This window comes from Akebia trifoliata, chromosome 13 (genome assembly GCF_017979445.1).
Source record: "Akebia trifoliata isolate Shusen 1 chromosome 13, ASM1797944v1, whole genome shotgun sequence".
NCBI classification, from domain to species: domain Eukaryota; kingdom Viridiplantae; phylum Streptophyta; class Magnoliopsida; order Ranunculales; family Lardizabalaceae; genus Akebia; species Akebia trifoliata.
Window position 1 is genome coordinate 16787513 of NC_141387.1, and position 72089 is coordinate 16859601.

The 72089-nt window shown below is 34.6% G+C and overlaps 1 protein-coding gene across 1 annotated transcript; it reads right to left on the reverse strand.

Moving 5' to 3' along the window:
* Positions 1 to 29603: 29603 nt before the first annotated feature.
* Positions 29604 to 32878, reverse strand: PSBR (photosystem II subunit R). Its single transcript, XM_086421392.1, has 5 exons — positions 32659 to 32878; positions 32308 to 32366; positions 32163 to 32218; positions 29943 to 29995; positions 29604 to 29836 (listed from the first exon to the last, which is right to left on the reverse strand). Exons 1-5 carry the CDS (start codon positions 32813 to 32815, stop codon positions 29742 to 29744), a joined length of 420 nt encoding a protein of 139 aa, XP_086277518.1. The 5' UTR covers positions 32816 to 32878; the 3' UTR covers positions 29604 to 29741.
* Positions 32879 to 72089: the final 39211 nt, after the last annotated feature.

Genomic DNA, 72089 nt, shown 5'->3' on the forward strand with positions numbered 1-72089 from the left:
ACCGAATACTGACTCTAAGCAGATAAAAAATTAATCTACTAAAGAAAAACTGAATCCGGGGATCACATTACGAGGTTGGAAGGTGTTAGGCACCAACCCCGCCCGGTCAATGCCGGTCTCTACTTATCCCAAATAAGATTACATTACTAACAATAAAACCTAGATAGAAAAATAATAGAAATTTTACCTTTGATACGCAAAGATCTTGTTCCCTCAGATCCGATAAAAATTGCTCCTTGTACGTACTCCTTGCTTCGTTCTATCTCTGGATCTGATTTCTGATCTCTGAGGCAAGGTATCTCTTTCTTGGATCTGGATTCTTTCAATTCGTTATGGATTTTGGGGTGTTTTTCAAGGACTTCTACGTGTTTTTCAAGCTAAAATTGAAGTATGGGTGTTAGGTAAGGAGTTGGGACTCCAAAACTAGGGTTTATGGGAGGCTTCTTGACCTACTTCTCTTAGGTTTATGATTTGATACGAAAATAGGGTGTGAGGACCCCTATTTATAGATTTTTTTTAAGGGTTGATTTAGATAGAATTAGTATTTAATTAGAATTCTTTTAGTTAGAGTTGTATTTTAGTTAGAGTTGTATTTTAGGTAGAGTTGTATTTTAATTAGAATTGTTTTAGGTAGAGTTATATTTTAGTTAGAACTCTATTAAATAGAGTTATTATTTAATTAGAACTCTATTAGGATTTTAACTTTTAGTCTTATTTGATTGACTTTAATACCTTGACTTTAGTCTTACTTGATTGACTTTAAGATTTTGACTTTAGTCTTGCTTAATTGACTTTAATTTTGAATTTAGTCTTACTTGATTGACTTTAATACCTTGACTTTAGTCTTGCTTGGTTGACTTTAATTTTTTGGAGAACCCCCTCTATTATATCTTTAATTCTTTGGACCCCCAAATGGAGGGGGTCCTTGAATATATATCTTGGCAACCCTCAACAATTTTACCTGAGAGCCTGATTGATTTATTTTTTTTGTTTAAAATTTTAAATTAATTTTTCTAATGTTTCACTTTAATTATTTAATATTTTATTTATTAATTTTAAAATTTTTAATTATGAAAATTGTGAAATTACCATTTTACCCCCGGAGAGGACTTTTCGCGTTTTAAGTCGATTTTTAATGTTCTAAGATGTTTTAGAATCGATTTTTCGTAAGGAATTCAATGGAAATATTGGTTTGTGTTATTTATGAAGTTTTTTGTGTGAAATGATCGTGAACTTTATGAGGGGTAATTTTGTCGAATTCTGTGAAAATTGGTGGAATAATTTATTTGATTTCGATTTGTTATTTTATGTGTTTGAATAGGTTTTCCTAAGCGTTATGTAGGCTCTAGGGATATTTTAAGGTTAGGGGTATTTTGGTAATTTGGTAATTTTTTAGTGATTTTTATCGTGAAACTTCTTTTTGTCTGAAAAATGATGATTTCTAAGCTTCTGGGATTATATTTTTCTAGCGTAGCGTGGTTTCTACAGTTTTGTCAGTTCGAGATACCTCATCCGAATTTCTGAAACATATCTGGTAAAAAAATAAAGTATTGGAATAAACATCCATCATTGGGAATCATTGCGATCGGGTTGTCGAGTTGATTAATCAGGCTAGTGCAAAAATGGGGTGTCTACAGTACCCAACGATAAGAGGGGGAGGAAGACAAATAAATATATAAATAACGTTAGAAAATCAGACTTACCTCTGATTCGAATGATAACTACCTTTTATTCCTGCAGATGCAACTCGAATTAGTGAATAAAAAAATGTCGAACCAACCTTGACTACTGCTGTGTCCAAGAGAGTAGAAACATAGGTCGATGGTTGTTGTTGTACTCTAGGGAAGAGGAAAGTGGATCTATGACAGTTGTTGTTATGCATAATAGAAGGAAAGAAAATAACGTGGCTGTGTTGCTATCATGTAGACGAAGAGAAAAGCTGAGAGAGGGATAGGCATGCTGGGGCGTTGTTAAAGATGTGAAGGAGATGAAGGCAGCAAGGGGGTGTTCTGGAATGAGGATGTTGAAGGTTTAATGGAGAAGAAGTAGGGGACAGCAAGGGGGCGGTAATGGACTGTGTGTGTTACAGGTTTAATGGAGAAAAATAGGGAACAACAAGGGGCTGTAATGGATTGTGGGTGCTACAGGTTTAATGGAGAAAAAGAGGGGATAGCATGGGCGCTGTAATGGATTGTGGGATTGAAGGTTTAATGGAAAAGAAGAGGGGACAGCAAGGGGGTTGTGGGTGTTGCATGTTTAATGGAGAAGAAGAGGGGCCAGCAAAGGAGAAGAAAAAGTCCCTGAGAGAGGGAGCCGTGGGTCTATTTTTCTGGAGAGAAGAAGTTCTCTTCTTCTTCAAAACGTGGTCCTCCCCACCATGAGAGAAGAAATTCTCTCCCTTATTTTTTTTAACCTCCTCCTCTAAAGAACGTGAGAAGTAGAGCTTTTGTTTCCAAATTTTCCTTCTTTACACGTTTTTCTCTTTTTTCTTTTTTGTTTCTTTCTTTTCTTTTAAGAGAGTGAGAACGGTGAGTCCACGCTATATCCAACTTGATAGTTCTCCTTAGACTAAGTGGTGATTGATCAAATTTTATTATTTTTTCCTCGATTTTCAATGTGATTAAATTTTTATTTTTGTTTTCAATGTTTAAATTTTGATTTGATTGGTTAATTGATTTTAATTTTGGTATTTTATGAAATTTGAATTTGAATTTGATCTTGAATCTTAATTTGTTGGTTAATTTCAATTTGATTGGCTGATATAATTTTAATTCAATTGGTCGATTGATTTTAGCTTCAATTTGATTAGTCAATTTAATTTTAATTTTAATGTTAATTGGTCGATTAGATTTTAATTTGAATTCGATTGATCGATTAAATTTCAATTTTCATTTGATTGGTTAGTTGCATTTTTTATTTTTTTTATTGGTTAATCGAATTTTAATTTGAATACTGATTAGTCGATTGTATTTTTTTTTTTAATTGGTTGATCGAATTTTCATTTGAATGTTGATTGGTCAATTTTATTTTTGGTTGGTTAATAGATTGGATTTTAATTCGAATGTTAATTGGTTGATTTGGATTAGAATTTAAATGTTGATGGGTTGATTAAATTTCGGATTGAATTTGATTCAAAGCTTTCAAGTTGATCATTTGAATTTTAATTTTCGTTTCGATTTAAAATTTTCAAGTTAGTTGTTTTATTTCGGTTTTCCTAAGAGTCAAGGTCTCTATGTACAAGTTGGACATCAAGGGACGTTTCGATCATTTTATGATTTTTTCATAAATTTCTTCGTTTTCGTCGATTTGGGTCCTGTTAGACACGAAATCATATTCTAAATGTAATGAGGGTACTTTCGAGACTTTTTGGGGATTCGAAATTTATAAGTGGTATTTTCATCATTTTATTTATTTTTATCCATTTTTGTTAATTTCTGCGTGAAATTTCTTTTAATCCTAACGTGATTATTTCTCAGTCTTGAGGTCATATTTTCCTAGCGTAACGAGGTCTCTATGTTATCAAAATGTGTAGTAAACCTAAGCGCACGTGCTTGCTAAGTCAGGTGGAAAATGTAGCAATCCTAAGCATGTGTAATTCTATGTCACATGACCAGGAAAAATAAGAGAATATAATTAGAAGATAGAGAAAATTGGAAGGGTGCTTCTGACAAGCTTTCGAGTTCTCTGCGTTCATCATTAGGAATCCACAGTAATTGGGTGACGGATCGCCAAGTCAGGGGGATGTTAAAATAAGGTGTGTACAGCATGACTCCAGTAAGTTCGAGTCCGAGAAACGAGACTCCAACTTTTAAATAGGATTTTTAAGTTCCTAAAAATCTCGGCCCAAGAAGTGTGGCTCCAGCAAGTTCGAGTCCAAGAAACGAGACTCCAACTTTTGATTATGATTTTTTAAGTTCTTACAAATCTCAGTCCAAAAAGAGTAGCTCCAGTAAGTTCGAGTTCGAGAAATGATACTCCAACTTTAATAGGATTTTCTAAGTTCCTGTAAATTATATCTCGAGCTTGAGAAATGAGACTCCAATTTTAATAGGATTTTTTAAGTTCCTACAAATTTTAGCCCAAAAAACGTGGCTCTAATAAGCTCGAGTCCGATAAGCGAGACTCAAACTTTTTCGAACTCTAAAAAAGAATTTCGATAGGATTTAATAAAGTTCCTACATCACCTGATTCTGATAATGTTATGATTATAATTATCTCGTTGTTTAAACTTGTCATAATTCAATATCATATGAGTGTTTTCATTGCATATGTGCATTTCAATTTGAATCATTATTGTCGGCGAGAAAAGATCTCTAAGACCTGACATTTGTTGTTATCAAGGAGAGTTTATTCTCAATGATTCGATGAACTATTCCGTAAGTTTCATACCATTGCACACACGTGCACTTTTGCATAAGTCAAGGAGAATTCTAAAAAATTCAAGGATCTGACACCTTTCAGTTCGAGGAGAGTTTCATCCTCAAGAATCCGGACGCCCTGACAAACCACCAAATTAGGCTGAAGAAATGAAATGACATTGACTTTGACATTCATATGTCGCACTATCTACCAAAGTAGATTTGTCATCTAGTTTGCTTCCATCCTTTGTCAAAGAGGGGCATCTGTAGACACCTCATTTTTGCATCCGCCTGACTTGGCAATCCATCACCCGGTTATTGTGGATTCCTAACGATGAGGGCAAATAATTCAAAATCTTGTGAGAGACCTTCTTCCAATTCTCTCTGTCTTCTAATTCCACTATCTTTCTTTTCCTTACCACGTAACATAGAATTACGCACGCTTGGGATCACTACACTTTTCACTAGACTTACCAAGCACGTACACTTAGGTTCGTTACACAGTTTGATAACTTAGAGACCTTGCTACACTAAGAAAATATGACCTTGAGATTTAAAAATAATCAAGTTGGAACTGAAAAAAACCTCACGCCAAAATTCGTAAAAATCTGAAAAAATTGATAAAATGACGTAAATACCCCTCATGAATTTCGGACCTCTGAAAAGTATTGAAAGTACCTTCATTGTCTTTAGAATATAATGTTGAGTCTAATGGGACCCAAATTGACGAAAATGGAGAAATTTATGAAAAAATCACAAAATGACCAAAACGCCCCTTGATGTCCAATTTGTACATAGAAACCTTGACTCTTAGGAAAATCGAAATAAAATAACCAACTTGAAAAAATTTAAATCAAAACAAAAATTAAATTTAAAACGATCAACTTGAAAACTTTAAATCAATATTCAATCTAAAATTTAATCAACCCATCTACATTTAAATCAAAATCCAATCAATCGATTAACATTGAAATTAAAATCCAATTGATCAACCAACCAAAAATAAAATCGACCAATCAACATTCAGATTAAAATTAAATCAACCGAGTAACATTGAAATTAAAATCCAATCAACCCATTAACATTAAAGTTAAAATCCAATTAAGTAATCAAATTCAAATCAAAGTTCAATCAACCAATCGAACTAAAATTTTAATTTAATCAATCAATCAAGATCAAAGAGTAAAACACAATTAACCCATCAAATTAAATTTTAACTTAATCAAATAAAAAATAAAAATCGTAAGTTAATCATTAATGATTCACCAACGTGCCATGGGTTGCGAAGCATGGGATTATGGTCCATTTTCTTTTCTTCCATTTAAATTCAAGTAGAAAGAGAGAGTCTCTCTTTGGTTCGGTCAAAGAAGAAACAAAAAAAAAAAAAAAGAAACAAACAAAAAAGGAAAAACATCAAAAAGGAAAAAAAGAGAAAGAAAAAAAGAAAAAAATAGAAACTAATGTGTTTATAAAGAGAATCCCATGTTCTCTTGAAAAGAGAAGGAAAAGGTGACGTTTTTTAAATAGGAAAATTGGATTCTCTCTTTCTTTCTCATTCACGTTGGTTGTAAAGAAGCTCTCCTCTTGAACAACAATCCAAAAAAAAAGAGGAAAAAGAGAAGAAAGAACTCACCTCCTTTTTCTCCAAACTTCCATCCATTCTTCTCTTTCTTAGTCACTAAAACAGTCCAAAAATCAGCCCCTTCTCAGCCACTAAAACCAGTCCCAACTCAACTCTTAAATAGTCTCAAAACCAGTCCCATCTCAACCCTTAAATAGTCTCAAAACCAGCCTCTTCTCAGTCACTTAAACAGTCCCAAAACCAGCTCCTTCTCAGCTACTAAAACCATCCCAAAACCAACCCCATCTCAGCTTTTTAACCAGTCCAAAACCACCCCCATTTCAACCCTTAAACTGGTCCCAAAATCGCTCCCATTTTAGTGACTAAAACAGTCCCAAACCACTTCCGTTTTAGCCATTAAAACCATCACAAAAACACCTTGTTCTTACAACGTCTCATTTCAAACCTCGACAAGGACCATCCTAATTTCAATTTTTGAAGGGATCCGAGCAACCGAATTTGTTCGGTGAAGGTAAGTTGTTTCATTTATTCTTGATTTCTTAGTTTTTTTATATACACCCAAATTGACTCGTCGATTTTTATGCACGTGGCACTAATAACGGTCCTTGATTTTACAAAGTATTAGTGGATCGATTCACTGACTTGCATGTGGCACTAATAACGGTCCTTGATTTTTTAAATTATTAGTTGATTGATTTACTGACTTTTGGTATTGATAGATTGATCCAATTAATTTTTTCCATAAAGTTAATGGCCCAACTCCTTGATTTTTTGTGTACATAGGACATTTAAAATTGATTTTTTCAATAAAATGGGTGTAAGTCAACTCACTAGTTTAAAATCGATTTTTTCAATAAAATGGGCTTGAGTCAACTCACTGATTTTTTTTGTGTCCATAGGAAGTTTAAAATTGATTTTTTCAATAAAATGGACGGGAGTCAATCACTGATTTTTACGTACAAAGGAGGTTTAAAATCGATTTTTTCAATAAAATGGGTGTGAGTCAACTCATTGATTTTTTTGCATATAGGAGGTTTAAAATCGATTTTTTCAATAAAATGGGCGTGAGTCGACTCACTGATTTTTGTTGACATAGGAGGTTTAAAATTAATTTTATTTCTTATTAAAATAAATCATAATCAATTCATTGATTATTGGTGCCACGTAAGCATTATCAATCGTGGGACTCCACTATGCGAAATTCGAAGAATTCATGTGACAAAAGTAAGTTTTGAAAAAAATCCTAGTATGCCAAATTTGAAGATTCATGTAAATTCAGACTTTTCGTTAATTTAGTGACTTTCCTAAAATCATAATTTTCTATTCAAGAAAATTAATATTTGTAAATTGTTAATTTGGAAAATCTAACATTCATAACTTTCTATTTTGGAAAATCATTTTTATAAATTTCTAATTTGGGAAGTTTATTTTTCAAGTTTCTAATTTGGGAGCTTATCATGCATTCATAAACTTCTAATTTATGAGATTTCAAATTTCTAGTTTAGAGACTCCATAGATGGCCAAATTAGAAATTTCATATTCACAATTTTCTAACTTTGGACTTTCATAAATTCTTATTTTAATTAATTGGGAAAGTATTTGTGTATGTGGATTTTGATTGAAATATTTCCACGTGAACTTTGGAGCGTAGGATAGAATTAAGCCTTTTTCAAATATTTTCATTTTTGTGCAAAATTCGAGAAATCATATAATTTTGGAAAAATATTGACCGTAAGATTCATTTAGCACATCCGATATAAATTGATGATGATGGGACCATATCTTAATTCTAGTTTTTACCCATTGACCGTGGGACAATTTTGGATCGTAGTAGAGACCGATAATCTCGATCGGGTGGATTTGGTGCCTAACACCTTCCGAAACCTGTAATCTAACCCCTTACCCATTTGTTTTGCTCGTGGAAGAACCCAATCCATTCTAGAGTTATTTATGGTTCTTAGACCTAAATTAGGTGGCAACTCCCAGTTTTCATAAAATCTCCAATTTACCAATTGGACCCTCATTCACTATTTAGTGAAAAACGGGTAGAGGTGATGTAATACCCCGAATTTTCAACTCATATCTCGAGAAATTAAATGGTGAGATTTGGAGAAAAATATCGAAGGAGAGACTTAGAGTAAATACTCGAATATTGTTATGATTAATTTTAAGAAAATCGACTTCGCTATTAGATTCAAAAGGATCGGAATATATACATTAGCCTGTAAGCAAGTTCAAATTCGAGTTCGGATGAAAAAGTTATAAATCTTCGAATTTCACGTTAAGTGGGACCCAAAATAGTGGAACTTCGTTAGAGTGAGAATCAAAAAGATTTGATGACACCGTTAGGTCCGCAATGAAAAATTATTCAAAATGGTATACTCACTTGTCAATTTTCGAGTCCGAATAGTTAAGTTACGATCGAAACTAGAAATGATGAAAAAATTACAAGTATGCCCTCAACTTTGTTATAAAAGAAATCTGATTTCATTCATTTCTCTTCTTCTCCAAAGAACCAAATGACAACCACTGTTCAACCCAAGGGTTTCGACCCATTTCCATCAAGTTCTAGCGCGATCGAGACCAAGTTGAACCTCGAGGGAGAAGGCAAAGTTGTCGGCCACGACGAGAACTACAACCTCACCATCTTTGGTTGTCCATTCTCGTTCGTTTTCCCCATCCTCCATCAAAAACCAGCAGTAGGGGTGTTGATCTTACCCATTTGGAGTTCCACCTAGCTTGAAGAAGAGTGATCCATCGAGGGTGTCGTAACTAACCCGACCGTTGGGCCCCGAAATCGTTTCAACCTCGAGTCCTTGCTGCCAACCTTTGATTTTTGAGTTAGTTAAATGTGTCCGATAACCACAACCAAGTAAGGAACTTTCAATTCTTGTTAATAACTTTAGATTTTCAAAATGTGCATTTAGGTTTTGAAACAAAACTTATTGTTTGTATTTAAATTGTAGAAATTTGGTATTTGATTTCAAAGTCATGGTAGAATTAGATGCTTTGATTATTTTTTATCAAGTTTTAACCATAAACTCGTGGGTGGATCGAATGATTTGAAGAACGAAAGAAGAATCCAAAAATTTGATCGAAAAGAATCCAAAAATTGCGAAGGGTTCAGTTCTGTCGGTAGGACCGTCGGTCCCACTGATACCCACCGATGAGCATTCTATCGGTTCCACTGACAGAATGAAGCTTCTACCGCTGATAATTTTTTTCTGTCGGCAGGAACCATCGGTTCCACTAACAAAACAAGCTTCTGCCGCCGACAACATATTTTTGAGTCCGAAACAGACTCTGACTCTTGGCTTGACTCCCCCATTGCCTATACTTGATTTCCCATCCTTTATTTCATTAAAAACAGTTAAGTTACTTTAAGTTATTTAATGAAATTAAGGTTTTACCCCTCATTTCGGAACAATGAGAATGGTTTTGAGATCCGAATCTCAAAGGATCAAATTTTCAATTTTGTTTTTAAGAACAAAACGTAAATTTCGACTTTTTCGAAAAATTTTAAAATGTAATAACTTTCGCATTACTTTGAATTAGGTTTCAAAAACTATATGGTGTTAAATCTCATGATCAAGACTTTCATTTCGAAAAATCCTTTGTCAATTTCGAGAACTTCAAAAAATTGAGTTTCCAACACTTAGCCAAATTTTTACCAGCTTTTACCATTTTGGCCAGCTTAGGTATCGTGTATCACGGGACCTCATTTTGAAGAAACCTTGATGATTTTCAATTGAAAACTCAAAAATGACTTTGAAAGATTGAAAATGAATGATTTGATTCGAAAAGACGAAAAGTAAAAGTACCGAAAGAATGGGGAAAGGGAAGAAACGGTAAAATGCCAAAATCACACCCGAGGGGTGATGTCTGCCTTTTACATTGTATGTTGTGTGTAGGTTGGTAAAAGGATATCCAGGTTATTAATGAAAGGGTTGCATGTTTATTTAAGATTATGTTAGCGCATGCGCTGAGTACTATTTTTATTTTAGGTCGGGTGGCAACAGTTGCATGGTAAGAACTGGATATCCATTCTCAACCCTGTTCTGTTAATTTCTCTTTTGTTTTAAATGAAAAAAAAAACAATATATATATATATACGTAGCTATTTTGTGAGTTGTTAAAGGATTTGTGAATGCCTGAAGGGATAGTGTGTCACATCATCCGGAAGGGTGCACTATCCTGGGATGTACGGTAGGGACCACCAAGCTCATACGTGGTATGGGACTCATATGAGAGTGGAGTCACAACTGGAATCCGGGTCCATTCCTTTCTTATCTTTACCAGTTAACGTGTATTGTAAAAGTGGTCGTATACGAGTAGAGTACTATTTTGGGAATCACATGCACGCCTGATAGGCATAGACGAAGATGATTGGTCAGTGATCACTAACACTCTAGTAGTAGTCAAACGTTCTGACAAATTGAAAAAAGACCCATTGCTTACGGTCACGTCAAATGGCCTGCCTGAGCCGGATAAGTGGCCTCGCAAGCGTGGTAGGCACGACCAACCACAAAATCAGGAACTAAAAGACAGATTTACGTAGTAACATCATGTCCCGACTGGGAGTGATCCAGTCGTGAATCCCAACGCTCAAATTCCATTACTCCACCACTTGTATTATGCATCTGTTGTTATATTTCGAATTATAAACTGTAAAGCATGTCTATTATTTTAGTGTTGTCAATTGTATTTACATAAAAGGACAAATGTATAATGAGGATGAATGATTGATGTTATGTATAACTTTTAAACTGTTTAGTTGCTTATCCCTGGCCGTATGTACCAATTAATCATACTTTCAATTGTAAAACTTGCATGTTTTGAAACAATGCAGTATGATTATTAGGTGAGGTTATTAGTAGGAATTGTTTGTGGACCTATGGGTAACCATTGTTACTCACCATTTCCTTCCATTTTTTTTATTTGCAGAGCCGATATTTGGGGAGGCGAGTGTTGAGCCATCAATCGAGGAACATCTGGTTGGTCAGATCGACGATCGGTGTCCATTTCTCGGTGAGTATTGGGGTTACTTCCCTTAGGAGTTGTTCGTCCTAGGAAGTGTACATAGTGTTTTGGACCGAGTGCTAGGACATGTTAGAGTGAGGATGGACTTTTGTAATCATGTATATCGCTAAACTTCCGCACTCTGATCTATTTACATGTTGGATGTAATTAGTCTTCCGCTGTTATTTCTGTATCTACATCTTTATATACAGGTTTTGTGTTCCGTTGAATGCTAACATATACAAAGGAGGCCATGCCGAAATTTCGAGGTGCCACCTAGTACCTTGAGATTTGGCAGTGGGATTTGTGTTAGTGTTTGGCGGGGCATCACAGGTGATTTCACATGAGTTATCCCATTAGTGAAAGTTCTTTGGAGGCATCACTGTATCGAAAAAGCAACTTGGGAAAAGGAAGCGGAGATGCAAACACAATTTCTAGAATTATTTTCAAATTGAGGTACGTTATAGTTTCGAGGATGAAATTTCCTTTATTTTTACCAGTGAACTTGTAATGTAAAGGGACTCGTATACGAATGGTTTGTATATTTGGGAATCAAATGCACGCCTGATAGGTATAGACGAAGATGATTAGTCAGTGATCACTAATAATCTATAGTAATTGAACATTTTGACACATAAAAAAAAGACTCATTGCTTACGGTCACGTCAAACGGCCAGCACGAGCCAGATAAATGATTTCGCAAGTGTGGTAAACAGTGACCAGCCACAAAATCAGGAATTAATACGTTATTATGAAATATCATGTCCTGACTGAGAACGAACCAGTTGTGAATCCCAACTCTCTAATTCCACTACTCCACCATTGTGTATTATGTATTTGTTGCCTTATTTGGATATATAAAATGAAATGTATGTTTAATGTTTCCATTTGGTCAATTAGATTTGTATAAAAAAAATACTATAGTGGGTACTGTTGATTGATGTAATGTGAGTTTTAAAATATATAGTTGCTCATCCCTGGCTATATGTACCAGTTAATTGTAGTTTCTTTTGTAAAATTTTTCATATTTTAAAATGATTCAGTATGTTTATTCATTCATGTTAGGAGAGGTTATTGGCAGAAATTTTTTGCTTCCCTGTTGGGTAACCATTGTTAATCACCCTTTCTTTCTCCATTTTTTTAGTTTCAGATTCAAAGCTTGGCGAGGTAGGTATAGAGCACGAGTGAGGATCATCTGGTGGGTCACATAGATAATCAGAGTCCGTCACCTGGTGAGTATTGGGGCTATACTCCCTAGTGGTGTTAGTTCGTTCAGGTAGTCTTATACTGAGCATTAAGACTTTTGCTAGAGTGAGGAATGTTTATATAATCCTATATTTTATTTATCCTTACGCACTTTGATCTATCATACGTTATTAGATGTATATAAGCTTCCACTAATATTATATTTTATATGTATATATGCAGGATAATGTGTGTCATTTATCAGGTACAAGTTGAATGCCTTGGAAAGCTAACATAAATAAAGGAGACCATACCGAAATTTTGAAGCGCCATCTTGTGCCTCAAGATCTGACATGGGATTTTATTTTAGTGTTTGGCAGGACACCACAGATAGTATCAGAGTATAGCATTAGATGCATATGAGATACAGATCTGCTGTATTTTGGAGAATTGGTTGATACCACAGATATTAGAGCGATAATCATAGAGTGTCGCTTGGAATTCGGTATCCGAGCTCCTTAGTAGTTCCGTATTGGAATTATGAGTTCTTCTATGTCTTGAAGTCTATAGAGCCTAGTAAGCCTAGGATATGATTCTAGGTTTGTTTTGATAGTAATGGAAATGGAGTCCATTACTAAGTTCCAGGCTACGATAGCAATTCATAGTTACGTAAGAACAATTTTGGCCTTATTCTAATAAGTGTCTTGTTACGGATAAACACAAGTGAGAGTAGACGAGGCAAATACAGAAACGTAACAGGGATGAGACATATTCTGGATCAAGCCACTGACCTGATAACACAGCTAATGTCATTCATAGGACAGATGGCCAAGTCTAATGTCAAGTTGAGAAAGGAAACATAAATAATACAACCACCACCACCTCGAAGTCAAATGTAAGGAAGGCAATTAGTATCTAATAAGAGACAAACAATTACAAAACTAGCAAATTCATAGGAAAAATAACTATACATGAGGAGTGAGATGATAGGATGTAAAAATTTTATAAGAAACAACAATATATACTACTAAATCAGTTGAAAAAAAGAGTCGTGGTATGTTATGAATGTGGCAAATCGAGACATAAAGGAGAGCAAGATTCGGATCGACGTTAACCAATTAAGGATGTGTGGCTCAAAAAAGTGCTAGACAAATCAATTCAGGGAACAAGAAGGCCACCAGATTTCAATAAAGTTGATAATGTATTCGTGCCATCCCGAACAGACAAGACTAACGATATGAAGCGAGAAATGGTACAAGACTTACCACAATTGCAAGGTGCACCACTAAATCTAAGAAATGAGGGATCGCTGGACTTCTTCACAAGAGGCAAATACTATTCCATTTTCGGGACCACTTCCACAGGTCATGCTTTTGAAGAATGAGAGAATTTCCTAGCCCAAAAGATAGGTAAATCTAGGGATGTTGTAGAATTTCCAACAATTACGTCTATTGAGATTTTGGGGTTTTTCCGATTCGATTGAGATCAATGAGTGGGTTTTGAAGACCTGAAAGATTTTGAGTGTCATGTAATGCCCGAGAGATCAATGGGTAACAGTGACTACATTCTAGTTGGACAGGGATGCCAGTCATTAGTCATGTTTTGAGATGAATGTATTGGGAGATGGATTGTTTGAGTAGGTAGACTTCTAGAGGATGTTTGTTGATAGATTTATATCTGAGACTACTCGAGAAATCAAGCACAAGGAGTTTTTGGGATTAGTGCAAGGTAATCTATCGATTATAGACTATGGTATGATGTTGACTAGGTTGTCACGATATGCGCTCGAGCTTATCCTGATAGATTTGTAGAAGGCTCATAGATTCTTTAGAGGATTATAATCCTACCTACGGGCTACGAGGTCAATGATTGAGACTACCAATTATAGAGATACGATGAATCGAGCTTAGAGGGTAGAACGAGGTGAGATGGAGTTATAGACCTACATGGGGCAAATTAGACTACCTTAGATTTCTTTTCTTCCTAGATCAGATTCAGACAAGAGGCCGATGTATTCAAGGTCAATCTCCCTCGGATCAGTGTATCCACAATATAGAACTCCTCCACTACTGAGTTGTAGAGTTTTCCCATCACCGAGTTATAGAATAATTGAAACTCCAATGATGCCAACAGGGTAAAAGGAACCAACATGGCAGGTTCAGAGCCTATAGACCCTAGTCTACCAACTGCCCACTTCACAAAAATCTATAAAAACAGGATCATTGACATGTTACATGTATGGTCAAGTGGAACATATCAGGAGAGAGTGCCCTCTATCACAGTCACGAATAAGGGTTGTGACCCAAGAAAAAGTACCTATCTCCGATAAAGTTTTGGAAGGTACAGTTTTTAATTATAATGTTAGAACGTGGAGTTCTATTCAATACTGGTTCCTCTAGATCATATAATTTTGTTAAGATTTTGCACACTTGCTAGAACTAGAAACTATTGACATGGGTTGAGTAATGAAATCATCTACACCACAGGGAGATTATGATTGATAAAAATTTATTGAGGTAATATGGGACAAAGAGTGTTAATGAAATAGGTATGGCAAGGTAGAGTAGAAAATGAAATATTGTATTAAATATAAAGATAGTGGTGTATTGGGAATGGAGATTTTAATGCAGTTTGCGAATTTAGTGTTAGTAGACATTTATATTATAGTAGGGGTATATTAAGTGTGGATGTTGTGTATTATTTTATTAAGAAGTATTAAATAGTGTGAAATAGTAGTGATGTGTTTGCGATAAGTCTATGTATTGAGGAGTAATAGTCATAGTAAGTATGAATAAAATATAATAGACGGTGAAATTGGTGAGAGGAGTAAAGATAAAGAATAGAGAATATGTGAAATATTGTTGTTGATAGATATTGGTGGGGAAGTGATATAATGTGAGTTAATTGTTGTCTTAGGGTTATAAAAATAATGAATTAGTTGGAATATGAGAGTGATTAATTGATGGATGTATTGGATTGATGAAAAATAAGTGACATAAGATTTATGAATTGAAAATGAGATTGGACTAAAACCGAGAATATATGATAATTAAGGGTAAGTATCGTTTATTATACATGTTGTGTAGTGACGACGAAGTTTGATAAGGTATGATTTCAATTTTGAGGATGAAATTTTTATTAAGGGGGGAGAATGTAAAACCCTGAGTTTTCGATTCGTATCTCGAGAAAAAATAAATAGTGAAATTTTGAGAAAATCTTGAAAGTGGGACTTAGGGTAAAACTGTAAGATTTTATTATGATCATTTTTAATGAAATCTGACCTCATCATTGGATTCAAAATGGTCAGAAAACATACTTTAACCTATAAGCTAAAATGCGAGTCCAAACAGAAAAATTACAAAATCCTCAATTACCGAGTCTGACCAAGTTAAAATAATGACTTTTTGTTAGAGTAAGAATTGTTAAGTTTCGATCATACCATTAGGTTCGTAACGAAAATTATAGAAAATAAATTATTTACTTGTCATTTTTGAACTCCAAAAAGTAGAATTATTGTCAAAAATGAAAACGACGTCAATTTTAGGGTTCCATCGGGCCAAAATAGTAAATTTTTGTTAAAGATATAATTTATAGAATTTAAACACACCATTAGATCCGAAATGAAAAATTAGATAAAAAGAGTATTCATTTGTCACTTTTGGAGTCTGAACGATCAAGTTATCGTTGAACGAAATAATAAGTAAATACCGATTTCGTCCTGCATTTATATAAATAATTTTTTCTTAAATAAAAAATTATTCATCGTCATTCTAAACAGCCCAAAACCAGTCGGACTTTTTTAAATAAATTTTGATTTTTTCTTTCGATTTTCAAACTCCAATTCGCCGCGACCGTCTTTGACCTCCAACACAAAAGAAAAAAATGTCTGCAGCATCATTCTCTATCAAACCTACACAATTTTCTTTCGATTTCTCTCATTTTTCACCCCTTATCATCAAAAAATAGTTGTATATAATACGAGGGGTTTCGAAACTTCGATCCTAGATTTCGTCTATTTTGAGGCCAAATCGTCTTTCGTCGCAGAAAGGAAAAAAAGGACGATGGCATCGAGATCTTCGAAATCATCGGGTTAGATTAAAAATCGATCACCTCGAAGTTTGATCCACCTCGATTTTTAAGTCTATCGTCTCGATTTTTGTGCACGTGCTTCAATTCTATCGTCTAGAGGTTGGTAAGGACTCTCAATTTCTATTGGTAACCATAGATTGTGAAAATTGCATTTAGAGTTTTAACGAAAGCTTGTAATCTGTTTCTAAAAATATAGAATTCTTTTTGTTATTTCAAATTCACGTTAGAACTTGCGTATTTGATATATTTAATTGTATTTTATAACAAATTATATGTGGGTAAGATATTTCGTCGGGTTATTTCTGCCAGTTGGGTTCTGTGTATTGCTCAGACCCTGTTTTTATATAAGTTTTGTAATTTTTCAATGTTATTGATAAAAAAATGAATTTCATAATTGAAAAAAAATAATTTAAAATTCAATAAGCTCATATTAAATTGATGAATATCAGAAAATGAATATCTTGTTCGACAGATTGAAAACTGAGAAAATTGACAAAAAAAAAGGAAAAGGGGATGAAATGGTAAAATGTAAGAATCACACCCGAAAGTTGACGTATAAATTTTACATTGTAATGTTGTATATAGGTTGGTGAAGGGATATCTAGGGATAATGATTGGTTGCATGTTTATTTAAATTCTGTTGGTATAGAGGCTCCAAGTTCTGTTATTTATTTTAGGCTGGGTGGCCACAGTTGCATGGTAGGAAACTGGATATCTATTCTCAATCTTGTATTGTTAATTTCTCTTTTGTTTTCAAATGAAAATAATATATATGGGTCCCGTTCAGCACCAAACATTTTGGCCATCATTTTAGCCAACCATTTTTGTCCTACATGGGTTAAAAGTTTTGGAATAGGCTGATTTTTGGTGAGGAGATCATCCTCACCAAAAATTAGCCCATTCCAAAACTTTTAGCCCCATGTTTATAAGTTGAAAAATCGTGGACCGTCCATTTTTTGTAAACCATTTTTTATGAGATTAGAAGTTTTGGAATGGGCTGATTTTTGGTGATGATGATTTCCTCACCGTAGAGATTATCCTCACCAAAAATCAGCAAATTACAAAACTTCTAACCCATGTTTTGAAAAATGTTTGCCAAAATGTTTGGTGTCGAACATTTCCCTATATATATATATATATATATATATATATATATATATATATATATATATATATATATATATATATATATATATATAGTTATTTTGTGAGTTGTTAAAGAATCTGTGAATGCTTGAAGGGATAGTGCATCATATCTTCTTGGAGTGGTGTATTATCCTAGGATGTACGGTAGGGACCACTAAGCTCATACGTGGTATGGGACACGTATGAATGCAGAGTCCGGATTTATTCTTTTCTATCTTTACCAGTGAACTTGTAATGTAAAGGTGGTCGTATACGAATGGTTTGTATATTTAAAAATCACATACACGCCTGATAGGTATAGACGAAGATGATTAGTCAGTGATCACTAACAATCTATAGTAATCGAACGTTCTATCACATCGAAAAAGAGACCCCATTGCTTACAATCACATCAAACGGTAAGCCTAAGATGGATAAATGGTTCCACAAGTGTGGTAAACAGCAACCAGCCACAAAATCAGGAACTAATACTTTATTATAAAATATCATGTCTCGACTGGAAACGATCCAGTCGTGAATCCCAACTCTTTAATTTCACTACTCCACCATTGTGTATTATGTATCTGTTGTCTTATTTTGATATATAAAATGAAATACATGTTTAATGTTTCCATTTGGTCAATTAGATTTGTATAAAAAAAATGCTATAGTGGGTACTGTTGATTGATGTAATATGAGTTTTAAAATGTTTAGTAGCTCATCTCTGGCTATATGTATTAGTTAATCGTAGTTTATTCTGTAAAACTTTGCATATTTTAAAATGATTTAGTATGTTTATTCGTTGATGTTAGGAGAGGTTATTGGCATAAATTTTTTGCTTCCCTACTGGGTAACCATTGTTATTCACCACTTTCTTCTCCATTTTTTTAGTTTCATATTAAAAGCTTGGAGAGGCAGGTATAGAGCACGAGTGAGGATCATCTGGTGGGTCAAATAGACAACCAGAGTCCGTCACCTGGTGAGTATTGGAGCTATACCCCCTAGTGGTGTTACTTCGTTCAGGTAGTATTATGGGTCTTATACTGAGCATTAAGACTTTTATTAGAGTGAGGAATATTTATATAATCCTGTATTTTATTTATCCTTCCGTACTCTCATCTATCATACGCTATTAGATGTATATAAGCTTCCGCTAATATTATATTTTGTATGTGTATATCCAGGATAATGTGTGTCATTTATCAGGTATAGGTTGAACGCTTTGGAATGTTAACATAAACAGAGGAGACTATGCCGAAATTTTGAGGCGCCCCCTTGTGCCTCGAGATCTGACATGAGGCCTTATTTTAGTGTTTGGCAGGACGTCACAATGTTAATAGAAGAGAATTTTACTTTGAAAGTATAATGAAACGATTACTTTGTTAAATGATTTGACCGATAAACAGTTATTTATTATATTTGTTTTATTTTCTTGTTTCAATTAGTCTTTATGCAAATGTTATATTATATTAAAAACCTATATGATTTAAACTCAGAATGATTATGCGTTGTATGTTGGAACTAATTGTTCGACCGGTAGATTTCCTGCTGAGTAATTCTCGTTACTCACCCTACCATTCATCTTTCAAATTTTGTAATTTTCAAGGAGACATTTATTGAAGATGAGATTTATGAGGAAACACTCGAAGTTGAGTATGTGGATGAGAAACCACCTCCGTTAGTTTGAGTGGTCTTAGAGTCCTAGTAATTGTTTATTTTTGTTTCAGATTGAAACTCTTATGTTAAGGCATTGTGTGCCAATTTATATTTAGTACCATCGTATAGTTATTTCTTGCTTCATTTAGTACGATTCTTATTTTGAGACTTAAGGATTTTTGAATCATAACTTGATTGTTATTAGCTTCTGCACTCTTAACCTTGATATTATTTATATCTTTTCGTTGCTTTATAATTGTTTATCAGGATCTATTTTTCTTATTATTATATGTTATCATGGGTTGGGATGGCTATCATTCCTTGAGATATAATATAGGAATCCTTGGGATTCGTGTTGGATTTTGCTACGTGATATGAATTTTTTTTTTCTTATTTTATTTTCAAGGGATTTATTTTTTTCTTACATTTTACTTTTTCCTTCTTTTTCACACATTTGAAAAAAAAATAGGCTACCCATTTCAAGTTACCTAGTTTAATTCAATGGTTGATGTTCAAGACATACTCAACTCAATTATAATTTTCTTCTAATAAGCCGATCAAAGGAACAAGGAAGTCAAAGTTCATCAAACCTGATTTTTCCTGATATTCTAGGAAGAAAGGAGGTAAAAGCTCACTCAATTCAATCCAAACTCTTGTTAATTTTATCAGAAGTAACTCAAAACTTAAGGTAACTTTATTCTAATATTTACCTAAGAGAACTAATAATGGGACTCGAGATCAAAGCTTTCAATAAAAGACAGATTTAAGATTCTAACCAAGTGCTTAAAGTTAAAAGCTATGATCTTGAAAATAATACAATAAACCTATTAAAATATTTTTCTTGAATTTTTTTCAAAATTTTATGAATTTTGGAATAGAAAAGAAAATAGGAATATCTTTAAGTTCAATCATTGACAAGGTTCAAAGAAAGGGTGGGCCGTTGATAAAGAATCGATTCCAAACCACAATGCTAGTAGCTAGTGGGCCTCCGCTTTTCTTTTAATGAATTTAACATGCCAGTTATTATGAACTTAAATCAAAAGGACAAAAAATGACGATTATTCTGACATTTGCCTATTTGTTCAAAAGACTAAATAGGCATGCGTGGCCTTTAGTTGTTTTTATAATATTCATTCAATCTAGCAGCATTCTTATTTTTCTTAATTTAAGGAGAGGGAGGAGACAGACTTGGACCTTACACCCCTAAACTTAAATATAACACTGTCCTCAATATTTCAACAAGAAAAATGCACATGCAAAAACTAAAATTGATAAAAGTAAATGAAGTGGGTTAGATAGTACTTAAAAAAGATCCTATAGTCCTGTTGTTACCAACACAATGTCTGGATATCACTTACCCTTGTCACAACTTTGATTATGATTATATTGTATGAAGTCGAAAGGTACTATGTTCATAACTTGGGCAAATGGTTCCTATGCTATGTTGGATAAACACACAAGACAAAATAACTATGAAAAAGAAAAGGTAGATTGCCTCATGTAGTGTTAAGTTTAATATCTTTAACCAGACTTATTGGAGTTGAGGGCTCAACTCAGAATACATGGGTTGCCTCATAAGCAACATTAAGTTTAACGTCTTCAGTCGGACTTTTGAAAAGGGGTTATCCTAAGAAATTTTCTTGTCACCAAATTTTATGAACACCTCAACTGATATTCCATCTCAGATGTTCCTTAGACAGATTTTAATTGTCCAAATGACATGAAAATTATGTTACAATACACAAATATCTTACTTATGTCTCTCTGCATTAAGGAATTCACCTCTTTGAAAAATATCAACTATCGTTTTCCCTGTGATGATGAAGATTATTGGACCGACATGGTCCTTATAACTCTGTATAATTATTGTTTTGAGGGGATACAGGCTTTGATCGATTTCTAGAGATGTTTCACTATTGTTTTTTTTTTTTTTTTGGATCGATAAGCTAAGGCTATGAAGGGCCCCACCCTGATATATTAAAAAAAGGCTAATGCCGAAAAAAACTAACATTCAAATCCTCCAAGAGGATATTATACAAATCCACAGGAACATTCGAAGAATCAAAAAATTTAAAGTATCATGAAACGCTCTCCTCCTAGCTAACCAATTGGCTGTTTTGTTAGATTCTCACCACGAAAACTCCAACTCAACTGAATTAAATGTACACATAGGGGATTTGATATCTCTTACCATATTAATAACTCTCCATGACGTATTCCATTATTCCTTGATCCTTTGGATTGTAACTAGTGAATTTGAATTAACAATTACATTCAAGTAACCTCTCATCCTCTAGTAGTTCAATCCATGAAGAATGGCCTCCATCTCTCTATATATAATATCTGTATGCATTGAAGAACCAAATCTAGTAGTAAGCAATTCTCCACTATTATTCTTTGCTATAAAACCAATTCTAGAACCATTATCTGATAACGACCCATCAGTGTTCAACTTGATCATGCCCATTGGAGGAGGTTTCCATCGAACCTCTCTGTTTTCTTTAACAACTAGCATTCCATTGCAGCCCCATGTTCGGATCAACTGAATAATAGCAGAGTTAGGCGTCTTTATTCCTTCAAGCTTTTCACAAACATCAGCTATAATCATTTGGCTAATATGTTGCACATAACTTCTTTTTCCTCGAAAATTCGTCGATTCCTTTAATGCCAATTATGATAAATGGTTGAGCAAAACAAAAGGCTCGAAACACTCGAAATATGCGCTTCGTTACCAACAAAATCAGCTTCCTCTTCTATACTGCCCACCATGTGTCTAACTATTCCAGCCCAATTTAACACTTTTTTTCAATTTTCACTCGAGTAACTACATTTGAAGAAAATGTGTTCATTGTCCTCCACATCTTACAGCACAACACAAAGCGAGAAACCATCAATAACCTTCTCTTCCTCAGGTTCTCTATTGTTAACATACTTTTATTTATCGTAAGCCAAGGAATAAAGGAATGGCGTGGAATCTTCAGGTTATTCCAAACCACCTTATGCCAATTGATCTCCGCCTCATGTCTCCGAATTGAATCCCAAGCTGAGTTTAAAGTGAAACTTCCATTCGAAGTTTCCTTCCATACTATCTTATCTTTTTCATTCGGCCATGGAAGATGTTGATTTTCAACTAGATCTATAATCTCAGTTAATCGAATCTCATCTTTGACTAGGCCCCCCCATCTATTATTCCCTGCAAAATCAGAAACCAACGCATTAACAATACTATTCATACGAACCACAAATCTTCTCCCAAATTGATCAATTAATGCGCTACCCTCTAACCACGGATCATTCCAAAATTTAACTAAGGACCCATCCCCCACTAAAAATCTAATATAATTTTTAGAAACATCTCAGACTTTCAAAATACCTCTCCAAGCCCAAAAGGAATCATTTGGAGGATTACATCTAAAAAAAACCTAATTAAGTTAAGTTTTTCATTATTGTTAGTGATTAGACTCTTAGGAGTTGGTATAAATAAAGGTTTGGAATTAGTTCTCGTTTTCTCTAAGACAAGGTTGTCTTTTGAGAATGAATCGATAGCCAATTTAGAATGAATTGCTTCTCCCTAGAGAGGTTGTTCCGAAGATTGTATTGCTAGAATTATTTCTTCTTGGAATGGATTACTCTCTTCTTTTGTGAAGAGACAGTTTGCTATCCTAGTTGTACGTCCATCTTTTCTATGATTGGGATTGTAACATGATTGATGTCTATTTGTACTTGAAATCGAAGTGAATCATCAATCATAGATGGGCAATCATGGAATTGGAATTGATCGCTAAAGGTATCCTAGAAGAGTGGTGGATTTTCTAGGATTAGGATATCCTCATTTTAAACTTGATCAAACTTCCCTTCTTCTAAGGATAAAGTTAGATGCTTTAATTGATTTTCCATATGGACAGTCTCATGTTGAAGTTGGAGAAGTTGTTGTTGTTGCTGATGTATCAACTTTATCATCATAAACTCTAATGCAATGGATGGCTGAGGGGTTGGAATAGGACAATTGTACATTGCTTGAGGCTCAACGATTTGATGATGGGTGAATGGTTGAAAGGTGAGTAAGATTATTGAAGAATCATAGGTTGGTTCAATATTGAGGTGTTGTGCATAGGAAAATTCATGTGGTTGCCGAAATAACTATCTTGAATGTATTGGTTATGCCTATATGAGAAATTTGGAGAGGAGCAATTTTCTAAATAATATGGTAGATTGAACGGTGTTGGCGTCCAATAAGGATTGTATCCATGGACAGTTTGTAACTCCTTATTTCTTAGGATGGATCAGTTTGGGTAACACTCGGCTGCGTGATCATAGCTATCATACAAAACACAAAAGGATCGTGTTCCTTTATCTACTCTTGTGGTATTATCAGACCTATGAAGTAGGTTGTAATTCGTTGGATTTTTTATAGCGTTTATCCTCTTGTTTAGATTGTTTACCTTACTCAATATGTTCGACATGACAAACTCAAAACAACACAGAGTTGATCAAACAACAAAAAGAAAAGATTGGACCTAGATAGAGTGCCTAACTCTAGACAGCTCCTAACTAGGTAGAAATAGTGTAACTAACATTTCGACTCAGTTTTATGAAAAAAGTTGGACCATTCGGATCTCCAAATCAGAGGTGGCGCGTAATGCATAAGCAATGGCACTCTTAAATCACATTACTTTCTTGAATGGACTAAGTTTATCCCCTTAAAGAGCAAGATTGTACTAGACACCAAAAATGATCAAGAAGCGCAATCAGTGCAACTTGAAACATATTTCTTCTATCAAGCTCGTGGGCCACATAGTCCAGTCTAATTAATTTTTGTTTATTTGAATTGGTGACTAGTGAGTTAATTATCCTAATTAGAGTAAGGAATTGGTAATGGCTTCCAATCCTTATCTTATTGGGTCATCCCGTGAAGAGGGGTGCACTTTACTAATTAGAAAATAAAAGTCCAAATGTGTGCAAATAGAAAGTAACAAACAAAATCAAGGAGTAGACCACTAGCAAAGGAGGCATGGGTATTGTGAAATTACCTTTTGTACTAGACAGGAGGATGTCAACTTAGGCCACCAATTCTAGATTTGGTATACGAACCTAAAGAGCCGTGACGGTTTCATCCAACTGTCGTCATTCCTTAGTATATTACAATCCAAGTCGTATTGGATAATTAAAAACTAATGAAAATTTACAATGAACTTAATACAAAGAGTATCTAAAACAGAAAATTAGACCTATCTAAAATGAAATTAAATAAAGGAAAAAACAAAAAGAATTTATATTTGCTCCTGGACTCTTAGATGATTTTTTAAGTCTTTTCCTCCAAAGAATCACAAACCTAAAAAAAGAAATAAAAGGTCAGAAACTGAACAAAAAAGAGAAATAAAAAATAAAGTCTGCTATTACAATACAGGGACTACCAGAGAGTTGCTATAAAAATTAGAGGACAAAAGTCCAAAATTTTACCGCATCGCCGTGATTACTCACAACCGCGCGGTGACGTTAGCACTTTTGGTCACCAAATTTTTACAATGACCTTCTTTTGGTTTGTTGATTGTAATGGAAATTTTTTTTTTTTTTTTGATTTTTTTGGATTATTAAAAACTAAAAATATAAAATAGAAAGAAACAAATTCACTCAAAACTGAAGTTACTAAACTTTTGCCAAGCAGCGATGCCAAAATTCTGATATGTATAGAAAGAATTTAAATTTAAAACCAAACTTGGAAGGCAAGTGAGGGTCGAACACTAAGAAAGGGGTTAGAATTAAGCAAAGAGTATGAAATTGAATCTAACCAACATGTAAAATATGTTTTTGTGTTTTTTAAGTGACTAAAAGAAAACAAAGCTTATTGAAAATTAAACTAATAGAAATTCAAGTTAAGCTAAAGACAATGGATGGAAATCACCATTAGAGAGAGGATCCATTTTGAGCCTCAATTGCATTTGCTGACATGTTTACAGCAAACTCCCAAAAAATTAGGATGATCCATTAAAATTCCACTATGGCGCGGTGATGACATCAACACTTTTAGGGCTGAATTTTGACTAGGTTTTTCCATTTGTCCTCTTGGTTGTAATGCAAAATTAGTTTCTTGATTTTGAATTCTTCTTCAATGATTTGATATTTGACCTATACAATAAACATGCGCATAATCAAATTTTTTATATATGCAATTATTTCATGTAAATAAACATTTTTAACATGGTGGAATATGCAACAAAATAATTCGAGACTTAACATAATTATTTACTTAGTATAGTAAAATAAGAATGGAAATCGAGGTAAATGTCTAAGAAAAATGCAAATAAATTAGTGTGTTGAGACACTGGTCAACCACTCAGCTTAAAAGCTTCGATTTTTCATATCTTTCAACCCAAAACCTTTATTTATTTTTTCCTTTTAGAACCATTCAACTTAAATCTCTGATTGTTCATCTTTAATACCAATTTAGATTTTTTTTTTTGGAGTTGTGGTATTTTTTTGAAACCATTGATTTTTTATTTGTTTTCCTGAAAACAACTTAGATTAAGGCTATGTTTGGATTAAGAGAAGTAGAGAAAAGAAAAACTCATTAAAAGAAGAAAATATAAGGGAAAAGAAGAGAAACTCAATTTCTCTCGACCGTGTTTGGATTGACAAGAGAGAATCTGGGACAAAATATTTAAAATAGCCTAAAAGAGATCTAGGGGCAGAGATAGAATTATAAAATATTTTAAAAGGGTTCCTCTCCATTTCTCTCATCTTTTCTCCACTTTTGAAGAGAAAATAACTCTCCTCTTCTCTCCAATTCTTCTTTCTTCTTTCCCCACTTAACAATCCAAATAAGAAAAATGATGAGAAACTCAGTTATTTTCTCTTCTCTTTTCTCCATGTCTCTCAATCCAAACACAGCGTAAAAGCTTTGAGTTTCCTGCTCCTTCAACTCAAAACCTTGATTGGTGTTCTTATCAAAAGCATTCATCTTAAATCTTCTATTTTCCCCTTCTTATTCCATCTTCAACCCATCATTTAACCACATAATCCACCTAAAAAAATGTTAGGGTTTTTTCTTTCATCGTTTGAATAATCTTATCTTGTATTGAGCCTTGAGGTTAAGTTTTAAAATTCTGACTTGGCATGAGGTTTGGAGAACAAGGGTAGAAGAAAACCTTAAAAATTTCTATCCCAAATCAACGGATGAAGATGACGGATTTTGGTATATATTTTTTAACTGATTTTAAAAAATCAGCAAACCATTCTTATGTATTTTTTTAATTGCTGATTTTTTAGAATCATCAAACCCTTCATTTCTATAGGTGTGAATTTTCTTATGTTTTTTTTTTTTTTTAAATTTCTCAAAAGTCAAAACCACTCATCTTCAAACTCCTTTTTTTTTTTTTAAGTTTACAATTTTTAATTTTTTGGGGTGTTTAGGGTTAATTTCCATGTTGTTGTTATCATTGCTCATCAGATTATGGTTGAGAGTTGCATTTTCATTGGGTTTTTGTTATGATTTGGGTTTTGGATTATAATTTTTATTGGCATTGTTAAGTGCCTAAAAGTGTGTATTTTTTCATTATTTTATAGAGTACTTAACCATATTTTCTAACTTAGAAATACGATTTCTTCATAAAATCATGCATAATAGTTAATTCATCATAAATTATATTTGATTAACTAAATTACATGTATTTTTACGAATTTTGAGGGTTTAATTATATGTCTATTTCTCACAGGCAAAAACAAATGAAAATTGAAAAATCGAAGAGTGGAAAAAGAACAAAGTCAGAAGTCAAAGGTTAAAGTCAAAGCACGGTCCAAGAGATCCAATGATTTTGAATTGACAGAATCAAGTTTTAAATCTGTCACGTCATATCGTTTTGTCCATAACTTTTGATTTACTTATCGAAAAAAAAAAAATTAGGGTTATAAAATTGATTCAGAGGAGAAACAATTTGTATTTCACAAAGAAAATATCCTTCAAACTTAGAATTGGTCAAAAATACGTAACAAGTCAGAGACTCCAAGTCTATCATGTTTCACAATTTTGAACGTAACTTTTAACTTGATTATCGAAACGGGCAAGGTCAGTGGGGTTATAACTCTAATTGAGAGGGGAACATATTTATATTTCTCGTAGAAGATCAGATTCGGGTGAAAAAGGACGAAAACGTATTGCCAAATAACACTAGGTTTTATTTATAAAAAGACCTTAACTTTTTAGTTTTTAGGTTCTCTTCTCTTTCTCTTTGATCCCTTTCTCCTCTCCTCTCCTAATATCTTTTTTTTTTTTTTTTTAGGTTTTAGTTATTATTTTATGCAAATTTGAAGACAAGTATTTTTTTCAAAACTCAGTAGAAGATAAGTTATTTTTTCATATATTTATTTGTTGATTTCTAGAGTGAATCTTGACTAATTTCTCAATGTAGGGATATTGATGAAGTCAAGGTTATTATTTATTTGTAGTTTATTCTTCTAGTTCTTGATATTTTTATTATTAAAATAGATTTATCTTCAAAATCTTGTATCTTCAATATTCTCAATTTATTTCTTCTTATTCTTCATTTCGGGGGCGATCCGTTACTATTGGATACAACCCATTATATTGGATGCCCACTGTCATGTTGAATCATTGGACGATAAAACTATTAAAGAGAAGGAAATCTTAAGTAATTTTAAATATTTAATTATTTGGTTAATTAATGTTAAATCCTCCAAATCAATTACCTTTACCAGTTTCTTGATTTGAGTTATTCAATAAGAATTTGAAAAATAAATTGATTTAAATTAATTGTCTTGACTTTATTCATTCTCCTTAGAAGTTTTTCAATTCAGACCTTTTTTAGTTAATTTAATTAGTTTTTAGTTTAGTTGTCAAAATCACACTTTTTTTTCGTTTGATTATTTGAAATCTGATATATTAGTCCCCCATTCCTTAGTAGAACGACCCTACTTGTCAATCTAAAATAGGTTTTTAATTATAATTTTATATTTTGTTCTTATCCTTTTCAGAGGCATCATTACGACAAACAATTGGCACCATTGTCAGGGATTTGCGTAATTAATTTTTTGGATCGAGAAGTATCAAGAAAATTTTCTAAATTTCTTAGTTTTTCTTTTTCTTTCTTTTTTTAAGTTTTTTATTATTATTATTTTACTTTATTTTTTATTTCATGTTTTTAAATTTTCTTTTTTCCTTGTAGGAGACAAATCTTGAACGCGGAATGAAGAAGAAGATCATATTTTCTTTAAAACCAATTTAGAAATAGATTAGGATTAATTTTTATTTAAATTTTTTTGAGCAATAATTTTTTACTCATTATTTATTTTAATTGTCCGGGAAAGCACATATTGTAATAAAATTTAGGACGGAGTGACAGTGGAACACAACTATTTCAGCCACTCAGGTTTGTACACCGAAACTAGTGTCGGTAGGTCGAATTGATTCAATAAGGCATCCCTCTTCTAAAACGGAATGTAAGAGTATCTTTTGACACCCACGCCTTCCTGTCAGTGGGTTACTGTATTGCCTTTATCTGATTATCAACTGTACACACCGGGGAGGACACATAATATAACAGGGGGGAATTCATCACCAACTCTTATCTTTCAGGTTTAATAAAAATTGACTTACATCACTCAATAACCTTAAAAATTGAAGTCATTTTATTCCTTTACATTTTCATTCTCAAATATAAAATCCTAAGTAATAATCAAATATCATTTTTCAATGTCCTATTTTACTCAAAAATCTTCATCAATGTCCTATATATGCACATGTTATGTATAACCGCAGTACCCACTAGTATATTAAAATGAACTTAAGAAAACAAAACTACTTACTTGCCATAGCAAAAGATATTGCTTAAGCATGGTTTAAAATCTCAGTTTTACGTCTCAATTCATTCATGGCCAACATCGAGTTGTATCAAACGAGTCATCCCGTCAGGTATTAGATAAATTAATAAATTTTTTTTTTTTGATAAAATAAGGTATATTCGGAAGTTCTTTGTCAAAATACGAAATCCCAATTGACTCGGCCAAATTTTACTTACACGGCTAAGATGTTCAAAATCTCAATTGTCAAATGAGACAGTGTAAGATGATTTAATTGGAAACCCATCACATGCGTGAAATCGAATCATCTCTGTCTTGGACAAGTTTTAAACATGGTTTTAAAACTCATTTTGCCATCTCGTCCATGAATGAGACCAAGTCATCTCAGATGAGTTTTCCGATACATTTGAATCATCTCATTCAACAATAAGTAAATTGAACCATGATTTTAAATCTCATCCAATACGTTTGACTTGTCTTTCCATTTCATTGATAGACGAGACATATCATACGGATTGTCTCAGTCTCGTCCATTAATGAGACCGAGTCATTTCAGATGAGGTCTCCGATATATTTGAATCATCTCGTTAATCAATAAGTAAATTGAACCATGGTTTTAAATCTCATCCAATACGTCTGACTTGTCTTTCCATTTCATTGATGGACGAGACGTATCGTACGGGTCGTCTCGGTCTCGTTAGTGGACGATATTTAAAACCATGGGTTTAAGATAGAACTAAGTGGACCCCTATAATTGGACAAGGCTTCAGCGAGAGTGATGACAATGACCATAATGATAATTATTATGATGTCGAATTATACAACACAAATCAACAGAGCAACAAGGGAGTAATAGAGAGTATGCCCTTGTGAACTTAGGAACCCAAACTAGAACATTATAGATCACATACAGACTACTGAGCTAAAGCACTTGTGCTGTAGACAAGGAGGGCTCCCCCAAGTAGAAGAGCACCAAGGGTAACAGCCCAAATCAACAAACCAGTGGTACCTGCATTTCATATATTGCAACCAAAAAAAAAAATGTTATTTCACAAGAATTAAAAAAAAAATTATAATTACAATGGAGATAATTATATTTTAGATGGATTTCTTACCACCAACGTAGACGTCACCACTTGGAGACCATTCTTCCGGTGAGTAGATTGGGCTGGATATCAAACATCACATATACATAAAGATCAGTTAATAAATCTACAAATACAATTATTTAGGTGGTTTTTTTGTTTTAGTTAAATTCATGTAAAATAGAAGTTATAATTATAGTAGTATATATATATATATGGATCCGTTGACTCCTCAAAATGACTCATGAAAAAACACATGATCCCAACCATTTAAACACAAAATCCAATGATTGAGATTTAAGAGTATCTTGAAAACACAAATCTCAGAGATACTTATCCCGAGGATAAATCTCAACCATTGGATTTTGCATTTAAAGAGTTGGTATCATATGTGTATACAGATCCTAATCCTATATATATATAGGGTCCCGTTCCCCACCCTAAGCTTTACCCTACACTTTAACAAACGTGTTTTGTCCTACATGGGTTAAAAGTTTTGGAATAGATTGATTTTTGGTGAGGATGATCTCATTTTTGGTGAGGATGATCTTTGTGGTGAGGAGATCATCCTCACCAAAAATCAGCTCATTCCAAAACTTCTAACCCCATCAAAAATGGTTTATAAAAAATGGATGGTCCACAATTTTTCAACTTGTAAACATGGGGCTAAACATTTCGGAATGGGCTGATTTTTGGGGAGGATGATCTTCTAATCATAGAGATCATCCTCACCAAAAATCAGCCCATTCCAAAACTTTTAACCCATGTAAGACAAAAACGTTTGTTAAAGTGTAGGGTAAAGCTTAGGGTGCTGAACATTTCCCATATATATATATATATATATATATATATATGAGGAATGATAACTAACAAATATATATAATGAAAAAGACGGAGTTTGTTAGTCTTTTACATAATAAATATATTTATCATGTTGGCATTGATTGTCAAAGCATTTACTACAAAATCTTTACGGAAAATGCCGAAGTAATATTAAAATTGACATTGTTTGGTACATTGCTGACATGGATGTGTCTATAGAACCATAGATGCTTTTCATCGAGATATGAGTGAGATGCATCAATGGTTTTGTGCACACCAATGTCCCAAACGATGTCAATTTCAATGTTACTCCAACACGACTCAATGTATATATATGGGTAGCATTCATTTGAAAAATTCCTAGACAAAGTATTTTGTCTTATATGGGCTAAAATTTTCGGAATGGGCTGATTTTTTGTGAGGATTATCCCTATGGTGAGGAGGCCATTCTCACATTTCTAACCCTAGTTTACAAATTGAAGAATCGTGGATCGTAAATTTTTAATAGTTAGTTTGTAATCATTTTTCATGGGGTTAGATGTTTTAGAATGGGCTGATTTTTTGTGAGGATGATCACCTCACCACGGAGATCATCCTCACAAAAAATCAGGCCATTCTAGAACTTTCAACTCATATAAGACAAAATTTTATCCAGGATTTTGGCTGTTGAACCCGAACCTAGTTATATATATATATATATATATATATATATAGAGAGAGAGAGAGAGAGAGAGAGAGAGAGAGAGAGAGAGAGGTTATATTCCCACACTAACTTTTTTTATGACACACCAAGCAAAGAAATTAAATATGGTGTTTGGGGGGGGGGGGGGGGGGGGGGGTACGAATAGCCATTTTTGTTTAATTGCCATAAACTTTTCCCATTTCTTCTCCGCAAGCCCTCCGATTTGGGTTTCTTTTTGGATGAGAAAAGCTCTTCAAGTTCTAAAAGGACTAGTTACCTAATCGGATTCAACAATCATTCCACATAAGTTCAAGAAAGGTTTTGAAAAAATTAAGGAGAATTCGAGAGGTTATATAAACAATAAACATTATTTTTGGGTTTCTTCCCCAAAAAAACCCATAATTTTCAACCTCCCTACAAACCCTATATTGTTTGTGAGATTTTAAGATTGAAAAAGATATTCAGGGGTTGAAGGATGATAATTTTATCTTGACAATGGGTTCTTGAGGAAAAATCAATGTTCATATATAGGGTTCCATGATATTTATTTTAATATAAATTTCTTGACAATGCTAGTCAAGGAAGGGATCAAAGACTATTGCTCCTATCGAGTTGTCGTTACCCATTTTTCTGGTTTTCTCATATCCATCTATCTTTCTATAGTGTCAGTGTGTAAGGTATAATTTCATTAGCTGACATATTATAAGAAAATTGGTGTGGAAATTGGGAAAATTTTGATTTCTCACCTGTATCCATCGACATTAGCACCGTATTTATTAGCAAATTGGTAAACACCCTTTCCCTGAAACAAATATTGGAAGATCATAAAACATATAAATTGATATTTAAAATTGTATAATATGCATACATCTACATGATATATATTTCTACCTTAGCCTTCCTTCCTGATGCATCGAGACCGTCCCTTAGGTTCATACCACCACCAGGTCCTGCAATAATAATAATTAATTATTTATTTATTTAAGAATAGCTACAAGACACTATTATGAAAACACAAAGCAACTTATACATTGCTTGTAGTAGGTGTTACAAATCTAGAAACCAAGTTTGGATTCAGTTCGGTTTGATTTAGACAAATCTAGAAAAGTTTTGGAAACTAAGCTAACTAACGACTATTACATGTATAAATAATTTATTATAATTATGAACATGACTCTACAAATATTCTTGATGTAATTCATGATGAAAATTTCACGAATTTAACCAAAAATAAATACTAACCATAAGGTGTGTCAGTCTTGATCTTCTTGCCACCACTGGCTTCAACTCTCAGGGAAGAAGAAGACCTTGCAAGGGAGGGTAGTCCTGTAACTCTTGATTTTTCTACAAAAGCAGCACAAGGTTTCAAACTCAGTGGTGATATCACAGAGGCTGCCATTTCTTTCAGCTTGTTTTATTTTCTTCCTCTTGATTTCTATATATCTCTCCAACTCAATTTGTTTGAACAAGAAAAGAGTGAACAAAACAATAGTAAGAGTGGCTTTCTAGATGACACGTGTAACTAATTGTGTGGCTGAATCTTGATAATGGTATTCGAACCTTATCCTTCTCCTTGTATTTTTCTGTGGGCTTTCTGTTAGAAATGAAAATATTTTGTGTGGTTATCCCACTGAGCTAAATGAGGTCCACAGAATACGGGATTTTATTCCAGAAGCTATCAAATATCAAAATGGGCTATTTTTATCTTATTTTTTCTAAATGGGAACAATATTGTGTCAAACGGTATCTTGACATGTAGTTTTAAGGCAAATTTACCAAAACATGCATATGATATCGAAAAATTATCAAAATGGTGCATTATTCATTTTAATTCCAAAAACGATAAATCAATGTTTTCAAAACTATTTTATTTTATCAAAATGAAAAATATCATTTTTATAAAATAATATGCATATCCCCTATTTAAGTAAATGTATAGAAATATAACTGTTTTAATACAAAGTGATGAATAAACTAAATCTTGAAAGGAAATATCACCGTACTAAAACAGTTATATTTCTATCCATTTATTTAAACATGGGATATGTACATTGTTTTTATAAAGAGCCATTTTTGGCATTAAACACTGTTTTTACCATTTTGGTAAAATAAAATATTTTTGAAAACGTTAAATTATTATTTTCGGAAATAAGATATACAATGTACCATTTTGTAAACAAATTAAAAAATTGTACCATTTTGGTAAACTTTCCTAGTTTTAAAACTCATATTCAAATCTATCAAGTCAAGTCATATATCTTCAACTCGGATGAGTCAAATAAAAATATTTAAATATTTTAAACTATTTTAAACATAAATAATAATGTTTTTTTTCCGCAAAATATTAAATATAATCACAAAAATTAGTTGAGTTTCTAACATAAGCCGATACATTTTAAACTGACCTGGCCAAGTTGATTATTCCACAAGACGATTTCCTAAATTGACTCGACAAATGGTTTCTATCGAGTTTTGGGGATTAAAAGTTAGTTCGAATAAACTTGGTATGTTTTCAATCCACAATATGAGTTTTAAAACTATGGTTTTTAGTAGGACTTCTTTCTAAATCCACCCTAATTATTTTGTGGTAACTTCATGGTTTGTAGTCCAATTAGGATGTGCTTGACTACCCAATTAAATGGGTTAGAATTTCATTTTTCATGGAAAATCGTATTATTCATTGTTTGATTTGATTTTTTTTCCATATAAGATAAAAATCCAGCAAAGTGAGGATTTTATTTTTCAATGGGGATAGGTGGAAAAAGGAAAGTCATCCCTAAATTCCATCTCCAACAAAATCTTAATCTTCTTTTCTTCATCTTCCCCACTACCAGCACAATGATCATCGACAAGCTTAGTTGTCGTCATCGTTGATCACTGCCGTCAACTACCCTCCATCCTTTCTTTCTCTCCTATTTGTCTCCTTCTTTCTCTTCTTCCTCCTTCCTCTACCCCCTCCCCCTGCTCCGCCTTTTCTTCTTTCCCATCACTACCATCACCACAACTATATCATAACTACCACAATCACCATCGACCATCATCATCACCATCGACCCCTTCCTTCGTTCTCTTTCCATTTTTATATATTTTTTTTATCTCGTCCTTTTCTTCTTATTTTTTCACCCCACTCCTACTCCACCCCTCTATGTTATTCTTAGATATCTATTATGTATCTCGAGAAAATTTCATTAATGATTGAGTTTGGTCATTAAAAGATATTAAAAAAAATGATTTTAAAAAATTCGACAACATTTGATTCTTTTTAAGAAAATTATCCAAAATAGACTATAAATTTGTAAACATTGGAGTCCAGGACAGACACTTTTTAAACAAAATAAATAAAAAATAAAAATAAAACATGATGTTTACGTTCTTAACTTACTATAAATACCAAACTTATTAGAAATTTATAGATTTTTTATTCTCTTCTCCAAATACAAAGGCAGATCCTAACCCTATCTTTCGTAGAGTTAGAAAAATTGATTCGAGGATTGTAGTGTGACGCCCCGCCGAACACTAACACAAATCCCCATGTCAGATTTCAAGGTACGAGGTGGCACCTCGAAATTTCGGCATGGTCTCCTCTGTTTATGTTAGCATTCCAAGGTGATTCAACCTGCACCTGATAAACGACATACAATCCTGCATATAACAAATAAAATATAATACTAGCGGAAGCCTATATACGTCTAATAATGTTCGATAGATCAGAGTGCGGAAGAAGAAAAATTATATACAAGATTATACAAAATTCCTCACTCTAACAGAATTCCTAACACTCAAGACAAATCCATAAGACTACTTGGAGAAACTGACACCACTAAGGGGTATAGTCCTAGTACTTATCAGGTGACGGACTCTAGTTGTCTATCTGACCAACCAGATGATCCTCATTCGTTTTCTACACTTGTTTCGCCAAGCTTCAGATCTGAAACTAAAAAAAATGGAGAAGGAAAGGGTGAGTAACAATGGTTACCCAGTAAGGAAGCAACAATTTCTGCCAATAACCTCTCCTAACATGAACGAATAAACATACTGAATCATTTTAAAATAAACAAAATTTTACAGAATAAACTACGATTAACTGGTACATATAGCCAGGGATGAGCAATTAAACATTTTAAAACTGACATCAGATCAATCAGCATTACTTACTATAACATTTTCTTTTTATACAAATCTAATTGATCAAATGGAAACATTAAACATGCATTTCATTTTATATATCAAAATAAGCAACAGATACATAATACACAATGGTGGAGTATTGGAATTAGAGAGTTGGGATTCACGACTGGATCGCTCCCAGTCGGGACATGATGTTACAATTTCTCTCTGGTTTTTAGTTCTTGATTTTGTGGCTGGTCGCTGTTTACCATGTTTGGTTGACCATTTATCCGGCTCAGGCTGGCCGTTTGACGTGACCGTAAGCAATGGGTCTCTTTTCGATGTGTCAGAACGTTCGACTACTATAGATTGTTAGTGATCACTGACCAATCATCTTCGTCTATGCCTATCAGGCGTACATCCACCTTTACATTACAAGTTCACTGGTAAAGATAGAGAGGAATAAACCCGGATTCCAGTTGTGACTCCACTCTCATACGCGTCCCATACCACGTATGAGCTTGGTGGTCCCTACCGTACATCCCAGGATAGTACACCACTCCGGATAATATGACGCACTATCCCTTCAGGCATTCACAAACTCTTTAACAGCTCACAAAATAGGTACATATATATATTATTTTCATTTGAAAACAAAAGAGAAATTAACAATACAAGGTTGAGAATAGATATCCAGTTTCCTACCATGCAAGTGTGGCCACCCGGCCTAAAATAAATAACATAACGGAGCGCCTCGCGCTAACAGAAATTTAAATAAACATGCAACCAAAAATATTATCCATGGATATCTGTTCACCAACCTGCACACAACACAACAACGTAAAATGCAGACATCACCCCTCGGGTGTGACTCTGACATTTTACCGTTTCATACCCTTTTTCCCTTTTTTCAATTTTTACAATTTTCAATCTCTTCAATAAAACATCCATTTTCTGATATTCATCAACTCAATATGAGTTCATTGAATATTAAATCACATTTTCCAACTAACGAATTTATTTTTATCAATAATATTGAAAAAGAAAACAAATTTTATATCAAAACGGGGTCCGAGCAGTGCACAAGACCCAATTGATGGAAATAACCCGTTAAAATACCTTACCCACGTATAATTTGTTAAAAATACAATTAAACATATCAATCATGCAATTTTTGCCGTGAATTTTTGAAATGACAAAAGAATTCTACATTTCGAAAATACATCAAATTTTTTTTTCAATAAAATCCTAAATGCAATTTTCACAATCTACGATTACTAATAGAAATTGAGAGTTCCTTACAATCACTAGGCGACGGAATTGAAGCATGTGCACGGAAATCGAGGCGATCAGCACGGAAATCGAGATGGACCGAACTTCGAAGCAGCTGATTTTTGAAACCGGCCCGGTGGTTTCGAAGATCTCGATGTGCTCGTCTCTTCTCCCTTCTACGACGAAAGGCGGTTTGACCCCGAAACCAATGAAAACCGAGGTTGAAGTTACGAAATCTCCGTATAAAAATACGGCTGATTTTTGACTATACGGGGTGAAAAAGGTGAGAAAATGAAAGGAATTTGGTTGGGTTATGTAGAGAATGAGGCTGCGGACGTTTCTCCCTTCTGCGTCGGAAGACGGTTTGACCCCGAAACGGACGAAATCTGAGGTCAAAGTTTCGAAACTTCCGTATCCAAATACGGCTGATTTTTTACGATATCGGGTAAAATAGAAAGTGAAACAAAGAAAGGTTGGGTGGGTTTTGTAGAGAACGTAGCTGCGGACATTTCTCCCTTCTGCGTCGATCGTCGACGGCGAGCCGTTTGTGAGAGATCTGGGATGGAAGATCGAAGAGAAAAAAAATTCATTTTTTTTTATATGTCTCGGCCGTATGGACGCGTTGGGGAAGATGACATATAAAAAAAAAATTAAAATTATTATTTAAATAAAATGTGGGACGAATTCGGTATTTTGTCAATTGTTTCGATCGATGATAACTTGATCATCCGGACTCCAAAACTGGCAAATGAATACTCTATTTCACCTAATTTTTCGTTCCGGATCTAATGGTGTAGTCAATTTCTATAAATTATGTCTCCATAAAAATTTTACATTTTTAGCCTGATGTGACCCCTAAACTTGATGTCGTTTTCGTTTTTGACGATAATTCGACTTCCTGATCTCCAAAAATGACAAATAAATAGTCTATGTTGAATAATTTTTTGTTATAAACCCAATGGTATGATCGAATTTTAAAAATTATTCCTCTAACAAAAAGTCACTGTTTTAGCCTGGTCCGACCCGGTAATCGAGGATTTTGCAACTTTATATTCGGACTCACATTTGAGCGTGCTTACAGGCTAAAGTATGTTTTTCGATCATTTTGAATCCAATGGTGAGGTTAGATTCCATTAAAAATGATCAGAAACATCCTAAAGTTTTATCCCTAAATCCCACTTTCAAGATTTTCTTAAAATTTCACTATTTATTTTTTTCTCGAGATACGAATTAAAAATTCGGGGTGTTACAGTAGAGTGGAATTCAAGAAGAAATATTTGTCTTGTTAAGGACTTCACATCGATTCAAGAAAATCGTGTGTTCATCAGAGAAGAAGGTTGGAAAGTGAACAAAGTTGACCTTTGGGACTAGATCTTGGAGCTATTACTTTGTAGAAGGTGCATTGAAGTAGGACCTCTTCCCTTTTTACCCTTTAGTTGTTAAGTTTTTAAGTAAAAAATCATTTTAAATCAAAGAACTAGATTTGAATTTTAATCTAAGGGCACATTCTTAAAAAACATCAATGATTAGATAGTTTCAATTCTTTAATCACGTGTTAAAAGGTAGAAAATGAGTATGTCTATTATTTATTATAACTATCAATGGTTTAGAAAACTATGGAAGGATTGTAGGTGATTTTGGGGTGAAAATGGATAAGAAGATAACAAAAAAAAATTTACACTCGATCTACCCACCTATTGTCTCGTGAAGGAATGAAATTTATGATATTTTTGGGTTCGGATGACCCAAGAAAAGCTCAATCGACCCACCACCTCGGTTGATCGACCTATTACCTCAACATCTCTTGGGTTCAGTCGATCAAACATTATGTCAATTGCCTGTCCCTATTTTCATTAAAAATGGTAAATGCCATATTTAATTTTAGTTTTTCAGGTACTTTGAGGTATTTAATGATAATAAAGGAATTCGCCTCATTTAGAAATAATAAAAATAGTTTCAAAATAAAAAACTCAAAGAATTAAAATTTAATTATTGGGTTCAAAAACAAAACACTAATTTCGACATTTTTTGCAGATTTTCAATCTCCATTATAGTTGACTTTTCCTTTAAATTAAATTTAAAAAATTATATGATGTCAGATCTCGTGATTAAGACTTTTATTTTCAAAAAACTGTTTTACGTTTGAAAAATCATATATTTGACAATTAGTCAAATTTTCATAACTTTAACTAGTTTATATTTTATTGTGTTTTTCAAGTCTTTCTACTTAACCAAGACCATCATATGGAGATGGTTGGTACCTTAAGATCACAATTTTTTTTTTTAAAAAGAATGTATTTTGATAGATACTTAGAATGGTAAATGATTTATCGATGGATTGATGAATGGATAGAGAGAATTTATGTTATCGATTGATGGATGAGACAATGACTCCAACCTTATGTAGTGGCTATGCCACATTATGCATGATAAATAGATATAATATATGAATATCTCACGTTCTCATGATCATGTGGGTTATGATTCATGGATGGATTGATTGAAGCATAGATGTCACTAAAGGGTACTACCATACCTTGTTTGTATTTTCAATAGAAAGAAACAATATGTATATACTCAATGCAAAACTAATTTTTGTTTATCAGAAAAGGGTCGTTGAAAACTTAGAATGATTAATGTGTTAATATATTTTCGGAAGTGGTGGGTCAATTTAGGATAACACTTAATGTTCTATTCTTTTTGTTAGTATGAGATATCTTAGAAAATAATACAACTCGTGAAATTAAATAGTTTCTTCGCTTTTTTCCTGGGAACATCTAAGTGTAAATATGGTCTTTGTATAGTATAGAGATAGTTGAAGTTCACATTGTACTGCTTCTTGATAGACTTAGATGTGATGAATTTTCTCTCGGGATAGTTAATGATCAGTAAGAGTCTGTAGTCATCAAAGGGTTGACTTTATCGTTAGTTGAATTTAATATTGGGTTCTTGGTCAATGACCATTTTAAGACGAATAAATGGTCACCCAACTATGGCATGTTAGACCAGCCACAAAACCAAATAAAAATGGTAGGATTTCACACCAGAGGTTGAAATAATAAATTTCTATAGTCGATGTGGATATATCGACATGTCCTTCAATTTTATTATCGATTACAAACATAATACACCAGAGAATATGGATATATGTTTTTAATTTGAAAGCATGAAAGACCTGCTATTTTTTATATGATATGATTGATAGACTATTGCGTATTATATTTGTTCAAGTTTTTTTGTTTTAATTAGTCTTTATTTGAATTATCATGATTTAAATCTCAGTATTATTATAGGTTGCATATTGTAACTAGATATTAGAATGATAGATTGTTTGTTAGGTAATTCCTCTTACTCACCCTACCATTCACCATTTCTATCTTTTTAGCTATTGAAGAGGAGATATATGAGGGGGTACCTAAGGTTGAGTATGTTGATGAGTAGCTACCTTCATCATTTTGAGTAGTATTTAAAGTTTAGGTTATTTATGTCTTCTATTTTGAGAGTATTAAGGCATTGCGTGCCAATTTATTTAGTATTTCTTACTAGCTTCATATTATGTTATTATTTTGAGTTTTATATCGTTGAGATTCATTTTGGATCTTGGATATAATTGTTATTAGCTTTCGCATTTTACTAATTAGTTGAAAATTTAATTTTCGATGCATTATAAGTCTAGAACTTGAAATGTCATCTATTATTATATGTTATCATAGGATGGGTTGTATTATCATGCCTCAAGATCTAATGGGAGAATCTTTGGGATTCGTGTTGGATTTTTGAGGTGTGACACTTTTTCTCTTCATTTGTTCTTTTTCCCCTGATATTTTTTTAGATGTCCTTAAAAAATAGAATTTAATTTTTCCATCACTACCATTTTCCCATGGATCTCAAATTTTATGGAAAGTGAATTTACATGCATCAAACAGACCATTGGTAAATGTTTTCTCTCTTTTGTCTCATGACCCCCCTTTTAAATTATGATATCAATGATTCATATTCTCGAGATCGACCTTGTCACAATCATCAATCTTGACTTCAAGATGACTTATTGAGATCAATGATACAAATTATTGAGATCGATGATTCATGATCTTAACCATTTCAATCATCAATCTCGACGATTTGAGTTCACCATTATATCGAAGAGAGGGAATGAAAGCACCCTCGATCCGTGGGGTGTGCGGATCCGCTTTTGACCTTTGAGGTTTGGGAGTCGCCACCTAGTTATTACGGTTTAAGAACCGAACTTTGACTCTAAAAGGTAAATAAACTAATCTACAAAAGGAAAATACGGGTCCGGGGATCACGTTACGAGGTTGGAAGGTGTTAGGCACCAACCCCACCCGACAAACACCGGTCTCTACTAATTCCCAAATAAACTACATCGCTAAAAGACTCAAGTAATAATAAAAAAAAATTAAGAAATTTATACCTTTCCAAAGACAACATTCTCGTTCCCTCAGATCTGATAGAGTAACTCCTTATACAGTATTTCTCGCTTCGTTCTATCTCCAGATCTGACTTCTGATCTCTGAGGCGAGGTATCTCTTCCTTAGATCTGAATTCCTCATATTTATTTATGGATTTCGAGGTATTTTTGAAGGGCTTCTAGGTGTTTTTCAAGCTAAAATCGAAGTATGGGTATTAGGTAGGGAGTTGGGACTTCAAAATTAGGGTTTATGGGAGGCTAGGGAAGCTTTTTGACCTACTTCTCTTAGGATTTTTTATTTGATACGAAAATAGGGTCTCTTATTTATAAACTTTTTTAAGTGCCTTTTAGATAGAGTTAAGGTTTAATTATAATTCTTTTAGAGAGAATTATTATTTAATTATAATTATCTTAGAAAGAGTTATTATTTAGTTAGAATTCTATTAAATAGAATTATTATTTAGTTAGGATTGCTTTAAATAGAATTATTATTTAATTAAAAATCTATTAGGGTTTTGACTTTTAGTCTCATTTGATTGACTTTAAGATTTTGACTTTAGTTTTACTTGGTTGACTTTTAATATCTTGACTTTAGTCTTACTTGATTGACTTTAATTTTGACTTTAGTCTTACTTGATTGACTTTAAGATCTTGACTTTAGTCTTACTTGATTGACTGTAATTTTTTTGGAGAACCCCCCTCTATTATATCTTTAATTCTTTGGACCCCCAAATGAAGGGGTCATTGAATAAATATCTTAGCAACCATCAACAATTTTTCCTAAGAGCCTGATTGATGGATTTTTTTGATTCAAAATTTTAAATTAATTTTATTAATATTTCACTTTAATTATTTAATATTTTATTTATTAATTTCAGAATTTTTAATTATTAAACTTGTAAAATTACCGTTTTCCCTCGGAGAGGATTTTTTGTGTTTCAAGTCGGTTTTTGATGTTCTACGATGTTTTAGAATAGATTTTTTTTAAGGAATTCGATGAAAATATTGGTTTGTTTCATTTATGAAATTATTTGTGCGGAATGGTAGTGAACTTCATGAGGGGCATTTTCGTAATTTTATCGAATTCTGTGAAAATTGGCGAAATGATTTATTTGGTTTCTATTTGTTATTTTATATGTTTGAAAGGATTTTACTAAGCGTAATGTAGGCTCTAGGAATGTTTTGAGATTAGAGGAATTTTCGTAATTTAGTCATTTTTTAGTGATTTTTATCGTAAAACTTATTTTTGTCTGAAAAATGATGATTTCCATATTTTAGGGGTTATATTTTCCTAGCGTAGTGTGGTTTTTACAATTTTGTTAGTTCGAGATATCTCATCTGAATTTCTGAAACACATCTGGTAACAAAATAAAGTATTGGAACAAACATCCATCATTGGGAACCGTTACAATCGGATTGATGAGTTGATTAATCAGGCGAATGCAAAAATGGGGAGTCTACAGATGCCCCTCTTTAGCCGAGGGCTAGATAGCAAATCTATTTTGGTAAATAGTGCGATATCCGAATGCCAAAGCTAGTAACAGTTCATTTTGCAGCCTGATTTAGCAATTCGTCGGGATGTTCAGATCCTTGAGCGTAAAACTCTCCCCGAACTAAAAGGTTCTCAGGTCATCGAACGAGAACTCTCACTGATAGTGTCAGATCCTTGAATTTGAGAAAATTCTCCTTGACTAATGTTACAACTGTGCAAGTGTGTGCACTTAAAATCTGAGATAAATTTCAAAGAGTTTAAGTTGGAACTGAGTAAAATCTGAGCAAAAAGTGAATATAAATTGAGTATAAACTGAACACAATTTGAGCATAATCTGAGCATAAACTGAGCATAATCTGAGCATAGACTAAGCATAAATTGAGCATAACTGAGCATAATTTGAGCATAAACTGAGTATAATTCTGAGAAAACTCTTGACGGTAACTGAGCATAATTCCGAGAAAACCCTCGGCGGTTACTGAGCATAATTCCGAGAAAACCCTCGACGGAAATTGAGCATAATTCTGAGAAAACCATCGGCGGTAACTAAGCATAATTTCGAGAAAACCCTCGGCGACAACTGAGCATAGTTCCGAGAAAGCCCTTGATGGCATCTGAGCATAGTTCCGAGAAAACCCTCAGCGGCATCTGAGCATTATTCCGAGAAAGCCCTCGGCGGCAACTGAGCATAATTCCGAGAAAGCCCTCGGTGGCATCTGAGCATAGTTCCAAGAAAATCTTTGGCGGCATCTGAGCATAATTTCGAGAAAGCCCTCGACGGCTTCTGAGCATAGTTCCGAGAAAGCCATCGGCGGCATCTGAGCATAGTTATGAGAAAGCCCTCGGCGGTAACTGAGCATAATTCTGAGAAAGCCCTCGGCGGCATCTGAGCATAGTTCCGAGAAAATCCTCCGCGGCATTTGAGCATAATTTCGAGAAAGCCCTCGGTGGCAATTGAGCATAATTCTGAGAAAGCCCTCGACGGCATCTGAGCATAGTTCTGAGAAAACCCTCGGCGGCATCTAAGCATTATTTCGAGAAAGCCCTCGGCGGCAACTGAGCATAATTCCGAAAAAGCCCTCGGCGGCATCTAAAGCATAGTTCAAAGAAAATCCTCGGCGGCATCTGAGCATAATTTCGATAAAGCCCTCGACGGCTTCTGAGCATAGTTCCGAGAAAGCCCTCGGCGGCATCTGAGCATAATTTTGAGAAACCCTCGACGGTAATTGAGCATAATTCTGAGAAAACCTTTGGCGGTAACTGAGCATAGTTCCGAGAAAGCCCTCGGCGGCATCTGAGCATAGTTCCAAGAAAGTCCTCGGTGGCAACTGAACATAATTTTGAGAAAACCCTCGGCGGTAACTGAGCATAATTTTGAGAAAACCCTCGGCGGTAACTGAGCATAATTTTGAGAAAACCCTCGGCGGTAACTGGGCATAATTCCAAGAAAGTCATTAGTGACATTTGAGCATAGTTCCGAGAAAGCCATCGGCGGCATCTGAGCATAGTTCTGAGAAAGCCCTCGGTGGTAACTGAGCATAATTCTGAGAAAGCCCTCGGCGACATCTGAGCATAGTTCCGAGAAAATCCTCCGTGGAATTTGAGCATAAGTTCGAGAAAGCCCTCGGTGGCAATTAAGCATAATTCTGAGAAAGCCCTCGACGACATCTGAGCAAAGTTATGAGAAAATCCTCGACGACATCTGAGCATAATTTCGAGAAAGCCCTCGGCGGCAACTAAGCATAGTTTTGAGAAAGCCCTTGACGGCAACTGAGCATAATTTCGAGAAAGCCTTCAACGGTATCTGGCTGAATAAAATTGAGAATGAAGGAATAAATCTGGAAAAGAATGATTGAAAATGAATCTGGAAAAGAGTGGTTAAATCTGGGAATGAATAGATCTGGGACAGAATAAATGCCCTATCTCCTATGTGAGATCCAAAATGCATTTGTTTGAACCTCAAGGTTTTATCCAAAAGTTTTATGAATTTAAAACCTGAGTTTTTATTTCTTTTGAACCTCAAGGGTTTTTTGAAAAATTGTTATCAAGAGGGTAACCTTAAGTTTGGGGTTCCCATTATCTTTTAGGATTAACATTGCTCAAAAACAAAATACCCCTAGTTTGATAACAAACATGACATTGGAGATAATTGAATACATCATGCAAAAAAAAAAAAATATCCCTAGTATAAAGGGGAAACTACATATTTAGAAGGAAAAGAAAATGCCCCTTGTATGAAGGTTTGAAATATTTGATTACTACAAGAACAATAAAGACTCAACTTTTAATTTTGATTAATTTTATTGAAAGTTTTCAGTCAGGCTCAAGAGAACAAAATTATTTCCTTTTGAGACTCATCATAAAATTCACCATTCTCTCCCTTGGTTCACTTGGGGAAGTAAAAATTTTCAGATTGATCGTAGACAAGATACTTGTGACTTCTGAGTTTGTGCCTGGTTTAAGTTAAGTATTGAAATTGATCATTCAGACTTCTGATGTTTCAGATCGGACCGCTCTTAGCTTTTTAATTCCCAGGGATTTTTTCTATTTTTTCTTTGTTGCTCTAACTTTTGCCTAGATCGCCTTTTCAGGTTTTCAATCTAGCGAGCTTTCTTTTTTCTTTGCTCTGATTGTTGCCAAAGTTGTCCTTTCGGATTTTCAACCTTGCGAACTTGCCTTAATTTTTTCCTAAGTCGCCCTTTTCGGATTTTCAACCTAGTAAGTTTTTTTTTTCTCTTTTTTTTCTTTTCTTCCTTATGAAATTGCTGTCTGATCATGCTTTGCTATCTTCCTTGACTTTTCGCACGGTACTTAGAAGGACTTTTATGGGTAGGCTTAGGACTGGGCATAAAAATAAATGAATTTTGAGGCTCAAAAACCTAAATGCCCCTTATGTGGCATTTCCTTTTAAATTATTTTCTTTTTCCTTGAATTTTCTTCCCCATTTTGGATGATATTTCTTTTTTCTTTTGAATTTTTTTTCTTTTTAGATTTTTTCTTTGTCGGGGAATTTATTTTTTTATTTTGATGTGGTCGGGCCTGAAGTAATTTCTTAGGTTGCCTACGTGCCCCAAAATTTTGGGATCAGACCAAAACGTAGTTTGAATTTTTCCCTCCTATGGGTTAGGTGATCGGGCTGAGAAAGAAAAAGGTATATATATTTTTTTGAAAAAGATTGCAAAGGGGTTGAGAAAGGATATATTGAACTGGGTAATATGAGAATTGATTCGGCCAAAGATGGCCTCCTTAAATGTAGTACCGTTTGATTTGGTCAAGGTTGGTTGGTTCTAGTAATTCGATTCCATCATGATCTTGAAGCCTGACAGTTTTTCTTGGTAATATTTCTTTGATGATGAACGGACCTCCCCAATTTGGTTTGAACTTCCCTCTAGGGTCAAAGATAGGTGTCCGATTATCTTTGAGTACTAAATCCCCGACTTGTAAGTGACGGGCCTTGATCTTTTTGTCAAACGCACGGACGACTCTTCTTTGATAAGCTTGCACGTGATACAAAGCTCTTAGTCATTTTTCTTCGATCAAATTTAATTCTTCATACCGTTGACGAACCCAATCTGCTTCTGACAATTGACTTTCCAACAAGACCCTGAGAGACGAAATTTTCATTTCAATTGGCAAGACTGCTTCCATGCCATACACTAAGGAGTAGGGAGTAGCTCAAGTAGAAGATCGAATTGAAGTTCGATATCCCATATTGCAAATGGCAGTTTTTCTGAGCAATCTTGATGTGATTGACACATTTTCCTGATGATAGTCTTAAGATTCTTATTAGCTGCTTCAACTGCTCCATTAGTCTGAGGGCGGTAAGGAGATGATTTGTGGTGTGAGATTTTGAACTTTGAACACAATGTAATAACCTCAGCTTTGAAGTATAACCCGTTATCAGAAATCAACTCCGAAGGTACCCCGTATCGACTAATGATGTTTGTTTGGATAAACTTTGCAACTCGAGACGCAGTGAGGACAACATAAGAGGCAGCTTCAACCCACTTAGTAAAATAATCGATAGCAACTAGAATGTATTCATGCCCGTTTGATGCCTTAGGCGATATTTTACCAATAATGTCAATTCCCCAAACTGAGAATGGCCATGGTGAAGTCTGACCAACTAATTGAGATGGTAGCACATGTATGAGATTTGCATGTATTTGACATTTGTGGCAGGTTTTGACCATGTGATGACAATCTATTTCCATCGTGGGCCAGTAGTATCCTTGTCTTATTATTTTCTTAGCTAACATTTTTCCACTCATGTGGGGGCCACATTCTCCTGAATGCAATTCAACCATTATCTATTCAGCTTGATCTTCATCGACACATGACAAATGAATCCCATCATAAGACCTTTTGTATAAATTTCCTGCGCACAGGATGAATTGAGATGCTAATCTTAATAAGGTTTGTCGTTCCTTCCTCGATGCTTCTTTCGGGAATTCTTGTTTTTCTAAGACTCTTTTTATATCTATGTACCATGGCTTTCCATCGGGTAGTTGAGTAGCAATGTTGATCTGATGGCAATATGCGGATTTGTCTTTGACTTTGACGGTGGTCGGCCTCAATTCCATGCCCTTTGACAAATGGATCATTGAAGATAGAGTGGCTAAAGAGTTAGCAAATCTATTATCTTCCCTTGACAAGTGTTGGAACAAGATAGCTTTAAACTTACTCATTAAGTTTAACAGATACTCATGATAAGGTTTTAACTTTTCATCTTTAGTCTTCCATTCTTCCAATGACTGATGTATGACCAAGGTTGAATCCCCAAAAACTTCAATTTCTATAATGCCCAGGTTCAAAGCAGCTTTGAGCCCCGCGATGCATACCTCATATTCAGTTGTGTTATTGGTGTTAGAGAAGGCTAACTTAATAGCGATCGGAATGTGGCATCCTTCCGAGGAAAATAGGACTGCCCCTATTCCATACCCATTATGATTGGCAGTTCCATCAAAGTACAACTGCCATGTTTGGTTCTGCGGTTCTTCTTCAACATGCAAGATGTTATCATCTGAGAATTGATCAACAGGTCTTATTCCTTCTGCTACAGGGTGATCTGCCAAGTATTCTGCCACAGCTCTCCCTTTGATAGATTTCTGTGTAACATGCGTGATGTCAAACTCTGATAAAAACAATAACCATCGCACGGTTCTCCTTGTCAATATTAGTTTCTCGAAGAGATACTTGAGAAGATCCATCCGAGATAATAGAATAATTGAATAAGATAGCATATAGTGCCAGAGTCTCTGAGTAGCCCATACCAGTGCTAAGAAAGTTTTTTCGAGGGCCGAATAGTTTCGTTCATACTCTAACATCTTTTTGCTGATGTAGTATATAGCCCTTTCGTTGCGAGTACTTTGTCATATTGTGTAAGCATGCATCCCATAACTTCTTCTGTGACTGACAGATAAAGAAGAAGTGGTTCACCCGGTGTAGGTGGAATCAAAATAGGTGGGTTTAAGAGATACTCATTGACTTATTCGAAAGCCTTTTGACATTGCTCATTCCAAACTGTTGGTTCATTCTTTTTGAGAAGCTTGAAAATAGGTTCGCAGACGTTGGTGAGTTGAGCGATGAATTTGCTGACATATTGGATTCTACCTAGAAAATCTCGGATTTGCTTCTCAGTCTCAGGCGGTGGCATCTCTTGGATAGCTTTAATCTTCATAGGGTTTACTTCGATCCCTCTTTGACTGACCACAAATCCCAATAATTTTCCTGAAGTTACTCCAAACGTGCATTTATGCAGGTTGAGGCGGAGTTGGTATTTTTGAATCTTTGTGAGAAATTTTTCTAATGCAGTGACGTGCCCTAGTCGTTCATTAGATTTGACTATCATATCATCTACATAGACTTCGACTTCCTTGTGTATCATGTCATGTAGTAAGGTCGTGACTGCTCTTTGATAGGTGGCTCCGGCATTCTTCAAACCAAAAGACATAACCTTATAGCAAAAGGTTCCCCACTGTGTGATGAACGACTTTTTTTGCATATCTCGAGTATCCATTTTTATCTTGTTGTACCCCAAAAAACCATCCATGAAGGACAATAAAGCGTGTCCTACTGTACTATCTACTAGAACATCTATGTGTGGTAAAGGAAAACTGTCTTTTGGGCTTGCCTTGTTTAGATCTCTAAAGTCCACTCACATTCTAACTTTTCCATCCTTTTTCGGTATTGGGACGACATTGGCAATCCACTCAGGATATTCTACTACTTCCAAAAATCCAGCGTTAATCTGCTTCATAACTTCTTCTTTAATTTTCAGAGTCCATTCCGGCTTCATACGTCGAAGTTTCTATTTGATTGGTCGAGCATCAGGATATAACGGAATCCGATGTTGAACAATGTCAGTGCTTACTCCCGGCATATCCTCGTAAGACCATGTAAATACCTCTTTGAACTTTCTGAGCAAGTCTACTATCCCTTTGCGTTCATCGGGAGATAAAGTGACCCCAATCTAAATTTCTTGAGGAATTTATTTTGTTCCGAGGTTGATAACCTCTACTTCCTCTATTAGAGGTTGAGCCCGACGTTCATCTTCTTGATCAAGTAACTTGATTATTTCAGGGGGAGGTTCTTCGTCAGAAGACTCTCCCTCGGAAGCTAGATTATTAGTTAAATTATTATGCGCTCAGGGTAATCAAAAATTTCTTTCATTTCATTAAAAAGAGATAGGGTAACAGAACTCATTGCAGACTTGACAGACTCACTTGACTCAGCAGGAAAAACAGACTCACTAGAAATAACAGACTTAGCAGAAACAACTAACTTACTTGACTCAATAGAAATAAAAGACTCAACTGGCATGTCAGACTGAACAGGACTAATGTGACAGACAGACCTAGCCTTGACGTGCAACACAGAACTAATTACATGATAGATAGAGAGACACCCAACAACGGGTTTGATTACAGACTGAGGATTTGGGATCCCTTTCTCGACTGACAACACTAGGACATTGTGATCTTCTATGAATAGCTGATCAATATTGAGGGAGTCCAGATTGAGCTGCCAGTCTTTAACTTCATTCTCTTCAACTTCTGTGCTTGCTTCCTTTTTAGGCCATTCCATGTCACAAAAGATTTTAAACCCAGGCAGACGAGTACCTGTGATGTGATCAATGAACGGCTCTGAGAACCCACAATAACGTAAGTCTTCTCCTTCTTTCATGAAATAGCCATTAAGGGTTTTACGATAGGACTTCATTTTGATGAGATCTGTGGTGCGCCTTTGCCTTTTTGCAATTGCCTTGTCCCGCTTTGTCTTCCAGTATTGGGCCCAATCTTCCTTAGTAGGCTTATATCCTAGTCCGAATATGCCAATGACTTCTTTAATCACCGGTGCCTCTTTAATCACCGGTGCCTCTTTAATACCTTGTTGCTTGCGACCTAGGCCCATACCAGGGAAAAATCTCATTTTTTTGAACATATTGGCCATATAGTAGTTAGAGGTGTTCTCAATAGGGAAATATTCCTTCATCGAGTGATCCCATTGAACTGAGCAGACCTTTTCGAATTTGAACTCGCTAAGTTCTATCCCCTGTTGTTCTGGCTGAATCTCAAGCAATGGCTCATTCTTGGCCTCAGTACTGTTTATGATTCCTATAATTTCAGCACCTCCATGAAGAGTAATCACTAGCCTATCCTTGATAAACTTGACTTTCTGGTGTAGCGTGGAAGGGATGGCTTTGATCTAGTGTAACCATGGTCTCCCTAGCAGTAAATTGAAAGAAGACTGGATATCAATAACCTGAAATTCCACAAGAAATTCAGCTATGCCTGTGGACAATCGAAGGTGCAAAATTCCCAGTACATCCCACTTGGTGTTATCATAAGCCTTGACACCTTGATTAGTGGGCTTGAGATCTTCAGCCTTAAACCCGAGACAAGTAGCCGTCTTCAAAGGGTAAACATTCAGTGCACTCCCGTTATCAATCAAAACTAGAGGTACCCTCATCCCGTTACAGTCAACTGTGATGTGCAATGGCTTAGTGTGACTTGCCCCTTCTTTTGGGAGATCTAAGTCCAAGAAGGATAGGATATTCTCCACGTAAGTTGCCCCTACTATACTGGCCAGCTGATCTGGAGAAGTATCAAGGGAGATTTGGGCTGTGTTTAGTGTTTTGAGAACAATCTTCCTATGAGCAGTAGAAGCCATGAGTAAATCCAATACTGAGATATTGGCCCTTGATTTCTTCAACTGCTTGATTACAGAGTTATCTTCTTCGATGTTTTCTTTGATAGGATCTTCTCCTTCTTTCCTTGCCAAGACTGCAGGATTATCAATGTAGAGTTCTTGTGACTTAAAAACTCTTCCTCCTTGAGTCATATGTCTAACTTCATCACAGGAGAGGGAAAAAAGCTCATCTTCTTCAGTCAACAAGTATGGATCTTCATCTGTCAAAGATATAGGATTTTTCAGGTTCATTTGAGTCAACAGGTAACTAGTGAATGCGTGACTACTATAACGAGGTGGAGATAAACAATATATATCATCCGAGGTTAGATCAAATGATTTATAGTTCGTAGTGAAAACATCATCAGTGAAAGCTATCCCGACAAAGGGGTAACTAGGCGGTTTGACTAGGATTGGATGGATAAAAGAGATGGGATAGAATAGTAATGGGGTATGGGAAATCATATTCAGGGTTGGTAGAGGTTGATAGGTAGGTAGTGGATTAGTGGTGACATTTGGTGGGCTAGGGATTGTGACCTTTTTGTTGTCAATAAGGTTTTGAATGGCATGGCGCAATGTGATACATCGATCTGTGTGATGGCCAGAGTTTTGATGGAACTCGCAGAACAAGTTAGAATTGTGTCCAGCTAGCAAGGGATTAGGCAAAGGTCGGGGTTGGATAGGGGTAAGAAGCCCTTTTTTCATCAATTTGTGAAGATCTACAGTGAAACTCATCCTTAGATTAGTAAATTGACACGGAGTTTGAGGTTGACTTGGGTGAACCTGGTTATTAGTCCGGGCTGGGGGTTGAGCTGGGGTGGCTAACGTGTTGGCTATGTAGACATGGTTGGTACTAGGTTTGGGAACATAGGGTTTCTTAGATTTGTTATCCGAGGGGTTAGAAAGAACCCTAGAGGCAAAAGCGTCCTCGAGTTGGCTTCTGACTTGTAACAAGGACTCAAAAGTAGGGAGATATTGGGCCACTAGGTGCTGAACATATCCTTGTGAGAGGTTCTTTAGGATAATCGCTACTTGTTCCTTCTCCGAAGGTCTATCCCACATTTGGGCAGTCTTGGCCCTCCAACGACCAATGAAATCAGTGAATGTCTCCCCATTTTTTTATTGAGTTGCCTCCAAATCCCTTCTTGAAGTCTCAATCTCGGTACTGTACTTATACTGATGCCAGAAGGCCTTTGACATGTTCTCCCATATACCCACAGTAACTGGATCTTGAGACATCAGCCAACGTAGAACTGCTCCTGATAAAGTTATTTGAAATAATAACGTCATATGTTCGTCGCTGAGCCGCATAGTGCGCATGTTGGTAACATACACCTTAAAATGTGTTTTCGCATACCCTGTCCCACTGAACTTGTCCATTTCAGGCATTACAAACTTTTTTGGCAAATGAATTCTAGGGATGCGGTTCAGAGCTTCAATGCCTGCTGTAATTTCATCGATACCCTTTATACTCTTCATAGCTGACTCCAATTGAGACATTCTGTTAGATAACGTCGGATTTTCATCAACATACTCTTCGTCTCCGTCGAGTTCGAAGACTTCACATGGATGTTTCTCTTCTACCTTCTTTCTTTTTGGTTCATCTAGGGGATTGCCCGTTGATTCCGAGATCTGTTCTAACACTTCCACTTTGCCTTTTATACTGTTGATATCATTGGCAAAGGCTGCCAAGATCTTACGGATCTCTGTGAGCTCAGATTCTGAAACCATCTCTGCTTGTTGATTTGGTACTGTAGCTTGTTCTAATCGACTGGACTTACGACTCCAACTAGGAGGTGGACGCTTGAGTTTGGGTGCAATGATAATCCTTTATGACCCCATCAAAGGTAGATTTAGTCAATTTCAGTATTTCCCCTTTGATAACATTTTAAGGAATCATTTTATTGAGGTTTGTGCACCAATCCATTAATTAATCCATTCACGCAATGAACATTCAAAAAGGAAATAAATATTTATTCAAAAGAAAAATAGGTTTATTGAAAATGATTGACAAATAAATATTCTTATTAAAACATCTTTCAACAAATTTGACTTGAACTAGTTTTACATGGACGCTTGGCTTTGTCTTGATGGTCATCAGGATTGCTGTAAGGCTTGATCCTCTTGGCTCTAACAACTAAATCTTTGAATTCTGCTGGTTCGTCTGGATACCCTAAGGTACGTTTGTTCCAAGCCTTCTCAATGAGATGCACTAACTTTTTAGTCAGTGGCTCGGGAGGAAAGAAAGCTTTGGGTTCAGGCAAAGAGACCTCTGTAGGTACTTCGTACTGTTCTGGGATAATATTAGGATGGTAAAAAGATGTTTCTTCTAAATCAATCAGACGGACATAGTAGGATCCTTTGGTTCCTAGAATAGGGGGATCAGTCATCCATCAAGGGCATCTTAAACCGATATGACGGGTAAGGCAAGAGTCTAACCATTTACTCCAAGCCTTGACTGAGTTGTCACGCACTAATAGGTTTCTTTTGGAGAAGTGTTCTGGCCAATACTCGAGGTTTGAAGGAACATCTACAATTTTGAGATGATCACAATGTCATATATAAAGTTGTGTGGGCTTCCTTTGAAGCTTTTCCACTCATCATTTTTTATGGCATCTAGACCTGAGAAAGTTTCAGCTAGGATGAGAGGTACTGGGTTGGCTTTATTTGAGAGTTGAGAGGCTATATCTATGAACGATTAAGGGATAGTTTGGCCATCATTATTGGAGGTCAGTACGTATTGAGCTAGGATTCCTAGGTACAATCGATAGTCTCTAGTGGCACACCAGACTTCTGGTTTTACATTGACAGGATGACTGCGGGAGCGATACGGGCCAAGTAAAGTTACTAATTCCAATCTCCCGTTATGAACTAAGGCCTTGGCTTCTTCCTTGGAAATGTTCAGTCCTATGGCGAGGTCACCAGAATATCCGGTCTTCAATGAGGGCCTGACTAGAGTTCTTGAAGTGGATATCCCCATGATGCCACAATAATCCTCGTGAGTGGGGCACAAATGCATATGCCCAATATGGAATATGTGAAGGTAGGGGTTCCAGCGCTTAGCCATAGCACGGAAGAGGTTCCAGTCTATTTAAAACTCGTGGAAGTAGAGAGCACTCCTCAACATGAATCTCCCAAAATTGATCTTCTCTATAGGGTGCATCCCTATGACGGTTGCTTTGACTAACTGGTCGATCGGGTTATTGCTTGCGATTAGCATCCTGATTTGACACAAAAGGGTATTTTAGTATTCTTCCAAGGTCCATGTAAAATATCAATTACTTTTCTTTTTATTTTCTTTTAGAAAATATTTTCTGGAAAACATTTTTTCTTGGAACACATTTTTCTAGAGAACACTCCTTTTGAAAAACACTTTTTCTGAAAAATACTTTTCCTTTGTAGACCATTTTTCTTCTTTGAAATTTTGATTTCCATTTTGATTTAAATGGCCCGGCCCATCATGATTGTTGGATCGAGATGGACTGGGTCATTATTGCATTTTTGTAAGAAATGGATTCTTTATTGGGTCGGTGCACCCATTTTAATTTCTAAAAATAAATTTTTTGATCCTTGGGGACAATCATACACTTTGATCTCATCATCCACATCATTCACATACATTCATCAATCACAAGGTCCAATAAACAACCCGGGAACACCCAATAAGTTTGAGTCGTGACCTATAAGGGAGGTTTCTAGACTCTAAGCTTACTACGTGCAATGCATTTTTATCTGGCCACCCTTGCCCAAGCACACCTATATACCTCTCGAGCGTGCTCAATCCGACTGTACGTGGTGACTTGGTTTGATATACCGTATAGGTGATAATCTAAAACTTCAACCCACTTCTCTGAAGTCAAAAAATAGCCAGTTTGATCCCCAATTGAGAGGTGGCTCATGATGCTGAGCAAGGGCCCACTTAAATACCTCTCGTCTAGAATAGATGTAGTCTATCCCCCTCGTACAATAGGGTACAGCGGGGCAGGATCTCGCTTAGGTACCGATTTTGACTAAGAAGTGCAATTGATGTACTTGGATTATCTTTTATATACCTACGGGTACGAGTCAAAAGTTGTAGCTTTCATAAATGGTTTGGCATCCCACGAGGGGACTGACCACGTACTAGTACTACGTTGGCATAAGGGACATGTGACTGTACGGCTTACAATAGGTCAAAGGTTCAGGTCGCTCTAGCCTGGATGCATCGATATACCTTTCAGAGTCACATGATCAGATGGTACTGATGCCCTAGTTTGATATACCATAAGGTACGTGACTGGAGTTGTGGTTTTCATGAATGACGTCGCATCTCCGAGGAGACCGGACCACGCACTAGTGCCACGTTGGCTATAAGGGACATGCAACGTGCAATGCAATAATATAAACGTGCTAGTGGTGTGTGAAAAATAGGTGGGGTGTGCCCGGGGCCTTTTTCAAACACATGAGTTCACGGGTCAAATTAAACCATACAACATTGATGTCATAGAGATAATAATCAAGATAGTGCACAAACCCATCATATCAAGAAAAAATAAAAATATATAAATAAAAATAAAAACATATACTCCAATCGAGATCACAACACGTTAGATAGGCAATTATGAAAATTGGTAATCGGGTTCAATTATTGAATCAAACGTGCAATCTAATCCGAATATATTTTTTTATATAGTCTAATCAAGGGTTATTTTGGGGTGACCCTAACCAAATTGATATTTCTGAGGATATTGGATTAAGAATGAAGTGACAATCGTTGGGATGAGAGGTTATGATGACCATTAAACAAATTAAAAGAGAGAAAAAGAAAAGAAAAAAAACAAATCGACTTTTATCAAGCAATAAAAATCGGTTTTTTTTATTTTTTATAAAAAAAACTTAAAAGAACACATTTTTCTTTTTTTTTTAAAAACTATTAAAAAAAAATTTAAAACAAAACCACCAATATTTGCCATGCCAAACCGTTGGCCATTAAAGGAAAAATTTAGAATCTCGATGGTATATTGGTGTGACAACATAAAAAAACTAAAACACCCAAACTAGACAGAGACTTGCATAGAATCTACTCAATCAGAATGATTCTCGAATTAGATTTCGGCCACAGAGATTTTTTTTTATTATTTTGATTTTTTCAATCATGCACTCTATCCAGTACCAAGAACAAAGAACTCATAATCTCGATGACATTCGGAATTTGCACATCAAAAACCCAACGAGCTGTGTTCTTGGTAACCACTGTACTCGAAGAAAGAAAAAAAAATTACTGGGAAGCTGCAGGATCGTCAAAAAAAAAAAAATTCTGCTATTGCAATTGGCAAACAGCACCTTCGAAGTTCGAAACCTCTCAATTGATGAAATCCAAATCTTAAAAAAAAGTATCCACAATCACTCCGAAACGTATAGAAAATTCCAACATGTTTTGGATCGGAAAAATAAGATTTGAGGAAAAGAAATTCGGATCGAAGTACCGATCGTTGATTCTGGATTAAACAATCCTAAAACTCGATCGAACGAACCAGACAGAAACAAAAAGAGAAGCTGGTTCATCATCGATATTCAAACTTCTATAAGGTACCCAAAGGAACTAATCTGGAACCCTCTTACATTCGATCTTTCTAACTCTCTCCCTTCCTTCAGACTATATCACATCAACTCACTCTGATTAATTGAATTTCCTAATGATCTGAGCCGACAGACTTCAAAATTTCCTTCGACCGAATGAAGAGAGGCCGATTTTCTCTTCAGGAAACCATTACTTTGAATCGGTTTCAAAAGGAACTGATGGTTGTATGCACTAAATCACAAGAAATCGATGATAAATAAGGAGTTTTAAATTGATCGGACTGACCTCAATCGATCGAATTGAGAGACTAGATCAGTTTCTGTTGAAAAAAAGATGAACATGGCTGAAAACCGATTAAGAAGATGGTGTGAGGGTTAAACAAAATTTTCATTTTTCTAAGGACACACCCCCTTTATTGAACACGATGGATAGTTGCTGTTGCTAACAACACACTACCAAATTGCCCTTTTTTTTCTTATTTTTTTCTGCTGTTTTTTTGCTTACTGTCAATGGACAACACAATTTCCCTAAAAAAAAATTTATTTTATTTCTTTAAAAAAAATCATACTAATCATACACTTTTTTTTTAATTAAAAAAACTAAGAAAAGAAAATGCTATCCATGGATCAATCGCACACACCCTAAAAAAAAAATTAACATAGATCTACACATGTAATAAAAAAATCAAACGTCATGGTCCAACAATCATCATATTATCTTCAATAAACCCAACCATCCTGAAACCCTGCATTATTTAGGATCACCTTAGATGACCCTTGATTAACTCACAAAAATAATATGCCGAAGCCAAATATTCAAAGTCAAAACACATGCTCAATATTCGAACCAAAAATAAAAAAACAAAGATGCAAATATAATAATAAATAAACAAATAAAAATAAATAAAAACATTCTAGGTCATTTTAGCAATGCTCCCATACTTGGGGTTTTTCAAATTTGATCCTCAATGATCCCCAACGGAGTCGCCACTGAAAGCGCCCTCGATCCACAGGGTGCGCGGATCCGCTTTTGACCTTTGAGGTTTGGGAGTCGTCACCTAGTTATTACGGTTTAGGAATCGAACTTTGACTCTAAGAGGTAAATAAACTAATCTACAAAAGGAAAATACGGGTCTGGGGATCTCGTTACGGGGTTGGAAGGTGTTAGGCACCAACCCCGCCCGAGAAACGTCGATCTCTACTAATTCTCAAATAAACTACATCGCTAAAAGACCTAAGTAATAATAAAAAAAATTAAGAAATTTATACCTTTCCGAAGACAACGTTCTCGTTCCCTCAGATCTGATAGAGTAACTCCTTGTACAGTATTCCTCGCTTCGTTCTGTCTCTGGATCTGACTTCTGATCTCCGAGACGAGGTATCTCTTCCTTAGATCTGGATTCTTCGGATTTTTTTATGGATTTCGAGGTATTTTTGAAGGGCTTCTAGGTGTTTTTCAAGCTAAAATCGAAGTATGGGTGTTAGGTAAGGAGTTGGGGCTTCAAAATTAGGGTTTATGGGAGGCTAGGGAAGCTTTTTGACCTACTTCTCTTAGGATTTTTTACTTGATACGAAAATAGAGTGTGAAGACTCTCATTTATAAACCTTTTTAAGTACCTTTTAGATAGAGTTAAGGTTTAATTATAATTCTTTTAGAGAGAATCATTGTTTAATTATAATTCTCTTAGAAAGAATTATTATTTAGTTAGAATTCTATTAAATAGAGTTATTATTTAGTTAGGATTACTTTAAATAGAATTATTATTTAATTATAACTCTATTAGAGTTTTGACTTTTAGTCACATTTGATTGACTTTAAGATTTTGACTTTAGTCTTACTAGGATGACTTTTAATATCTTGACTTTAGTCTTATTTGATTGACTTTAATTTTGACTTTAGTCTTACTTGATTGAATTTAAGATCTTGACTTTAGTCTTACTTGATTGACTTTAATTTTTTTGGAGAACCCCCCTCTATTATATCTTAAATTCTTTGGACCCCCAAATGGAGGGTCCTTGAATAAATATCTTGGCAACCATCAACAATTTTGCCTAAGAGCCTGATTGATCGATTTTTTTTGTTCAAATTTTTAAATTAATTTTATTAATATTTCACTTTAATTATTTAATATTTTATTTATGAATTTCAGAATTTTTAATTATTAAAATTGTAAAATTACCGTTTTACCTTCGGAGAGAACTTTTTGTGTTTCAAGTCGGTTTTTGATGTTCTAGGATGTTTTAGAATCGATTTTTCATGTGGAATTCAAAGAAAATATTGGTTTGTATCATTTATGAAATTTTTTGTGCTGAATGGTCCTGAACTTCATGAGGGGCATTTTCATAATTTTATCGAATTCTGTGAAAATTGATGAAATGATTTATTTGGTTTCGATTTGTTATTTTATGTGTTTGAAAGGGTTTTCCTAAGGGTAATGTAGGCTCTAAGGATGTTTTGAGATTAGGGGTATTTTTGTAATTTAGTCATTTTTAGTGATTTTTATCGTAAAACTTCTTTTTGTCTGAAAAATGATGATTTCTATATTTTTGGGGTTATATTTTCCTAGCGTAGCGTGGTTTCTACAGTTTTGTTAGTTTGAGATACCTTATCTAAATTTCTGAAATACATCTGGTAACAAAATAAAGCATTGGAATAAACATCCATCATTGGGAATCATTGCAATCGGGTTGACGAGTTGATTAATTAGGCGAATGCAAAAATGGAGTGTCTACAGGGAACATTAAGAGAAAAAGATTTTATTACTTGGAGTGCTAAAATACTGCCTCAAAACTCATCGTGCATTAGGAAAGACATCCCTACCATAGGGTTTATTAAGTAATTTTCCCTTCTTTCATCATACACCTGGTGCAATGTACGCATAACCTCTTTTATTTTTACATAACAAGACACAATGTTCACAAAGATTAGTTGGAGAGTATAAGAAAAACATTTCTAAAGCACCAAAAGAAATTTTGATTCATTGACACATAAAAAAGCCAAATGAAATGTTATTTAGGGCCTATCGATCACATGAATGCTTATCCCACCTTGGTGGATCTATATAAATAATAGATAATTTTTAACCATTGGTCTGATATTTTCTCTCATCATTAGCTTGGCTCGTCCAGTCCCTTGATGGAAAATGTTTGAATTGAATCATATAAATAACCACTAAGGCGAAGTTACCATATAAAAGCCAATAGACAATGGATAAACATTTACTCCACAGTTCATCCAAATGCTCAGTTTAATGAGGTTTTAGGTACTTGGGCTCATCCATATCATAAGTTAACATTTCCAACCATGGATTTATATCTCGATTTAATGTCTTGTCTTGTCTTGTTTATGGACGTGGCCAAGTTATTTTGGATGAGATAAACAATTTAAATCGATTTGCAATTAGTTATTAACATATATTTACATATTGTGGATGCAAAAATCCAATCCACCTTGAGATCCTAGTATGAACCAAGATCTCACAAATAATCAACAAAATAATTTAAAAAAAATGAAAAAGAAGAGAAAAACACCGAATGTTTTATGTGGTTTGACAAAGATAATTACGTCCACGAGCTCAAGGAGTTATTTCACTATAATGAATTTCTCTATTACATAATCTTTTCAAATCTCTTTTCTAAACCCTCCTTTCAAGATCATCGTTACAATGGTTTTTAACTCTTTAGATAGATAAAAACCCAAATCTCCAAAACGGAATCCTCATTAAATTATAACCGACTATCCCATCATTATCTAAATATAGTATTTATCTAGATATAAAATGTTTTCATAGGGAAAAAATATTTTATGGTTGGAATTTTTTTCTTGATTAGATAGAATATGACCTTAACAATGCTACGTGATAAGATAATACATCTCGAGATGTGTGTGTCTCGATTGAACTATCCAAATGGGCATGATCTGATCCCCCGCAATAGCCTCATCTTTAAGGTAGAGAATGATGTACTTGATATCTGCCTTTGAGAACTCTATAACTATTAGCAATCTCTCTCCAAGATGATGTGAATGGGCATTAAACTTGATTCACAAGCTTCTGAACTTATTTTGTTATTGGTTTAACACAAATATAGCCTTCCACTTGTTTCTATTTTAGCACATATGCAATTTTCACAAGGGTTAAGCTCATTCCACTAAATGGCCAAGGCCTTTTACAATTACCAACTTTCCTAAAATAAGATCAGTGATCAGTGTCTCAAAATACTAATTTATCCGCATTTTTTTCAAACACTTACTGGTGGGATTATCGTTATTCTTCCCACCGGAGTTAATATTAATCTTACTTTTACCTTACTTGTGGGGCAAGTAGGGGATCGAAAGAGGATAAAATTCAAATTAATCAAAAGGAATTAAAACTATTTTTCTTTATATTTTTGAACTTATCAAAAAAATTTAAAGTTGCTAGAAAATGAACCAAACTAAATGAAGTTAAAATCAAGTAAACTTATGAAATTAAAACACCTTTGGAAGTGGATCTACCTAGAACATGTTGATGAGCAATTCCTAGTCTCTAGCCTTTTTATAACTCTATCGTAAGGGCTTGGTATTAGCTCCTTAGATCAGAAAGTTTAGCAAATGAAATCAAATGAGGGAACATAAACAAAGTAGAATTCCTTGAACTTCCTACTACCAATTATCTAGTTTAAGCATACTTTATCTTGATCTAATCTAAGCATAAAGTATCTATATTAAGAATAAAAGGTGTAAGAAATCTTAAAGAGAATTCATAAGTATTTTAGATAAAAAAAGACATGAAACTAGAAACAACACAAGAACTTGCTCTAGACTTTTCCATTCTCTAATGGAGGGGAGCTTAGCCTAATGTCATTGCAAGAGAGGGAAGAACTTTTCTTTATTTCATGGAGAAACTTATAAATTCTTCTTCTTTTACTTCTTACAAGACTATTTAGTCAAAAAGAAAATAACTAGAAGATAAAAATACAAAAATATAAGAGAAGATGCTAAAAGCCTTAGATTAAAGGAGTCTTAGATAAGAGAACCAAGAGGGAATAAGGGTTTCTCTAGAGATTGAAGCTCTATTTATAAAGAAAAATGTGTGTAGAAGAGTCTGAAAGTAGCCTCCACTTTTCTTTGCACAAAAAGACAAAAGAGGAGAACATGAGTTAAGGATTAGAGCATTCCAAAGGATTAGGGCAATCCAAAGTGGGCCCAAATACTTTTACCTTGAGATTTTGATTTTAAAATGTTGATTTTCTACACAAGAAACACATGTAATTAGATTTATCTAGTAATGAATTTATTTATGTATAATTAAGCTTAATTAACATGCAACATAATATTTCAAGGCTTATCATGATTGTTACCTTAATATGGAGAAATAGGAAAAAAAATCAAAATAAATATTCAGGAAACGTGCGTATAATTCAGTGTTTCGAGACACTCATCACTTATCACGGATTAAGTCCTAGTTTTACTTTTATTAGTGAATAATCATATTTAGGAATTATATTATCTTTTTACTTGATTTGTCATCTTAAGTAAGTATAATTGCATGAAATAATGAATTTGTCAAAAAAATTAATTATGCATGTGTTCAAATGTATTAGCCAAAGATCAAAATGACAAAATTGAACACCAAAACACAAAATTGAAAATAAGAGAGCAAAAGAAAAACCTTAGCCAAGACCCAACCATTTATGTGCCACCTTTACCACAATGCGGCAAGCATAGCCCGCGACGAGGTAAAAATGAAAAAATTTGCCCTAATCTGCGTGAATAATTTACATATGCATGACGAAATCAATTTATGCAGCGTCTCGAAAATAATCGTTTCAAAAACCTTTATTATCACGTCCCATAACATTAAAACAAATCCCCATGTCGAATCTCGAGGTACTAAGTGGCTCTTTGAGACTTCGGCATGGTCTTCTCTATTTATGTTAACATTCCACGACACAACTACTTGTTAAACTGTACCCATAACATCCTGTGGCACCCAGCCAAATGCTAACACAAAGCCCCATGTCAGATCTCGAGGCACAAGGTGGTGCATCAAAATTTTGGCATGGTCTCCTCTTTTTATGTTAGCATTCCAATACATTCAACCTGCACCTGATAAACGACATACAATCCTGCATATATAAATACAAAATATCACAATAGCGGAAGCCTACATATATCTAATAACGTACGATAAATCAGAGTGCGGAAGAAGAAATTTATACACGGGATTATACAAAAATTTCGCACTTTAACATAAGTCCTAACATTCAGAACAAAATCTATAATACTTTTGGATAAATCGACACCACTAGGGGATATAACCCCAATACTTACCAAGTAACGGACTCTGGCTATCTATCTGACCCCACTAGATGATTCTCACTCATTTTTTACACCTACCTCGCCAAGCTTCGGATCTAAAACTAAAAAATGAAGAACGAAAGGGTGAGTAATAATGATTACCCAGTAAGGAAGAAAATAATTTTTGCCAATAAACTCTTCTAACATGAACGGATAAGCATACTAAATCATTTTAACATATGCAAAGTTTTACAGAATAAACTACGATTAACTAGTACATATAGTCATTGATGAGCAACTAAACATTTTAAAACTCACATTACATCCATCAGCAGTACTCACTATAGCATTTTCTTTTTATACAAATCTAATTGATCAAATAGAAATATTAAACATGCATTTCATTTTATATATCAAAATATGACAACAGATACATAATAGACAATGGTAGAGTAAAAAAATTAGAGAGTTGGGATTCACGACTAGATTGCTTCTAGTCGGGACATGATGTCTCATAATTAAGTAGTAGTTCCTAATTTTGTGGCTGGTCGCTCTTTACCATGCTTGCAGGACCATTTATCCGACTCAAGCTGGTCGTTTGATGTGACCGTAAGCAATGGGTCTCTTTTTTATGTGTCAGAACATTCAACTACTATAGATTGTTAGTGATTACAAACTAATCATCTTCGTCTATGCCTATCAGGCGTACATGTGATTCCCAAATATACAAACCATTCGTATACGACCACTTTTATATTACAAGTTCATTAGTAAAGATAAAGAGGAATAAACCTGGATTCCAGTTGTGACTCTACTCTTATATGTATCCCATACCACGTATGAGCTTGGTGGTCCCTACCATACATCCCAGAATAGTACACCACTCCGGATGATATGACGCACTATCCCTTCAGGCATTCATAGACTCTTTAACAACTCACAAAATAGCTACATATATATATTATTTTCATTTGAAACAAAAGAGAAATTAACAATACAAGGTTGAGAATGGATATCCAGTTTCCTATCATGCAAGTATGGCCACCCGTCCTAAAATAAATAACTGAACGGAAAAGTAAACAGCGCCTTGTGCTAACAGAAAGTAAATAAACATGCAACCAATAACATTATCCCTCGATATCCATTCACCAACCTACACACAACACAACAATGTAAAATGTAGACATCACCCCTCGGGTATGACTCTGACATTTTACCGTTTCATACCCTTTTTCCTTTTTTTGATTTTTACAGTTTTCAATATCTCAAACAAAATATCTATTTTCTGATATTCATCAACTCAATATGAGTTCATTGAATATTAAATCATTTTTTCAACTATGAAATTCATTTTTTTCAATAACATTGAAAATTTATAAAATTTAGATCAAAACGGGGTCTGAGTAGTGCATAGAACCCAACTAACGGAAATAATCCGGTGAAATATCTTACTCACGTATAATTCGTTATAAAATATAATTAATCATATCAAATATGCAAGTTCTGGCATGATTTGAAATAACCAATTGAATTCTATATTTTTGAAAACTCACCACAAATTTTTAATCAAATCCTAAATGTAATTTTCACAATATAAGATTACTAATAGAAATTGAGAGTTTCTTACTATCTTTGTGCGAAAGGATCGAAGTATGTGCACGAAAATCGAGATGGTCAACATGAAAATTGAGATGGTTTGAACTTCAATACGAATAATTTTCAAATCTAACCCGTTGGTTTCAAAGATCTCGACGTCGTTGTCCTTTTTCCCTTATGCGACGTAGGACGGTTTGATCCTGAAACGGATGAAATCCGATGTCAAAGTTTCGAAACCCCCGTATATAAATACTACTGATTTTTGACGATACAGGATGAAAAAGAAAGTGAAATGGAAAGAGGTTGGGTGGGTTTGTAGAGAACGAGGCTGATGACATTTCTCCCTTCTACGTCGATTATCGAAAGGGGGACCGTTCGTAGTGAATCTAGAGTTGAAGATCGATAAAAAATAAAAAAAAAATTCATTTAATGTCGTAGCTATTTTAACAATTTGGGGAAGATGATGAAAAAAAGAAAAAAAAAATTAAAAAATTTATTTATATAAATTTTGGGATGAAATCGATATTTTGCCTATTGTTTTGATCGACGATAACTTGACCATCCAGACTCCAAAATTGACAAATGAATACTCTATTTTATTTAATTTTTTGTTCTGAATCTAATGGTGTAGTCAATTTCTATAAATTTTAGCTCTAACAAAAATTTATATTTTTTATCCAGTGGGACCCTAAATTTGACGTCGTTTTCATTTTTTTACGATAATTTGACTTTTTATGCTTCAAAAATGATAAGTAAATAGTCCATGTTCAATAATTTTTTGTTACGAATCCAATGGTGTATCGAATCTTAATAATTTTTGTTCTACCAAAAAGTTACTATTTTAGCCTGGTCCGAATCGGTAATCAAGGATTTTGCTACTTTTCTATTCGGACTCGTACTTAAGCGTGCTTACAGACTAAAGTATGTTTTTCAATTATTTTGAATCCAATGGTAAGATCAGATTTCATTAAAAATGATCAGAAATCTCTTAAAGTTTTACCCCTAAATTCCACTTTCAAGATTTTCTCAAAATTCCACTATTTTTTTTCTCGAGATACAAATTGAAAACTTGGGGTTTTACATTCTCCCCCCTTAATAAAAAATTCATCCTCGAAATTAAAATCTTACCTTATCGAGCTTTGTCGCGATTCCACTAACACAACATGTATAATGAACAATACCTATTTTCTATTATCATCTATTCTTAATCCCAAGCCGATCTCATTTATAACTCGTAAACTTATATCTCCCATATTCTGTCAACCCAACACATTCATTAATTAATCACTCTAATTAAAACTCATGCTCCAACTGATCCATTATTTGTGTAACCCTAAGACAACAATCAATTTACCTTGTATCACTTCCCCACCAATGTCTATCAACCACAATCTTTTCACATCTTCTCTATTCTTTATCTTTACTTCTCTCACCAATTACACTATCTATTATGTTTTACTCATAATTATTATGAATATTACTCCTCAATGCATAGTCTTACCGCAACACACCACTATCTTTATATTCGTTTCTATGTTACATTTTCTACTTATTGTGATATTTCCTCAAAATCTCTATCATAACCTTTATAATTTAAAATCTTGCTCGAGGGGATAAATCCTACATCCCATCAATTCTAATTCGAGGTATATATGTACTTCCTATTCTACCTTACATCAACCAACCTACACTTCTTTAAAAACATTCAATAAATTGTCTTGCAAATTAACCACTTGTGAAGGATCTGGCAAATACTTCTTCAGCATAGACGAGTGGAACACATTGAAGACTTGCTCGAGTTGTGGTGGTAGACTCATTCTGCAAGACACACTTTCTTATTCTACCCCTAAAATTACAATTTCTACTAGATACTACTTAAATATCATTGTAATATCAATTAAACCTTATTCATTTAACTTTATCTTGCCCACATCACACATATTTTCACTTGCTACATAGTCATATTACTAGCCTTACAAATCGCACTCATCTTCTCACACTTTACAACTATTCTAACACCTATGTTTTGTAAGTTCTAAAATGATCTTCAAAAAATTTGATTATTTCTTTGCAAGGCCTCCCAATGGTATAGATAATTTCATTACTTGACCCGTGTCATTGTTTCTAGCTGTATCAAGTGTGCAAAATCTCAACAAAATTATATGATCTAGAAAAACTAGTGTTGAATATAACTCCACTTTTTAATATTATAATTAAAAGTTGTATCTTCCAAAACTTTTTCGGACACAAGTATTTTCTCCTGGGTTACAACCCTTGCTCACGACTGTGATAGAGGGCACTTTCTCCTGATATATCCCACCTGATCACATGCGTAACATGTCAACAAACTTGTTTTCGTAAGTTTCTGTGGAGTAAGTAGTTGGTAGACTGGGGTCTGTAGGTTCTGAACCTGCCTTATTGGTTCCTTTGCCCCTGTTGGCATCATTGGAGCTCCAACAACTCTATAACTCAGTGATGAGAAAACTCTGTAACTCGATAGTGGAGGAGTTCTATATTTTGGATACACTGATCTGGAGGAGATTGGCTTGGAATACATCAACCTCTTGGTCGGATCTGATATGGGAGGAAAAGAAGTTTAAGGTCGACTAATTTGCCTCCTAGAAGTCTGTAACTCCATCTTCCCTCACTCTACCCTCTAAGCTCGACTCATGATATTTCTATAATTAGTCTTAATCACCAACCTCCTGGCCCTTAGGTAGGGTTATAGTCCTCTAAAGAATCTATAGACCTTCTACAGATCTGTCAAGATAAACTCTGACGCATATCGTGACAACCTAGTGAACATCATACCATAGTCTATAATTGATAGATTATCCTGCACTAATCTCAAAAACTCCTAGTACTTGATTTTTTGAGCAGTCTCGGATATAAATCTATTAACAAACATCTTCTCGAAGTCTATCCACTTAAACAATCTGTCTCCCAATACATTCTTTTTAAAACGTTACTAATGACTAGCATCCTCATCCAATTAGAATGTAGTTACTGCCATCCACTGATTTCTCAGGCACTACATGGCACTCAAAATCTCTCAAGTCTTCAAAACCCACTCATTGACCTCAATCGGATAAAAAAACCTTTAAATCTCGGTGGATGTGATTGTTAGAAATTCTATAATCACATCCCTGGATTTACTTGTCCTTTAGGCTGGGGAATTCTCTCATTCTTCAAAGGCACGACCTGTAGTAGTAATCCATTGAGTGGAATAGTATTTGCCTCTTGCGAAGAAGTCCAGCGTTCCCTCATTTCTTGGATTTAATGGTACACTTTGCAATTGTGGTAAGTCTAGTACCATGTCTTACTTTCGATCACTAATCTTGTCTATTCGGGATGGCACAAGTACGTTATCGACTTTATTAAAATCTAGTGCTTTATTGTTTTCTGAATTGATTTATCTAGCATCTTTCAAAGTCACACATCCTTAATTGATTGACGTCGACCCGAATATTGCTCTCCTTTATGTCCCGATTTGCCATACTCATAACATACCATAACTTTTTCTTTCGACTGATTTAATAGTATATGTTGTTGTTTCTTATAAAATTCTTCCATCCATTGAGTTGGTTTGTCAATAATATCATTCCTCATGTTCCTATGAATTTGCTAGTTTTGTAATTGTTTGCCTCTTATTGGATCTTATATGTCTTTCTTCTACTAGGTTTTGAGGCGGTGCTTGTACTATCCCTATTTCTTCTTGTAGTCCTTTCTGTGATGGGATATTTACTTCTTTATCCTTTTGGGACTTATCCTTAAAATAGTGGTCGAGCCTTTCTTCTATCATTTCTAATCTTTTTGTTAGTTGACTCACCATGATCATTTGGGTTTCAAACATCTCCGATTGTCTTCTTTCCATATGCGCCTGACCCTGGGATAACTCAGAGATTACTTCTATCAACCATTCTATCTTGGTGAGTTTGCTAGACCCAGGTAGATCTTCCCCACCAGTTTGACTCTTTGTCACAGGTTTAATTGCACATCTATTACCTTAGATATTTCCTAACTTGCAAGTTCAGTAATCTTCAATTTATCATAAGCAATGCACTTCTTAGAATCACGCCAACATCATTCTCAGGGAAGCATTAACTACTAGTATAATAAGAAATCTAGTAATGAACACCATTTTCATTACTAACATAATGAACCTAGAATCTTATCCTACTTTTACTAGGCTCTATAAATTTCTAGACACGGAAGAACTCATAATTCCAATGCGGAACTACTAATGAGCTCGAATATTGGATTCCTATGACATTCTATGATTATCGTTCTAATATCTGTGGTATCAGCTAACTCCTATAAACTTAACAGATCTATATCCCATACAGATCTAATGTTATGCTCTGATACCATCTGTGGCACCCCGCCAAATGCTAACACAAAGTCCCATGTCAGATCTCGAGGCACAAGGTGGCGTCTCGAAATTTCGGCATAGTCTCATCTGTTTATGTTAGCATTCCAAGGTGTTCAACCTGCACCTGATAAACGACATACAATCCTGCATATATACATACAAAATATCACAATAGCGGAATCCTACATACATCTAATAATGTATGATAGATCAGAGTGCGGAAGAAGAAATTTATATACAGGATTATATAAAAATTTCTCACTCTAACATAAGTCCTAACGTTCAGAACAAAATTTATAATACTTTTGGACAAATCAACACCACTAGGGGCTATAACCGCAATACTCACCAAGTGACAAACTCTGGTTGTCTATCTGACCCACCAGATGATTCTCACTCGTTTTCTACACCTGTCTCGCCAAGCTTCGGATTTGAAACTAAAAAATGGAGAAGGAAAAGGTGAGTAACAATGGTTACCCAGTAAGGAAGAAAATAATTTCTACCAATAACCTCTCTTAGCATTAACGAATAAACATACTAAATCATTTTAACATATGCAAAGTTTTACAGAATAAGCTAAGATTAACTGGTACATATAGCCAGGGATGAGCAACTAAACATTTTAAAATTCACATTACATCCATCAGCAGTACTCATTATAGTATTTTTTTATACAAATCTAATTGATTAAATGGAAACATTAAACATGCATTTCATTTTATATATCAAAATAGGACAATAGATACATAATACACAGTGGTGGAGTATTGGAATTAGAGAGTTGGGATTCACGAATAGATCACTCCCAGTTGGGACATGATGTCTTATAATCAAATAGTAGTTCCAGATTTTATGGCTGGTCGTTGTTTACCACACTTGTGGGATCATTTATTCAGCTCAGACTAGCCGTTTGATATGACCATGTGGCGCCCCGCCAAACGCTAACACAAATCCCAATGCCAAATCTCAAGGTTCTAGGTGGCACCTCGAAATTTCGGCATGGCCTCCTCTGTATATGTTAGCGTTCAATAGAACACAACACCTGATAATCCAATATAATAAAACCTGTATATACATTGTATATACAGATGCAAATTGTAGACACCCCATTTTTGCATCCGCCTGATTAATCAACTCGTCAACCCGATCGCAAGGATTCCCAATGATGGATGTGTATTCCATTGCTTTACTTTGTTACCAGATGTGTTTCAGAAATCCGGATGAGGTATCTCGAACTGACAAAACCTTAGAAACCACGCTACGCTAGGAAAATACGACCCCAGAAACATAGAAATCATCATCTTGTAGACCAAAAAGAAGCTTCACGACAAAAATCACTAAAAATTGATCAAATTACCAAAATACCCCTGACATCAAAACAACCCTAGAGCCTACGTTACGCTTAGGAAAACTCTCTCGAACACATAAAATAACAAATCGGAACCAAATAAATCATTTCACCAATTTTAACAGAATTTGACAAAATTACGAAAATACCCCTCATAAAGTTCACAATAATTTCACATAAAAATTTTCATAAATGACACAAACCAACATTCTGATTGAATTCCTTACGAAAAAATGATTCTAAAACATCCTAGAACATTAAAAACCGACTTGAAACGTGAAAAGTCCTCTCCGGGGGTAAAACGGTAATTTCACAATTTTCATAATTAAAAAATTCGAAATTAATAAATAAAATATTAAATAATTAAATTTAAACATTAATGAAATTAATTTAAAATTTTGAACTTAAAAAATCGATTAATCGGACTCTCAGGCAAAATTGTTGAGGGTTCGTGGGATATTTCTTTAAGGACCCCTCCATTTGGGGGTCCAAAGAATTAAAGAAATAATGGAGGGGCCTTCTCCAAAAATTAAAAGTAAATCAAGCAAGACTAAGGTCAAGGTATTAAAGTCAATCAAGTGAGACTGAAGTCAAAATTAAAGTCAATTAAGCAAGACTAAAGTCAAGATACTTAAAGTCAATCAATTAGGACTAAAGTCAAAACATTAAAAGTCAATCAAATAAGACCAAAAGTCATAATAGAGATCTAATTAAATAATAACTCTATCTAATAGAGTTCTAACTTAAAAACAATTCTACCTAAAACAATTTGAATTAAAACACAATTCTACCTAAAACAATTCAAATTAAAACACAATTCTACCTAAAACAAGTCAAACTAAAACACAACTCTAATTAAAAGATCTCTAATTAAACACTAACTATATCCAAATCAACCCCTAAAAAATATCTATAAATAGAGGTGCTCACACCCTATTTTCGTATCAAATTATAAACCCTAAGAGAAGTAGGTCTAGAAGCTCCCCTAGCCCCCCATAAACCCTAGTTTTGGAGCCCCAACTCCTTAGCTAACATCCCTCCTTCAATTTTAGTCTAGAAAACACCCAAAAGCCTTCTAAAAACACTCTCAAATCCTCAACGAACTTGAAGAGTTTAGATTCAAAAACAAGGAGATACCTTGCCTCGGAGATCCGAAGTCAAATCCAGAAACAGAACGAAGCAAGGGAGCACGGTACAAGGAGCTCTTTTTGTCAGATCTGAGGGAACCAAGTCCTTGCCATCGGAAAGGTAGATTTTTATTTTTATTTATTTTTTATCTAGGTTTTAGCAATGTAATTTACTTGGGAATTTAGTAGAGACCGGCTTTGGCCGGGCGGGGTTGGTGCCTAACACCTTCCAATCCCGTAACATGATCCCCGAATTCAGTTTTTTTTTTTGTTTTAGTTTAGTTTTTATCCGTTTAGAGTCATTGATCGGTTCCTAGACCGTAATAACTAGGTGGCGACTCCCAAACCTCAAGGGTCAAAAGCGGATCCGCGCACCCCGCGGATCGAGGGCGCTTTCAGTGGCGACTCCACTGGGGACTATTGAGGATCAAACTTGAAAAACCCCAAGTATGGGAGCATTGCCAAGATGACCTAGATTTTTTTATTATTTAGTTGGATTTATTTTATTTATTTTTTCTATTTATTTATTTTTTGTCTTGATTGTAGATGATTTTGGGTATTGCATTTTTTTTCCAATTAAGGATCACTTTTTGATGACCCCTAAATAATGAAAGATTCAAATTGACCTATGAAAATGATGGAATGATGAAGGTTGGACAGAAATATTAAAACATTTTTAGAGAATATTTTAGTAAGAATTAAGTCTGGGAGCCTCTTAATAAAACATAGATCTCGTCGAGTAGATTAATTTAGAATCTGAGTTCACTCAATTTCGTTATCGGAAGCCTTAGATATCATCGATGCAAGTTCAATCTGTAAATCTGGAATTATTTCTGAATGAAAGTTGGGATAGCAATGTTAAAACTTTTTTAGAGAATATTCTAGTGAGAATTAAGTCTAG

Coding starts and splice junctions, on each gene's coding strand:
- PSBR (XM_086421392.1), bottom strand. CDS start 32,815: ATGGCAGCCTCTGTGATATCACCACTGAGTTTGAAACCTTGTGCTGCT. Junction 32,367..32,658: donor CAAGACTGACACACCTTATG/GTTAGTATTTAT, acceptor TTATTATTGCAG/GACCTGGTGGTGGTATGAAC. Junction 29,996..32,162: donor GCTAATGTCGATGGATACAG/GTGAGAAATCAA, acceptor TTTGATATCCAG/CCCAATCTACTCACCGGAAG.